At 41.1% G+C, this 72089-nt stretch overlaps 1 protein-coding gene across 4 annotated transcripts; it reads right to left on the reverse strand.

Annotated features, from left to right (window-relative positions):
• Nucleotides 1–1598: 1598 nt before the first annotated feature.
• On the reverse strand, nt 1599–59056 carry LOC126183434 (kynurenine aminotransferase). Of its 4 annotated transcripts, none has more exons than XM_049925420.1 (9): nt 58909–59056; nt 58186–58331; nt 57846–57996; nt 37326–37562; nt 19208–19451; nt 16701–16867; nt 15697–15883; nt 2415–2578; nt 1599–2329 (listed from the first exon to the last, which is right to left on the reverse strand). In XM_049925420.1, exons 2-9 carry the CDS (start codon nt 58329–58331, stop codon nt 2276–2278), a joined length of 1350 nt encoding a protein of 449 aa, XP_049781377.1. In that variant the 5' UTR covers nt 58909–59056; the 3' UTR covers nt 1599–2275. The 4 variants fall into 4 exon arrangements, with proteins under 4 accessions (XP_049781377.1, XP_049781378.1, XP_049781379.1 ...); XM_049925421.1 differs by having other exon boundaries at nt 58818–58966; XM_049925422.1 differs by lacking the exon at nt 58909–59056 and adding an exon at nt 58584–58786.
• Between the last annotated feature and the right edge of the window lie 13033 nt (nt 59057–72089).

Here is a 72089-nt window from a genome sequence, read left to right on the forward strand (position 1 = left end):
AGACATAATCAAAACAGTGACAGTTACAAAACCATGAGAATAGACTTCTGAACTTTTGGTAGCTAACCTTAAAAACTGGAAATGCATCATTTCATTGCCAAAGCTCAGGGTAAATTTCTGAAAAACAAAAAGCAAACCTTGGCACCTGACGAATGCTTAGTTCTTGCTGACTTTTCTGAAAACTATTCCTTTGATCATCAAGATTTACAAGGGCACCACTGGGTAAACAACCATGCCATGTGAAAATGCATGTGATGGCATCAGCGGTACAACAAAGTGAGTTGTCACATAAGCACATCTACAGTGAACCTATGAGAATCAGATCTTGACACCTCAAGAAATGTTTAAATTCTGTAAAGAACAGGTAAAAGAGATTACCTATGTTTTTGTAAAATGTGAGGAAATACAAGAACTCTATGCTAGTGTCTTAGAGGAAAGCTTCAACACTTGCCAAATGATTAAAGGCATCCGATCTTTTCATCGCTTTATACCTGTCACACAACTTGCTCAAATGTAACTTCATCAATGCAGGAAACTTGTATCGCTGACATGTGTCTTGTGTTCATGGTGAACAGTGGTGGATTTCCGAAGTTGGTAATATTGATTGTCAAAACCAAGATGTGCATGTTATATTTTACCACCCACCATGACCAAGATTCTCACCTAAAAAAGTTGAAAAGGATCAAGTCTGGATGACTGTTAAAAATGTACTGAAGAAGCTGTCTCTCCTGGCATTTACAATAGCAACTGGGCCAACTTATAACCTAATGCCCAAATTGGGTGAAGTCATTTCTCTGTTGCTCAATGAGCAATGTAGTAAAAACAAATAAGGTGAGAACAAGATAATGTAATTAGATGGCACTTTTTTTAAGTGATCATAGAATGTGTTTAAATTATATAACTGATACACTTTATCCATTAGTGCTGATATTAAGAAATGTGTTTTTGGCTCATATTGGTATTTTTTTTCGTAACTTCCCATTGAATCTCAAAGTTGAAATTTATACTGAAGTTTGTAAGTTTGAAGTTTGTAAGTGTGTAATTTTCAGATTTTTATCTGGTTCCCTAACAAAGATATTGCAGGTCAAAGAATGAAAAAATAAAAAAATTGTTTTCTTTTTATAAATAGTTGATTTTTTTAAGTGTAAGCATCTCACCATCGATACTCTCTAAAAAGTAACCATGTTGTGCAGTGTAATAGCATAAAAAATATTAAGGCTGAGAAATTATTCCGTTTTTGGAAAAACACTGTTCATGTTCAAAAAACGAGTTTAATTTGCAACCAATAACTCTGAGCCATTAAAAAAATATTAAGGAATTCATTCAGCTAGGTGATCGTGATTTTAATCTATAGTCCAGTATGTGCTAAACTAAATGCTTTTTATTTGAAAAGTTTGCGGCATGAAACAAAAATGGCCACTGTTTCTAAAGAATAACCAATAAATATGTTTTAAAAATATTTTTGAGTCCACCAAACATGAGGGAATTTGGCCAGTGAATATAAATTTTTTTCTGAAATGGTCAAGCAATCAGTGCTGCAAAACTTGGAAAAGACTGACCCATCAGACTATTTCAGTGGAACAGTAAACACAACTATATTAATGGAAAACAATAAAATGCATTTATTTCTGAACAACATTGAAACTGGGTTTAGTTCTATGACATTTGTTCTTCTAAATGAACTTGTTTCCATACTAATTTAAAACCAGTGTTCCAGTAAATCAATCAAAAATGATACCATTTAATTTAATATGCATGGGTGAAGTGTTCCTTTTACATGCATAATAAATGTTATTGAGACTGCACCATCTGTGAGCGCTGTATACAGGGCTTGCTTCACTTGATAGCCGCACTTTTAGGAAATTGTTCTTGCACTAACAGTAGGCCGATTTGCACACCTGTCCGAGAGTGGGCAGCACAGTTCAACATTTCTCAACATGCTTTGAGATTCTTGAGAATTTAGCTATTTTTCTCAAATTAGAGGCCAGACAAAGAACTTAACAGCTTCCAAATACATCACTTTTAAATGCAAGTTATTATCATAAAATAATTTATTCGCTTACAAGTGAATTTTTTACCTGTTCCTTTTTCATATTTCAGTACATGTACTTCTATCTTACAATACAAATTTTTAATAGGAACAAATAGAAAAAGAGATTGCAATTTACAGGAGACAGAACCAAGCAGGTTTAACATCGCCTCCATCAGGCATTTACTTTAGACATGACTCCAAAGAGCAAGCAGTTTAAATTAATGTTTCAGTTCACCAGGATTACTATTTCTTCCAGTTTTTCAGAATAGTATGTGCTTTCTGCAGGTTTTCATCTTTCTGAAAATTCATAAATTCACATTTATTAAATATGTACTAATACAATGATAAAGACTAAAAAAGACAGCAGAAGACTGAAATATACCTTAATGAAACAGTAACGAACAAAGTTTTCAGCCAGGTTCTTGTGTTCATCAGAATAGAATGCAGATGGTGGTATTCCTTGAAGCTTAACATTTTTCGTCATCCATTTGGTGAAACGATAATCCTTATATTTATCAGTTTCATCATTTAAATTGACTTTAGACTCTGCAATAAAAAAAATCTGAATTATTTTCACTGAACGACTTACATTACACAAGTTACAGATCAAAGTAGCTGCAGTTAAATACTCTTTATTTAAAAAAAAAATAAAAAAAAGAAAAGAGAGAGAGAGAGAGAGAGAGAGAGAGAGAGACACCCACATTGTTCCAGAACACATTGATATGTTAAATGAGATTTAACTGCACTTTTGTGTGTCCAAATTTTCAATTATTTTATGTTCTTAACAAATTATGTAACTTTTAAACAGTATGCATTGGTAGCTGAATCTGTCTCAGAGAAAGGATAACTTTTATCACTGGCAGTGCTTTGTGAATATGAGTGGATCAAGTAGGAATTTGAACCAGATTCCACACCAACTTGTAGGTCCCTCTACATTCAGCTGAGGCAGCGAGGGCCAATCACCTTGAAGAGGAACACGAGCCTAATAAAGCATGATGGTGTTCAAACATACATTTGAAGTAAGAACTCCTTTAAAATCATCATCATCGTCCAGGTTGGTCTCCCTTAACCTTGGATCTGAGTTTGCTACCACTTGTTTCCCGCCTGTCCCTTCTTCCCCACATAAAAAGAAGCTAATAGTTTTGAAACCTATGTATAGTGTCTTTGTGCCTACTCCCCTTCCCCCACCCCATCTTCTTTCAATCTCTCTACTGGCAGTACTTGGAATTTCACTTCCAGAATGTAATTACTGATCAGCTATTCTGTCTCACAGAGACTTTTAACACACTGTTTCTGAGTAAAGGAACAAATTAAATGATAAATGGTGAATTCCAAATGTATCCAGCTGGTGACCACAAACTTAATTAGTTGTTAAGCTTGCAATTGCACATTGTGAACAAGCTGTAGACCTACACACATCAAAAAAAGTTTTGCAAAGTTTTGCATCACCTCAGTTGCGAGAGGTCCGGAACCTGTACAGGAACTTAAGACTAGAGATCAACATAAACATCATTTCTGCCCTTTTTATTGCTCATGAAAACCACACATTACATGTAGTACCACCATACAGCAAGACCTTCAGTGGTGGTGGACCAGATTGCCATGCACATCGGTACCTCTAATACCCAGTAGCACATCCTCTTGCACTGATGCATGCCTGTATTCATCGTGGCATACTATCCACAAGTTCATCAAGGCACTGTTGTTCCAGATTGTCCCGCTCCTCAATGGCGATTCAGTGTAGATCCCTCAGAGCGGTTGGTGGGTCACATCATCCATAAACAGCCCTTTTCAATTTATTCCAGGCATGTTCGACAGGGTTCATGTCTGGAGAACATGCTGGCCACTCTAGTCGAGCGATGTCGTTATCCTGCAGGAACTCATTCATAAGATGCACATGATGGGGGTGCGAATTGTCATCTGTGAAGAAGAATGCCTCGCCAATATGCTGCTGATATGGCTGCACTATCGGTCGGAGGATGGCATCCACTTATTGTACAGCCATTACGGCACCTTACATAACCACCTGCAGCATACGTCAGCCCCACATATTACCACTCCAAAACAGCATGGAACCTCCACCTTGCTGCACTCGCTGGACAGTGTGTCTAAGGTGTACAGCCTGATGGGGTTACCTCCAAACACATCTCCAACAATTGTCTGGTTGAAGGCATATGTGACAATCATCGGTTAAGAGAACATGATGCCAATCCTTAACAATCCATTCGGCATGTTGTTATACCCATCTGTACCGCACTGCATGGTGTCGTAGTTGCAAAGCTGGACCTCGCCATAGACGTCTAGAGTGAAGTTGCGCATCATGCAGCCTATTGCGCACAGTTTGAGTCGAATCACGACGTCCTGTAGCTGCACGAAAAGTATTATTCAACATGGTGGTGTTGCTGTCAGGGTTCCTGTACAAATTCAGTCACATGATGGTGCCACCTGGGGATGTCAAACACAGAGCAATGGCCTGTTTGAGCTGCCTTTATACTTCAGATTACTTCATAAAATCTCTTGCAAAGCCATGACCTGTAATTCTCTTAAATGACTCTTATGCTTTGGTATTGAATCTTTAACAAAATCTGTATAAGAAAGTGTTAAAGAGTTTTCTTCTTTCTCCAGTTACTTCCCTACTTGCCACAAGATAATAGGATATTACCTTTTATAAAAGGTGTCCTGGAAGGAATGATCAATGTTCAGGGATATGACAGGGGTGCTCATGTGAAACAAGAATCATCATACAGACATACACCCTATTGCAGATGGTTTCCATCATAGAACACAGTTAATATACATATGTTTTGTCCTAGTGGTGCACACACATACATGTCTTACCCTAATCACTGGATTGGGCTTGGTAGTACAGTTGACTGGTCACCAAGATCACCAGACCTTACACCATTAGATTTTTGTTTATGGGGTTAAATGAAGTCTGAGGTGTACAAATGAAAGGTGAATATGTGAGATGAACTGTCCACAACTACAAGGAATTTTATATACCCCCGGTGTAGCCAAAGGGTGTCGTGGATAAAATTTGGATGTCAGCATTGCACCGCAAGCGTGACGATCGATTACTTTCAATCGAGAATTTTGAGTCAATCTCATAGCCGACGCCACGTGATCGACAGTGGCGCCCTCTGTACTGCCTATATAATCAGCGCTTCCTTGAGTTCTCTTCGCAGTTCGCCGCTTTACCTCCGAGGATGTCTCCCGCAGTCGGAGACGAAACGTTAGGAGACAGTTTTATACTTCGACCACGGCCTATCAGCCCGGAAGTTTTAAGTATTTTATATGTTGTTTGTATGTGTGTTGTGCATCTCTAGCACTGTATTGTGTTGTCTTTTTGATGTTAAGGCACTGTATTGTGACTGACTCCTACATTATGCAGAAAAGCACACGCGCACACACACTGAAATTTCACAAACAGTATGAGTGATGGTTTGCGTGTGTCTGGTTTTCTGCACAATCAAGAAGGCACAGCATGTTATAACCATAAAAAGACAGCTATGGTGCAAGACAGCAACACAAAAAATATTTAAGTAAATATTTGATCATCACAAAGAGAAATTTTTGAAATGCATCATGCGAAGCATGGAAAAACATGTAAGTGGTGCAATGTTTCATTACCGTATTTAAATAATAAAATTTCCAAAAACATCAATTATGATGAATGAAATTGAGTCAAACGTTTTTGCTTCCCACTTGTGGTCAAAACTTCTTGGAGAACCACTGATACAAAACGTAGATGAGTATGTGCCAAGCAAGGTCGTAAGAGCTGGAAAAGAGCCACCGTGGTACAACAACCGAGTTAGAAAACTGCTGCGGAAGCAAAGGGAACTTTTGAAAGCAACATTAACAGAGAATAGTGAGATCCTTCTGCTTTTGATAGCCCAGGCTTATATATGGAATGCATTTCTACAGAAAAATCCCTCAAGAGAATAAAATCACATTAGCTACAACTCAAACAGCTTTCACCCAGTCACAAACCATGCAGATTGCAAGAATGCCTGTGTCAAATGCATCCACACGGTTTGCAACTGTATCTTGAACGAACCTAGGGTTTTGCACTATCCCCACCACGCCATCCCAGGTCTAATCAAGCAAGCAATGAAAAATCAGAATTGGAAGGCCAATGGGAAAGCACTGTTTCATCCGCGAGCATGTAAACTGTGGGGAAATTCAGTTCGATTGGGGATTTTGTGGGGATTGGCATTATGTGGGGAATATGCATGCATTTTAATATTTTACTATTTATTAATGCAGCACAGCTGTAACATCGATAATTTGATGGTTGCTGAGTTTGTTGCTGGTGTTGATTCTAATGATTTTCGAGACCTTAAGCTCAGAATGAGTTTCATGGAGATTTCAAGCAATCTTGTATAAACAGGGTAGATAAATGCTCTTTTATACACAGATATTACTTGAGTGAAACTGAACATAACAATGGCTGAGCGCATGCACAGAGCAAAGCATTGTTCCCCTTCCACATTCTGTTTGCTGGGCAATACTCTATCGCTACTCTTCAGCTCACAGAGCATGTATTCTAACATATTCAACTGCTTACGTTTTGTTTTCATTCCTTGGGAAATAAGAACAATTTTGTGCAAAAATGGATAAATGTTTGCTGAAAGTTGTAGATAAAAAGGAAGAAACTAATCCTAAGGTCGGTTACTAACTAAATTTGTTTGCATTCTTTAAAACATCTCACATATAACTTGTTCACTTTTTAATGATACCTGTGGTTATATTCCGATCTAGAGTCATCGGCAGTAGTCCAGAGGTTTTCCTGCTACTTTCAAACTCCTGCCAGTCTTTACTACATATTGTTGTGTGATGGTACATTAGTAATTAATGCAGTCAATGGTTTATTGTTGTTGTTGTTGTTGTTGGTGTTGGTTTTCTGGGCATTGCAAATGCACGTGATACATGATAGTGAAGAAAATGTTCATAGCACAGTATCACCAACATCTTGAACACCTCGAAGGTGTGTAATTCGAGTGTAAAGGTTTAATAAATAAATTAACTATCATACCTATCTTACTCATTGAATATTTGTTTCAGAATTGGCTTTATCATTTTCCATGTTGGAAACAAGCACCATTTGTGAACATGACTGCCTTTGTACAGAATGCTTCCATAAAACCTTCTTAGTTCTTACTTCTGTGGATTACATAAATTTCTACAATCACAAGGCTCTTACATATAAGGTTGGACAATAACAATTTTGCTCTCCCATTGGCTGGCTGCTATGACATCAGCAAGGAACTGTGTGTTCTAGCAGATGACACAGCCTATGCATTTACGCGGAGTTTTTGACAAAGGACTTTTGTTTCTGTCAGATTACTTTGAAATTTTAAGTGTTTTTCTGCTGCTAAAATGTTACTGTTAAATCATCTATATCATATTCGATTGTAGCTTTATGACTCACGCATCAGTAATATACCAGATCAGTATCTATTCTGGTATCATTTAAAATGATAATGTTCGGTCTTTGTCATTGTATTTGAACAGTGGAACAGTTGAAATAATAGGTACTTAGGTTTAACTTAATGCCACAAGTTCCTTTTTAGATGCTCATGTTTTCATTGTCACTTTCAAAGCACTTGGCAACTGTTCGAAGACGGTATAGTTAATTAGCACTACACTGTGTGCTGAGGAAATCATTTGCTTATTTCCGATGTTGCACAAAAATGGTTTGAGATAACTGTTTAGGATGAAAACTATTAGCTTTTCACATGTGGTGAAAACTGTCTGAACACATGTTATTACTCTAGTAAACAGCACAGATCATATTAAGAATATGAGCATCATAAAATCAACTGGTCATAGTCAATTACATGTAATTACACTTGAATACCAACTGTTACACTGAAATAAGTTCAGCAGAAGACTTTGACATACACTATGTGATCAGAAGTATCCAGACGCCTGGCTGAAAATGACTTACAAGTTCGTGGCGCCCTCCAACGGTAATGCTGGATTTCAATATGGTGTTGGCCCACCCTTAGCATTGATGACATCTTCCACTCTCCCAGGCATACGTTCAATCAGGTGCTGGAAGGTCCCTTGGGGAATGGCAGCCCATTCTTCACGAAGTGCTGCACTGAGGAGAGGTATCGATGTTGGTCGGCGAGGCCTGGCATGAAGTCGGCATTCCAAAACATCCCAAAGGTGTTCTATAGGATTCAGGTCTGGACTCTGCAGGCCAGTCCATTAGAGGAATGTTATTGTCATGTAACCACTCTGCCCCAAGTTGTGCATTATGAACAGGAGCTTGACCGTGTTGAAAGATGCAATTGCCATCCCCGAATTGCTCTTCAACAGTGGGAAGCAAGGTGCTTAAAACATCAATGAAGGCCTATGCTGTGATAGTTCCATGCAAAACAACAAGGGGAGCAAGGCCCCCTCCATGAAAAACATGACCACACCATAACACCACCACCTTCGAATTTTACTGTTGGCACTACACACACTGGTAGATGACATTCACCGGGCATTCGCCATACCCACACCCTGCCATCAGATCGCCACATTGTGTACCGTGATTTGTCACTTCACACAATGTTTCTCCACTGTTGAATCGTCCAGTGTTTCTGCTCCTTACACCAAGTGAGGCATCATTTGGCATTTACTGGTGTGATGTGTGGCTTACGAACTGCCGCTCGACCATGAAATTAAAGTTTTCTCACCTCCCACCTAACTGTCATAGTACTTGCAGTGGATCCTGATGCAGTTTGGAATTCCTGTGTGATAGTCTGGATAGATGTTTTCCTATTACACATTACAACCCTCTTCAACTGTCGGCCGTTTCTGTCAGTCAACAGACAAGGTCTGCCTGTACGCTTTTGTGCTGTACGTGTCCCTTCATGTTTTCCCTTCACTATCACATTGGAAACAGTGGACCTAGAGTTGTTTAGGAGTGTGAAAATCTCGTGTACAGTCATATGACACAAATGATGCCTAATCACCTGACCACGTTCAAAGTCCATGAGTTCCACGGACTGCCTCGAGATGACTGGGTGTTTGTGTTGTCCTCATCATTTCATCATCATCCAGGAAAGTGGCGAAATTGGACTGAGCAAAGATTGGGTAATTGTACGGGCGCTGATAACCACGCAGTTGAGCGCCCCACAAACCAAACATCATCATCATCATCATCAGTTCCACGGAGTGCCTCATTCTGCTCTCTCACGATGTCTAATGACTACTGAGGTCGCTGATATGGAGTACCTGGCAGTAGGTGGCAGCACAATGCACCTAATATGAAAAATGTATGTTTTTGGGGGTGTCTGGATACTTCTGATCACATAGTGTAGTTGAAAACTACACTTCACAGGAAACAATGCTGGTTCGTATACCGTTTTTTTCTTGTCGGTAAACCTGCAGAGCCACTACGTTAAATGTGAAAAAGTTGGCCATAGTCAGTTGTATAGATGAGATAATACCGAGAAATGTTGAGAACTATAGTTGAAACATGCTATTACAGTAACTATACAGCTTTCAGTCTGGTTGCAACATGAATCAGAACTCCTGCACACATTTTGTCTATTACTAATTTTTTCAGCTCTTCACTACTGCGAAGATAAACGTCACTTTCTCGCTTATTGACAGTGAGCTACTCTGCTTTTTGCTTTTTCTTTATCCGACAGCTTGTGCAAATTGATGAATGTTTGCATTTTGATGCAATTTTTATTATTTCTCAATGATTCGTGGGGAAGTTCTATATGTATTATACACGAGTTCTTAAAGATACTCCTAATAAACCATTGCATTTATGTAGTATCTGGACAAACATTAATTCGAATTTGCTCACCATTTCAAACCACATTTCTGAGGAAAAAAGTAACATTATAGTTTTGCGTCTCGTCAAACACACACATTTGTGAGGGGACAAGCATTACTGCAAGGCAAAACTTGGAGGTAGCCACTACATCGCATACGTCTCATCATGATCCGGTTGACAGAGTTTCCAGTCACATAATGCAACACCAACTAATACATATTTCTGAAACGAATAAATGAAAATGAAGAAACTGCCATGTATGTTCCAAAAACAAAAAAAGGAGAACAACAAACATAATGTGCAAGCCTTATGGAGTTGTGTTACATCTTTGAGACCGTTTTGCTGTGTATCATATGAAAGAGAAATACTGTGTACCAAAGACAATGCAAACAAACAAATATATGAAGCAAACAAATTTTGTATTTATTTACATATGTATATTTTCAAAATTTCATGAAAATAGGGGAACAGGGTTGAGAACTTATGAGAACTAACAATGAGATTAGTAAAACTTAACAATCTATAATCTCCCAATAATGTCAAGAATGGCTTTTGACAAGCCAAGTACTCCAAATTAGTGCTGCCGGCGCCAAGCGAATAAATTTGTGTGAGATGTGCAGACGGCAAAGCATTAATAGTGGCTCGATGATACACGTGTATATACTACCACATGCTCTGATTCAACCTATTGCACCATGAACAACTGTTAATTCGCTTGAATTCTGCCTGCAATATCTTGTGTAATGTGTAGTACCATAGTATAAACCAGCAGAAAAATGGCCCTGTTAGAGCACAAACAACACCAAAGAGTCTGACAGGATCACGGAAAATTTTGGCATGCAAACATATTCACTCTTTTAATACAAAGCATTCTAAAGCCAGTCACTCTGGAGTGAAGGCTGCATACCCAGCATCCCCTTCTCATTGCTACTGACTATGTCTCTCTCTCTCACTGTCTCATTTTTTCCCACTCATTTACAGTATATCCCACTGACTCTGTCTCCTCTATCACTTACACTGTCTGCTTTTGTCTTTCTATGCCACTGCCACTGTCTCCACCATACCCGGGCAGCTCAAAAATGGGTGGAGGCTGGGGGGGGGGGGGGGGGGGGGGGCAGAACTTTTCCCCTGTACTCACAAGTTTAAAATTTCTCCAAGACTGTGTATGATGTCCACTGACCTCCTGTTCTCATTTCCTCTGTCTCCGCTCTCTTTTCCTTTCAGTGCTTCTATCTCCAGGCATCTCTCTTTTTCTTTAACTGCCACTGCCTCTCACTGACCATGAACATTTCCTCTCTCTTTGGCCACTCACTGACCATGAATATTTCATCTCTCATTGGCTCCCATTGCTATGGTCTTCATCCATCTCTCTCTCTCACACTGGCAGTTTCTCTCTCCCAACACCACTGCCTCCTCTCTCTCTCTCTCTCTCTCTCTCTCTCTCTCTCCCACTCACACTGTCTCCTCTCCCTTCCACTGTTGCTGTCTCTCTGCTATTCTCTTTCAGCACAAAGAAGTGTGAATATGTTCACATGCCAAAATTTTTTGAGTTTGACAGAGCACTGAAAGACCCGAGTCGAAACAAGGCCCTGGGAGTAGACAACATTCCATTAGAACTACTGACAGCCTTGGGAGAGCCAGTCCTGACAAAACTCTACCATCTGGTGAGCAAGATGTATGAGAAATCTACATCTACATCTACATCAATACTCTGCAAGCCACCTGACGGTGTGTAGTGGAGGGTACCTTGAATACGTCTATCGGTTCTCCCTTCTATTCCAGTCTCGTATTGTTCGTGGAAAGAAGGATTGTCGGTATGCCGCTGTGTTGGCTCTAATCTCTCTGATTTTATCCTCATGGTCTCTTCACGAGATATATGTAGGAGGGAGCAATATACTGCTTGACTCCTCGGTGAAGGTATGTTCTCGAAACTTCAACAAAAGCCCGTACCGAGCTACTGAGCGTCTCTCCTGCAGAGTCTTCTACTGGAGTTTATCTATCATCTCCGTAATGCTTTCGCGATTACTAAATGATCCTGTAACGAAGCGCACTGCTCTCCATTGGATCTTCTCTATATCTTCTATCAACCCTATCTGGTACAGTCCCACACTGCTGAGCAGTATTCAAGCAGTGGGCGAACAAGCGTACTGTAACCTACTTCCTTTGTTTTCGGATTGCATTTGCTTAGGATTCTTCCAATGAATCTCAGTCTGGCATCTGCTTTACTGACGATCAACTTTATATGATCATTCCATTTTAAATCACTCCTAATGCGTACTCCCAGATAATTTATGGAGTTAACTGCATCCAATTGCTGACCTGCTATATTGTAGCTAAATGATAAGGGATCTTTCTTTCTATGTATTCGCAGCACATTATACTTGTCTACATTGAGATTCAATTGCCATTCCCTGCACCATGCGTCAGTTCGCTGCAGATCCTACTGCATTTCAGTACAATTTTCCATTGTTACAACCTCTCGATATACCACAGCATCATCCGCAAAAAGCCTCAGTGAACTTCCGATGTCATCCACAAGGTCATTTATGTATATTGTGAATAGCAACAGTCCTACGACACTCCCCTGTGGCACACATGAAATCACTCTTACTTCGGAAGACTTCTCTCCATTGAGAATGACATGCTGTGTTCTGTTACCTAGGAACTCTTCAATCCAATCACACAATTGGTCTGATAGTCCGTATGCTCTTACTTTGTTCATTAAACGACTGTGGGGAACTGTATCGAATGCCTTGTGGAAGTCAAGAAACACGGCATCTACCTGAGAACCAGTGTCTTCGGCCCTCTGAGTCTCGTGGACGAATAGCGCGAGCTGGGTTTCACACAATCATCGTTTTCAAAACCCATGCCGATTCCTACAGAGTAGATTTCTAGTCTCCAGAAAAGTCATTATACTCTAACATAATACGTGTTCCAAAATTCTACAACTGATCGACGTTAGAGATATAGGTCTATAGTTCCGCACATCTGTTCGACGTCCCTTCTTGAAAACGGGGATGACCTGTGCCCTTTTCCAATCCTATGGAACGCTACGCTCTTCTAGAGACCTAAGGTACACCGCTGCAAGAAGGGGGGCAAGTTCCTTCACGTACTCTGTGTAAAATCGAACTGGTATCCCATCAGGTCCAGCGGCCTTTCCTCTTTTGAGTGATTTTAATTGTTTCTCTATCCCTCTGTCATCTATTTCGATAATACCCTCAGACTTCAAGAAGAATATAATAATTCCAATCCCAAAGAAAGCAAGTGTTGACAGATGTGAGAATTACTGAACTATCAGTTTAATAAGCTACGGCTGCAAAATACTAACATGAATTCTTTACAGACAAATGGAAAAACTGGTAGAAGCCGACCTCGGGGAAGATCAGTTTGGATTCCGTAGAAATGTTGGAACATGTGAGGCAATCCTGACCTTACAACTTATCTTAGAAGAAAGGAATGGCAAACCTAAATTTCTAGCATTTGTAGACTTAGAGAAAGCTTTAGACAATGTTAACTGGAATACTCTCTTTCAAATTCTAAAGGTGGCAAGGGTAAAATAGAGGGAGCGAAAGGCTATTTACAATTTGTACAGAAACCAGATGGCAATTATAAGAGTCAAGGGGCATGAAAGGGAAGCAGTGGTTGGGAAGGGAGTGAGACAGGGTTGTAGCCTCTCCCTGACCCTGATGTTATTCAATCTGTATATTAAGCAAGCAGTAAAGGAAACAAAAGAGAAGTTCGGAGGTATTAAAATCCATGGAGAAGAAATAAAAACTTTGAGGTTCGCCGATGACATTGTAATTCTGTCAGAGACAGCAAAGGACTTGGAAGAGCAGTTGAACGGAATGGACAGTGTCTTGAAAGGAGGATATAAGATGAACATCAACAAAAGCAAAATGAGATAATGGAATGTAGTCGAATTAAGTCGGATGATGCTGAGGGAATTAGATTAGGAAATGAGACACTTAAAGTAGTAAAGGAGTTTTGCTATTTGGGGAGCAAAATAACTGATGATGGTCGAGGATATAAAATGTAGACTGGCAAGGAAAGCATTTCTGAAGAAGAGAAATTTGTTAACATCGAGTATAGATTTAAGTGTTAGGAAGTCATTTCTGAAAGTATTTGTATGGAGTGTAGCCATGTATGGAAGCGAAACATGGGACGATAAATAGTTTGGACAAGAAGAGAATAGAAGCTTTCAAAATGTGGTATCAGAAGAATGCTAAAGATTAGATGGTAGACCACATAACTAATGAGGAGGTGTTGAATAGAATTGGGGGGGAAGAGGAGTTTGTGGCACAACTTGACCAGAAGAAGGGATCAGTTGGTATGGCATATTCTGAGGCATCAAGGGATCACAATTTTAGCATTGGAGGGCAGCGTGGAGGGTAAAAATCGTAGAGGGAGACCAAGAGATGAATACACTAAGCAGATTCAGACGGATGTAGGTTGCAGTAAGTACTGGGAGATGAAGAAGCTTGCACAGGATAGAGTGGCATGGAGAGCTGCATCAAACCAGTCTCAAGACTGAAGACCACGACCACAACAACAACAACAACAACAACATGGGAATACAATCCTCTGGTAAACTCGTGAATGGCTATAGTATGAAATTTAATATTTCTTTCCTTAAAGAGATTAATGTTCTGTTAGACAAGAGAACAACCAAGAGGGAATAACTGTCATCTTACATTTACCAGTAATTATTTAGCAGAACTAACACCTTGATGAAAATATATATTTAGCTCCTCCTGAATATATCGCAAATGTGTTTTAGCCCTGCGTACGCTGTTACTTCAGACTGGTGTCAGATTTGCCATACAGTGAGTTAAACCAAAACTTAATGTAAACTTCTAAAAAAGAAATTTTGCACCACTTGCATATCTTCAAATGAGTGAGTCAAATCTTAGCTTCAAGGAGAGCACAGAATAAAGAATAAGCCCTGTAAAACTAACAGACATAATTTTATTTTAAAATAAAATCAAAACAATACGCAAAATAAAGGCAATCTGTTCAAAGTGCAAATCTATGAAATTAAAATCTGCTGCCGAATTACATTCAGTACTAAGTTACTCTCTCTACCAGCCTCCAGTGCATTGTAACAAGATTAGATACCCCTTAGAATGCTGTCCACAGGGTGACTGATACACCGCTCCTTGAAACTGTCTCACTTTGACTGTGGCCCTCTTGATGTCATACAGCTTTCCTCCAACAATGTACTGCTAGTTTCAATTGGTCTTAGCATGCTCAGCTGAGTTTATGTCAGCAAGTCATTCCATTAAGCTGATTCCTGCCTCTTGGAGGAAGATGATGATGATGATGATGATGATGATGATGATGATGACACAGGCACAGTACGCTCACACATTGTCGTTCCAAAGACAAATCCAGTGCAGAGATGTTGACTGTAGAGCTTGACAATAAGCTAGTGGACACTTTTCCCAGTATCACACAGCCCTCAAATTACCTTAAATAGCTATGAGAAGCACCCTGAATCTGTACGTAACATTGACCCAAAACTTGACAGACCCATTCAGCAGACAACTTTCCATGCTAATACCTTTATGGCAGTACAGTGACAATGTGTGTATGGTCTAAGCTTGAAATAGTACAGCGAAGAATGTTGATAGACTGAACACAGTACTTAAGCCACTTTGTCCCATTCACATTTGGAGAGAGAGTGCTCTGCTGAACTGCATTGAGAATGTAGGTTTACTTTTACTTCCGCTACCTATGTGGTTGTACATAGCAATTTCCTGTGGTCAAAATCATATTGAAGAAGGAAGTTTCCAATAAAAAAACAACTATGAAAGTCATGAGGGTGATACAACACATTTTTCAGCAATTAATGTTTGCACAAAACCATAAATTAATTTACCCAAGGGTGACCAGTCAGCTATCATGAAGTATCCTCCTTCTGGAATAGTTGGATTCATACCAACTTCAGACAGGAACTTTGCCATATAGTCTCTCTTCGCTACAAGCTCAGCAGCAAGACTTTCAAAGTAACACTCAGGTGATCCCATTCGTTCAATTTCTATTTCAAATCCTTTTGCTACTGCTTCCTAAACATGCAAAGAAAAGAAAAAAAGATGTGAGAAAAACAATTTTAGAGCAAACTATGGATAACAAGGTAGCAATTTAAGTTGCTACATATGCTTTTATCAGTCACAATTGAATATTTACAGAGCAAAATACACAGGTCATAAAATCGAAAAGCATATGCTTCTGCCTCCATGACAAAATTTATCTCTTTACTTTCCAAGGATAGTTTGACTGTACTAACATCAATGAGAAAGCACAGTACTGAAAAATCAACAGATTTCAGAACATATACAATGAAGCACCACCATAGTTCTGAGTCCACATTAAACTGTATGTCCCCCTATAAATGGCTGGGTAACGCATTTCAAAGGGCAGAGGTAGGCAGGGACCATGCCTGTGGTGTCCAAATGAACTTCTGGGTTGACGGCAGCTTTGTGTACACAACGAAGAACTGTTACTGTGACATTAAGCAGTGTGACCCTCCATATCAGATGTGACAACGAACAGAACATTCACATTTGCCATTAATTACTGAAATTGGGTACTCAAGAAAAATGCTGATATTGTTCAGTGCAAATATTTAAGGACTGATAACAGATCATAAGTTAAAAATGTGTAAAATGAACTGTAACATCTAGAAAAGTGCAAATCATTTCATTAAATCTACTTCTACCAGAGTCATTGACATGATAATGAAAACTTCTCGCTGAAATATGAAAAATGGTACTAGAGCATTGACCACTAGATAGGAACACACACACACAACCACATGCACAAACGCATTCTTCCTTTTTACCATGCCATGTGTGAATTACAGTTAGTTATTTTAAATATTACCTGCAGTGGTGTTGAGCAAGTGTATACACTGTTCTGATGGACTGCTTGGAGATTTTTCATAAGTGGGGCTGGACCATATGCCCATCCAATTTTCCAGCCAGTAACACTAAAAGTTTTACCAGCTGAACCAATAGTAATTGTTCGTTCCCACATACCCGGAAGTGTTGCTGCAAAAATGTACATATGAATAATAATACATTATTAACACCAACAAAACATATATAAATTAATGGATTGCATTTAGAGTAATATTTTTCAAAGTATAACATTTCAGGAAAAAATTCTTCTCTTGAATTTTATCATCTATTTTGTGAACAATGAGCCCCAAAAAATTTTCCCCTATTTAACTACATTTCACCAGCATCAGGAACAGATGTGCAAAGTCATTAACCCCTGGGGACAGAAGACCATTATTCAAACACGGAATAGAATCAATCATTTAGGCTACACAAGGAAGTCTATAGTTTGAAAAATGGAAGTCTCATTTATCAAACAATGAAAACTCCCGGTATGAATATCAACAATGTAGGAAAAGACAGATTGCTAATTACAATAAAGAAGACACATCAAGTTGCAGACAGGCACAATTAAAAGACACTTACATAAAGCTTTCAGTCACAGCCTTCATCAGTAAAACACACACACACACACACACACACACACACACACACACACACTCACTCTCTCTCTCTCTCTCTCTCTCTCTCTCTCTCTTCACACACACATGGCCACCAACTCCGAGATGCTGGTGTTGGTGGTCGTGTGTGCATAAGGTGTGCTTGCTTGTGTGTGTGAATGGTGGGTGTGTCTCATTTTACTGATGAAGGCTGTGACCGAAAGCTTTATGTAAGCGTCTTTTAACTGTGCCTGTCTGCAACTTGATGTGTCTTCTTTAGGGTAATTAGCAATCTTGTCTTCCTATATTGTTGAAGTCTCATTTATGATACGTTCATTAGGGATGGAACACTAGGTCAAATGGGAAAAGAAATGGGTCTGTGGCTTTGTTAAAGAAACCATTCCGACTATAGACATGGTTAGATGTCTTCCACAACAATGAGATACTAAAGCACAAATATAGCTTATACTCTTGATTTTGAAAACACTCAATCTATGTTATGCAAGCATGCCAAAATCGTGTTATTCCAACATGTTGTAAAATGTTAAGGAACCAGATAGTAATAGTAAGAGCTATCTTTGGACATAGTGTCTAGACTTCTGTGGCATTCAATTTGAACACAACTGCCAGCAAACTGAAGTAATGCCTTAACAAAGCTACATGACAAAGTTACACAAGTATACAATACACATGCCACAGTGGTTCTTTCACAATGTCAGTCACTGACTGTTTTGCGGAATATCATCATCTTTAAGACCATTCACTTTTGCAGTCACTGACTTATGGATACAATTCATCAGTACTCAGGGAAGACAATGAACAGATAACACAAATGATATTAAAATGTTAAGACAATTAAGAAACTTTTTCTAAGATTAATTTAGTCTCCTGTCACGAGAAGCAATGTCTCTGCAGTAGCCACCAGAAAGATCGCGGGAGGCGCGCATTGGCACGGCGCGTCACGGACAGTAGTTGCTGCAAGTAGTCCCGTCCACCAGAGGGCATGCGAGAATTCGGCCGCGACCTCTGCTTGCGGAACAACAACTACAACAACTCAGGCAGCACGGGCCATGCCCATTCAGTTCACATCAGGCATGCCTAGGACACAGTTCCTGGTCTACGCTAAATGAAGTGCGACGGAAAACGTGAACCATGTTACTACAATCTCTGAACATGTCTTGTCATTTTATGTGCATGAAGAACTCTTAGCAAGTCAACTCAGTGCATGTCACAGTTACAGGAAATGAATTGTGTGTAGCACTCAGCCATGGTTTTTTCCACCCAATCATATCATCATTCTCATGGATCTATCCCAAGTTCTGTTGGATGCAAATATTATGAAATGTCAAAAAGGATTCACCTATCTTCTGAGACAGATGTGATGTTCTAATGACTCTGTGAGACTGCCAGAAAAGTTAATTTAAAAAAATCTAACTTCCTGTGGGTTGTTTTACAAGGTAAACACCATAGTTTGAACTGTTAAAACTGAATAAATAACACACACACACACACACACACACACACACACACACACACACACACACACACACACACACAAAATAAGTTACTATTTTGTTGTACATTCTTCATTTATTTGTAATCAACGTGGAATGTAGTTTTTCAGTAAAGTGAATACAACCTTTTGGAATGGAATAGTTTGTGACAAACATCTAGGTAAGGTTTTTGATACTGAACTATTGCAGTGCAGTGATGTAGCATGTCCACATGCTGACCTTGCAAACTGTTCCATTCCATTGTGATTTAATCACTTCATTAAAATTCAACCAACTGTTCACACAAAAATATTAATAATTTTATGTTATGAGCAAGTGAATCTTCATCTCTACACTAAAGAACAGTTTTAAAGCATAAAGAAAACTGAACAATGTACCAATTCGTATATGTTTATTTGGTTTGTAGACAAGCCACTCATAAACTTCATCAGAAATGCATAAAACATTCCATTTCTTGCACAGTTGGGCAATAAGTTCCAGTTCTCTCTGATTGAAGACCTTTCCAACAGGGTTATTAGGAGTGTTTAATATTATTGCTTTAGTTTTGCTATTGAACAGGCCCTCCAGTTCTTTTTCATCCAGCACCCAATCAGAGGAGCTGACTGTACCCTCAGCTTTTTTCTGAAGTGGAAAGAAAAGACAGAAAGAAAATGAATAAATAAAATATACTGAACTGGTATCAATGTTACTGGAAATTCATATTTTGGCAAATGACACACAACAGATACTATAAATCACTTTAAAACATTTTAAAAGTAATCATCAGTAACAAATACATATATTATGTAAGTACAGGGCCAGCTCTAGAGTAGGGGGCTTGGGAGTTGGGGGAGTGAACAGTGCCACCATCCAGTGTGGTAGGTTTTTGGGGGCGGCTAAATCTTAAATTTTAATATGGTGCCTAAAGGACAAATTAAACAAAGCAATGAAAGTTTTTTTTTATATAGTTGAAGAAGTGTGAGGATAATTTGAAAACCAAAATGATTCACAAAATGTGTTGTCTTACTGGAAACCATCTACAATACTGTGAAACAAATGACAAACAAAAAGGAAGGAAGACCGAGTTAAATGTCCCATCAAATGACAAAGAAAGTGCTGGATTTGGTCACCTCAGTTGTGTCTTTCAATATAGCAAAGATTTCTGCTGGCAGTGTTGACAACTCTATTTCTACCATGTGCCTGTACCACAGTTGAAATGTACCTACATCCGCTGGGAAGCTATTACAGAAGCGAAAAAATTCGTAACATGGAAATAAAGATAGATGTCAGCATATGATAGCCTACAAATATTTTAAATATCTATACAAGTACTTCCAAGAAAAACATTTTGTAACAAAGAGAAAAAGAATAAGTGAAATAAGCACTGCCCATCATATGCCTCAGTCTTTTGCTAGACATTGTGAGTAAGGGGAATTTATGCATGGAAAGATGTATGACATCCTTCCTCCACCACTCCCTCCCCTTAGAATATGCCATTAATGACATTTACATTGCTGTTCTTCTTGTAGATGTTAATATTTAAGACATTACGGAAAAAACCTGTCAAACTTTATATTGGAGCTGAAGCAACTAAAAATGCATTGTATTAACTGTTTATCCAGTTCCACATCTACATCTATACTCTGCAAACCACCGTGAAATGCATGGCAGAGGGTACATCCCATTGTACAAGTTATCAGGATTTCTTCCCATTCCATTCACGTATGGAGTGCAGGAAAAATAATTATTTAGATGCCTCTGTGCATACTGTAATTATTCTAATCTTATCCTCACAGTCCCTATGTTAGTGACATAGAGGGGATTGTAGTATATTCCTAGAGTCATCATTTAAAGCCGTGTCTTGAAACTTCATTAGTAAACTTTTCAATACAATTTATGTCTATCTTCAGGAATTTGCCACCTCACTTTCTTCAGCATCCCTGTGAAGCTCTCCCACAATTCAAACAAACCTGTGACTGTTTGTGCTGTCTTCCTCTGTATACATTCAATATCCCCTGTTAGTCCTATTCGGCACAGGTCCCGCACCCTTGAGTAATATTTTAGAACCAGTCGCACAAGTGGTTTGTAAGCAATCTCCTTTCTAGACTGACTGCACTTCACAAACAGTCTGTGAACAAACTGAAGTCTACCACCTGCTTTACTCACAACTGAGCCTATGTGGTCATTTAATTTCATATCCTTGCGAAGTGCTACACCCAGGTATTTATACAAGTTAGCCAATTCCAACAGTGACTCATTGATATTACAGTCATAAAATAGTATGGTTTTTTTTGTGAAGTGCACAGTTTTACATTTTTTAATGTTTAAAGCAAGTTGCCAATCTTTGCACCACTTCGAAATCTTATCAAGACCTGACTGAATATTTATGCAGCTTCTTTCAGACAGTACTTCATTATAGATAACTGCACCAAATGCAAAAAGGCTGAGATTCCTATTAATATTGTCTGCAAGGTCATCAATACAGGTATACATCACAAACAGCAAGGGTCCTGTTACACTTCCCTGAGGCACACCCAAGATAACATGCTGTGCCCTTCCTACCAAAAGTCCTCAATCCCATCAAAAATTTCACTTGATATCCCATATGATTATACTTTTGACAATAGGGGTAGGCGTAGTACTGAGTGAAATGCTTTTCAGAAATTTATAAATACTGTTTGTACCTAACAGCCTTGATCAAAAGCTTTATACATGTCATTTGAAAAAGTGCAAGCTGGGTTTCACGTGATCAATGTTTTCAGAATCTATGGTGGTTGGCCTGGAGGAGGTCATTCTGTTCAAGATACCTCCTTATGTTTGACCTCAGAATATTTTAATATGTTATACAATTCTACAACAAATCAATGTCAAGGATATTGGACTGTAGTTTTGGGGATCATTTCTGGTACCCTTCTTGTAGATGGGTGTGACCTGTACTTTTTCCAAGAATTTGGCATGGTTTTTTGTTGGAGGGATCTATGACTGATTAAAGTTACAAGAGGGGGCTAACTCAGCCGCAAATTCAATATAGAATCTGAGAGAGATTCCATTGTCCTCTGGAGCTTTGTTCAATTTTAATGATTTCAGCTGTTTCTCAACACCACTGAGACTAATACTTATTTCACTCAGCTTCTTAGTGATACATGGATTAAATTGGGCCAATTCTCCTGGATTTTACATGGTGAAGAAGTGTTTAAAAACAGAGTTAAGCACTTCAGCTTTTGTTTTGCTACCCTCAATTTCAATTCCTACCTCATTAGCTAGGGACTGGACACTTAACTACCGTGCTACTAACAGCTTTTACACATGATCAGAATTTCTTTGGGTTTTGTGAAAGATCATTTGACAATTTCTGTTATGGTAGTCATTGATGACTTTACAAATTGTTCTCTTCACAGTCGAACACATTTCATTCAGCATCTACCTATAGCCCTATGCTTTGTTGTTCTGCTAAATAACATTGTTGGAATGGAAACCATGTTAGGTGCAACAGGCAGAAGATGTGCTTTGTTGGTGCTACACATTTTAGTGATTTTGTCTGAGATAAACTCGTCCTGTAGTGTACTTCAGCATTCCAGTGTAGAAGTTTGCACAGAAACAGCTACGTGAAAAAGCCATGTAATTCAAACATTTATGCAACAGTCTTTGTTCTTTCAGAAGTTTTTATACAGTGATTGTATATCAAGGAGGAAGTCTCCCATTACGAACTGTTTTACTGGGTCACCTGGTGGGGGAGGGGGGGGGGGGGGTTGCATTCCTCTCAATCTCACACTGAAAGTTCTGGATTTCCTATAGCTATAGTTATCTGGATTGGATGGAGAGTTGCCTAATCCAAAATACCCTTGTGTGCACCCCATACACTCTCAGCTACCTGAGTAGCAGCCTCTGATTTGTAGTACACACCTGACCCATTCAGGGGGACCTTCTCAACCCTATGGAGCACATTCAGGAAGTCGCAGCCTAGCTTGTCACGGAAACTTCGAAGTCTTATAAGGGCCACTATCACTCCTGGGGACAATGCTGCAAATTGTAAGCTTTGTTGAAACTCTACATGCAAGGCTGGTCTTCTCAACCTTGTCTTCCAGTTGCTTGAATGACCCAAGTATGACCTCAGAGCCCAGGCAACAGACATCATTTGTTCCAACATGTGCCACAATCTGCTGTTTGTTGCGCCCTGTTCCCTCAATGGTAGCTGGAATAGTCTCTTAACATGTTGAATAAGGCCCTAAGGCATACACCCTTAGTGCACCTGGTGTCTTTTCCTTCCCCTTGCTGCCATTTCCCTAATGGGTACCACCATTCGTCATACGTTTGAACTGCCAACAGTTAAAAGATCCTTACCCATTTGTGTTTTCTTGCTCTTGACACTGGACAAAACATGTTTCCCCAAAACAGGTAAAATTAGTCCCACTGGCTCAGTTTCAATTTCAGTGAAAGATGACACCTCAAACTTGTTGGTCAGGGGGATTGGTACAACATCCTGAGTCCTTCCTGATCCCTGTCCACCCCGTACACAACGCCTAGCTCTATGATTGAAACACCACTCGCGTTCAGGTGAAAGAGTAATGACAGATCCTGTACTTCCTACAGAGGAGACAGGATCCACATGAGCGGATAGTACTTGAGGTAGAGGTACCTTTGGTAACACTACCACAGGTATGTGACTCTGGGGAGCTCTTTCAACACAACAACTCGCAGCAGCTGCCAATCATTTGACAGTAGTCAGGATGATTTCCAAATGCTTACAAATGTCAACTAACTCATTCCATGTTCAACAACAGCATTCACAATGGGGCTGCATTTTAGCTGGTGCGATGTATTACAGGACACAGAATAAATAACTTTAAATTAAGCACCCAATTATCTTTTAATCTGTTGAACTAAAAAGTTGCCTTACAAGGCGGGACCCAAAAGTAACCAGAATCGTAATGCTGCACATCGTGTACTTGTAGTAGCAGGTTGCGCCGCCAGAGGGTTGTAGTAGGAGCTCTGCTGAGTCATTCTGCCACGCAGCGTCACCCAACAATGAGAAGTGTGGTTTCTTTGGCAGTTCTTTGAGTGTGCATACAGTGCAGACGTGACACGAGGAAATGCCTAGTTCTTACGAACTACGTGCAGCACTGAAGTTTTGATACTTGCTCGGCAAGAATGCAGTAGAAACAAACTGTTGCGATGATTCAGACAGCCTACAAAGACCATGCTCTTAGTAAAACGCAAGTGTACGAATGATTTTCTCAGTTTAAAAAGGGAGAAATGGTGGTTGAAGACCAGCCCCGTTCCAGTCGACCTTCAACTGCTCGAAGCAAAGACAACATTGACAAAATCCGTGATCTCATCAGTGAAGATCGACGCAGGACAATCGACCAACTGGAGAACCTGTCCAGGTTGTCCTGGAGCTCAATTCAGCGCATCTTGACCATCGATTTGGCGATGCGTTGAGTGGCAGCAAAATTTGTGCCGAAGATTCTTACCAGAGATCAAAGGGATCGTCGCGCTCAAGCCTGTCTCGAAATGAAGGACGCGTTCAAAGATGATCCACATTTTTCAACAAAATCATTACAGTTGGTGAGTCATGGTGCTATGGGTACGATCCAGAAAGTAAACAACAGTCATCACAATGGAAGTCACCTGGCTCATCTCGACCAAAAAAAGCTCGACAAGTGAAATCAAACGTGAAAATTATGCTGATCTGTTTTTTTGACATCAAAGGGATCGTACACTCTGAATTTGTCCCTGAAAACCAGACAGTAAACCAACAATTCTATTTGGACGTTATGAACAGCTTCGCAGAAGTTTGTCGCGAAAACGTTCGGCTTTGTGGGATTCTGGCATGTGGTTCCTGCATCACGAAAACGCTCCCGCGCACACAGCTCTCGGTGTTCGCCAGTTTTTGGCCTCAATGAAGATGACTACCTTGTCCCACGCATCCTATTCACCGGATTTAGCACCCTCAGACTTCTTCCTATTCCCGGGGATGAAAAGAGACTTGAGAGGGAAGCATTTTGTGGATGTGGAACACGTAAAACGCAATGTCATGAAAGTGCTAACAGGTATCAAAGAGGATGAATTTAAAAGGTGCTTCGAACACTGGAATAAATGTTTGGACAAGTGTATTAATGCTAATGGAGAGTATTTCGAAGGAGAGTAAAGTTGTATTTGAAAACAATAAAGTATATGCTTTTTAGAAAGAAATTCCAGTTATTTTTGGGTCCCCCCTCGTATAAGAACTGAAGCAAATACACAAAACGAGATTTCTATTAAGGGAACATAAAAAGCTGTGGGGCAAATTACTAGTTTCCTTAAATTTTTTGAGGTTAATTATAGTTTCTAGCAAACTCGAAAACACAGTTACTTTGCAATAAATGTAGATAATATAAAGGTCTACTCTTCTTTAAAGGAAAACTAGATGTAACAGAATACATTAGTTAGAATATATGCTACAGCAACTAAATCAATGTTAATTTACTACAGGTTACATTATGCACAGGACAATGGTAGCTTCCGAAAATTCTCAAAAATGCATGTTTATTTGGGTTGATATACAATGAAATTCAGGTGTCATCTATTTTTTGGCAGTAACTGTGAATGAAAAATGCTGATTTGCTATGAAATAAGTTATGTATCCAAAACAGCCATACAAGTAACCTACAAAAATATAGTTCCATAAGCATCCAAAAATTCTCAAAAATAACACATTTTTCACATAATCATACAATGAAATTAGAGAATGATTGTTTTGAATGAGGACAGGCCTTCTGCTCTCATAAATTTTAAAAGTGCACAAATAAGTTTAACATTATGAGTTTACCAGGGCACTCACGAATGTTCAAAATTTCACAATATATCACAATACAAACAGGTACTGATAGAGGCAATGAAAGATTATGCAGAAGCGATGCGAACAGTAAAATATGTGAATCTAGAATTTCAAATCCACACACAGATCTTTCACATACACACTCACACACAGGAAAATTCTGAAGTCGGCTTTTTGAGAGCTGTTAGTATTAATTGAAAAAAGAAAAATAAGTGCAATAAATGTGGGTCCAGAAATACATACTTCCTGTGATAAACTCATGTTTACAGGAGGTGTTCAATGTGACATCTATTCATGACAATACACCCCTCTGCCCTCCGGCGTAAAGAACGACCCACCCTTTGAAGTATACCCTGTTGATGACGTATCTGGTGGCACGCATTGAAGACATGATCCTGTAGTGTCCATACCTCATTGATTGGCATGGTGTATACCAATTCCTTCACATGTTCCTGTAACCGAAAGTCTAGGGGATTGAGGCTTGGGCACAAGCAGGCTAAGATGTGAGCCCCCCAACCACGAAAGTGTGCTGGTGTGCCATTAAGCATGAACCACATTTGTATTTGTTGCAGCAGTGGCACAGCTTCCAGCAATGTAGGCAATATATTAATGAGAAAGTCCACATAGTGTGTGCCAGTTAACCTTTGTGGTAGCATATATGGCTCTATTAATCTATTGCCATGTATGCCTGCCCATGTGTTGAGTGAGAATCTGTTTTGATGCCCTCTTTCCTGAATTGCTAGGGGATTTACATCTGACCAAATACACTATGTGATCAAAGGTATCCGGACACCTGGCTGAAAATGACTTGCAAGTTCGTGGCGCCCTCCATCGGTAATGCTGGAATTCAATATGGTGTTGGCCCACCCTTACCATTTATGATAGCTTCCACTCTCGCAGGCATACATTCAATCAGGTGCTGGAAGGTTTCTTGGGGAATGGCAGCCCATTCTTCACCGAGTGATGCACTGAGGAGAGGTATCCTTGTCGGGCAGTGAGGCCTGGTACAAAGTCGGTGTTCCAAAACATCTCAAAGCTGTTCTATAGGATTCAGGTCAGGACTCTGTGCAGGCCAGTCCATCACAGGGATGTTATTGTCGTGTAACCACTCCGCCACAGGCTGTGCATTATGAACAGGTGTTCGATCATGTTGAAAGATGCAATTGCCATCGCCGAATTGCTCTTCAACAGTGGGAAGCAAGAAAGTGCTTAAAACATCAATGTAGCCAGTGCTGTGATAGCACCATGAAAACCATGACCACACAATAACACCACCACCTTCAAATTTTATTGTTGGACTACACACGCTGGCAGATGGTGTTCACCGGCTCTATTAATCTATTGCCATGTATGCCTGCCCATGTGTTGAGTGAGAATCTGTTTTGATGCCCTCTTTCCTGAATTGCTAGGGGATTTACATCTGACCAAATACACTATGTGATCAAAGGTATCCGGACACCTGGCTGAAAATGACTTGCAAGTTCGTGGCGCCCTCCATCGGTAATGCTGGAATTCAATATGGTGTTGGCCCACCCTTAGCATTTATGATAGCTTCCACTCTCGCAGGCATACATTCAATCAGGTTTGTGCATGACACAAATGACACCTAATCACCTGACCACATTCGAAGTCTGTGAGTTCCGCAGAGTACCCATTCTGCTCTCTTACGGTGTCTAATGACTACTGAGGTTGCTGATATGGAATACCTGGCAGCACAATGCACCTAATATGACAAACATGTGTTTTTGGGGTTGCCCGGATACTTTTGATCACATTGTGTATGCTGGTTATGGAAATCCACAATACCAAAACCCTTGGGAACCCTGCCCCATCAGTAAATAAAATCTTGGGTGGGAACAGTGGATCTGTGGCACACTTCTGCCACAGCCATTGACAGAACTGCCATCTGCCACGATGGTACTGTGGCCTTAGGGCCTGAACGCACTGTAGATGACATAGTACAGCAAGTGTTCATGAAGTACCCCCCCCCCCCCCCCCAGATAAGAGAGAGAGAGAGAGAGAGAGAGAGAGAGAGAGAGAGAGAGATGCCTTCTGCTGCTGCTGATGTTTGCACACTAGTCCCAGGGATTTATTTCACCAAACGTAGCACACGCTCCTGCATGTCAAGCGTGTGTGCAGTGCGGGGCCTTCCACTGTCAGCCTTCTGACGTGCAAGGCTACCTGTGTGTCTTGGATGGTGGAAAACTCTGCTGAACAGCTTATCAGAGGGCACTCTGTGCTGCAGATATTTTTCAGCATAGAGGGCACAGCTTGAAGGCAATGTACATTTGGTAAACCATAGCTGAATATCATATCCGCATTTTCACTTGTCGAATAGTAGGCTTCCATTGCTAACAAGTGGTGTAAGAGAGAAAATGCGAATGTACTACCCCATTTGTACATACAAAAGTGCAATAACAGTAAACACATAAGTGCATCTGCATTTTGAAGAAGGTAAAACACCATAATACATACCCAAGATTGACAGTACTGTACAATAAGGCACACAAACATGACGAAAACTAACATAACCTACAACATGGCTTGAACCACACAACCTATTGAAGACCAGCTAATGGTAGGCAAAGTACTGTGAGTAAGACATCGTAATACCCTGCCGACACATTTGTCAGAGCATCAATGCAATGACTGTGCTAATATCTGAAACCGAGCATTGCACAACCCTTCCTATAAACACGTTTATCTCAGAAAATATGCGTTTCCAAACCCATGTTTACTTGACTTATTTTTTCTGTTTCATTGAGTACTACCACATCTCAAAGTATGCGACACTATTTTTTTAACATGCTGTATACAAATAAATGCTTGAATTACATGGATTTTTCACTTAACTGTTTCTGTGCCAACTTCTACACTGGCATGCCGAGGAAAACTACAGGATGAGTTTATCTCAGTCAAAAATCACTAAAATGTGCAGCATCAACAAAGCACATCTTCTGCCTGTTGCAGCTAACACAGTTTGCATTCCAACAATGTTATTTAGCAGAACTGTTAGTTTTCATAACAGTAAATGAAACTGCTTTCAAAACTGCTTGTTTTGAGCCCTAAATCATTGTCACGGCATGTCAGAAAGCATGCCTTCTTGATATTTGACACAGCCATTTTTCCTTTATGTACTATGGACATTCTAGACAGGCAATGGCAATTTATACACTTCTTTACAACAAATAATGCACTTATATGCAAGTAATTCACTGTCGTATAACCTTCAACTTCTTACAGCAGAAGAGACAATGGTACTGTTGACAATGTAGTACTCAGCTGTGCCAGTTGCTACAGGTCTCGCACCCCACACTACCCTATACTCTGGGAATGAGAAAAAGTGAATAGATTATAGTTATATAATCTGTGAGTGACACATCTCAATTCTGATTGCATAATTTATTTTTCAGTTATAGCTCAAAATGTATTACATGGTTTATGTTTCACTTCTGTTTCAGTGACTAGTAGACTGTATCTGAAAATGTAAGGAGGGGACAGACCAGGGGGAGGAAGGGAGGAGGGGGGAGGGGGACCTAGAAAATTCCGCATAGGGAGGCAAAATTCCTGGAGCTGTCCCTGCATAAGTACACTGTTGGCCATTAAAACTCCAACACCGGGAAGCATAGCAAATAGAGAAATTTTACTCAATTTGCATACACAGTATAGTAGTAAGAATACATGATCAAATTTGCACACAATTTGGGGGTAGGCAGGGAGCAAAATTCTGTGCCCAGAGCTGTCATCTCTGGCAGCAACAAGGACTCTAACATTCCTGGGCATCAAAACAAACTGAGCTTTGAAGACAAATGTGTGTGTTACTCCATGCTGCTTCAGCACTATGCCCGAGTTCATCAATTGCAGTGGCTGGAGAGTAGTGGCATGCCAGTCTCTTAGGAATCCACAGCCAGATGTTTTCAGTGGGTGCCAGATCTGGAGAAGGCACTGGCCTCGGTAACAGTCAAACACCCTCTGTATTGAGGTAGGTCATAATAGCATGAGCATCATGCCATCTTGCATTTTCTTGTTGAAAGACAATACAATGTCATGGAGACCTTGAAGATAGTGCAAAACCATGGCCTTTGCATACCAGAAATATAATGGTTGCTGTCCAAAGTACCAGCTATGTGAACAAGAGATGATCGTGTTATGTATAGAATGGCACACTGTACTGTCACACTAGGTGCTGGGTGTTCATTCTCCTTGGAACCTCCACACAAGGACACATCACTTCTGATGCACTACACAGAGACAGGACTAAGACAAGATAACATGGTGGCACTTCTGTGTCCAGAGATGTCATTAGATGTATTACTGTGGACTGGTCCCTCTCTGTTGCTGTTTCAAGAGAAGCCACAACAATGTTCCCCACACTCACAGACCACAGTGCTCCAGATGTAGCCGCATTGTCCGTGTGGACAGTTGTCTTGCTGCAAACAAGATCATTCCCTATCTCAAGGTATGTAATGTGGCTGTACAATCCTGCATGGCCGAGTAAACATTATGTCTGTCCTCTAGGGCGCTAGTAATGTGAAGCTATTAAAACGCTGCACAGCATACCTAAGTATGGAACTCATGAATCCATCAATTCTGTATTAGCACCACAGTCATGGGATCTCGATATATGCAAGCAGCAATATTGAGGAACAATAACCAGTAGTCTCAATAGGCCACAATCCTGTCACCACAGAATTCTGACACACGCTGCTAGACATTTCTCCGTATTACACACAATATAACACAATCTTCTCACAAACAACCAACACTCTAACATGATTTGTAATTGAGAAACTCCCTGTGTAATTGACCATTGTGAGCAGAACGTAGATGGCATTACTCCTGCCTACTTCATGTAGTTATGCTGAAATGCTAATCATTTGCATATCCAAACATGTAATGCTAATATGATGTTTGTTGCACGCTGTCTTCAAGGTGTTGCTGTTTCAGTGGGCAGCAGTAAGTGATAGTGATTATGGGAAAGAAAACTAAAGTAGGTTTGCTGTATAATCACCAACAATACAGACAACACACCAGCATGTGTTAACACAGTAGCAATCAATCAATCTCTTTATTCATCCATTAACAATATACATTGTATGGATGTAGTCAATTACAATATAGTTTCTTATCTTTAATTTGTTTCAAAAACTTGGATAATAAATACAAATATTTTATATCAGTATATATAAATCATATTACTTTTCCATATTCAGATGTTCTTGAATGTTATAAAAACTATGTGTTGGTAAAAATTGTTTAAGGTCTACCTTTAATTTATGAAATTCTTTAATTTTCTTTATTGTTGAAGGCAATGCACTAAAAAGTATTTTGGGAAGGTAGTTTACACTTTTTGTGCTCCTTTGTGGGTGTGTCTGTGAAAAATCACCCCTGTTCCTTGTTTCATAGTTATGAACCTGATTATTTAATGTTGAAAATTCCTGGCGAGTTTTCAGAAAGCATACACATTCATAGATGTATAAGCTAGGAAGAGTCATTATTTTAAATTCTTTAAATATTTCCCTGCATGACTCTCTGCAGGGAACCCCTTTCATTATTCTAATAGCCCTTTTTTGAAAGTTTGAAAGCTTGTTTTGCCATACTTATATTTCCCCAGAAGATCACACCATATCTAAGCAAACTGTTCATGCAAGCACAATAGGCACTCAGCAATGATTCAGTGTTGCAACATTACTGAAGCATTCTTAGGACATAGCAGCATTTAATTAATTTTGTACTCAAAACTTTTACATGCTTTTCCCATCTCAAGCGCTCATCCACCAATATATCGAGGAATTTTGTGTATGGAGCTTGTGCAATAACATAAGTTCCCTAACTCAGCTTTTATTCTTCTTCTAGCTTTACTTTTAATATTACTGAAATTCATCAATACCGTTTTATCCTTATTTATGATCACAGCATTATCACTAAACCATTTTCCTGTCTCATTTATTGTCCTAGAGACACTCTGCTGTAGATAATCCTCAGTGTATCCTTTTATAAAAATCTTAGTGTCATCAGCGAACATCATTGTTTCTGCAACTGTCAGATGGTTTGGCAAATCGTTTATGTACACCAAGAACAACAGACGGCCTAACACGGAACCCTGGGGAACTCCATAGCTAGTTTTTTTTGAAATCTAAAAGATACTCTTTGCCTTCATGACATATTTGTACTTTCTGTTGTCTATCAGAGAGATAGGACTTGAACCATTTGAAATCAAGTCCCCTGACTCCATAAAATTCTAGTTTCATAAGCAATAAGTCATGGCTGATTAAATCAAACGCTTTAGATAAATCTAAGAATATCCCACAGCTTAATTCGTTCTTGTCCAAGGCATTTAGAACCATTTTCACGAATTGGAAGACTGCCGTTTCTGTGGATCTGTTCTTTATAAACCCATTTTGATCATTAGTCAGTATTTTATTTTTATTCATGAAGTCAACTAATATTTCATACATTACTCTTTCAATTACTTTAGAGAAATCTGACAATAATGACACTGGCCTATAATTATTTATGTCAGCTGTACTATTCTTTTTGTAAATTGGCTTTATTATGGAGTTTTAGTTTGGATGCGAACACCCCTGTCCTGAAAGAAGTATTAATAATGTTAGTTAGGCGAGTATCTATACCTTGTCTGGAATTCTGTCAATACCACAAGACATTTTATTTTCTAGTTTATTAATAGCATTTGTAACTTCACATTCTGTTGCTGGGTACAGAAACATTGTCTTTTCACAAGTTGGTACTTTTATACTTTTGTTGTTTGAATTGCACAGACTTTTAATTAGGTTCGGTGCTATGTTCACATAATGTTCATTGAATATATTGGCTCACTTTTAATTTTGAAATTATGAGTCTTCGTTTTACATTTCCCTATGCTATTGTTTATAACTTTCCAAATCGATTTTGATTTATTGCTTCCCTTATTAATGTATGAATCATTGCTTAGCCTTTTTGCTGCCTGTAAAACTTTTCTATAGACCCTTCTATATTTTCTATAGTATGGTTTTATTGTTGTATTTATTTTAGCATGTTTGCTTAGGTTTCTAAGGGTGGTTGCTGATATTTTAATCCCTTGTGTTACCCATGTGTTTGTCTTCTTACTGACTTTAATTCTTTTTAATGGGAATGCTACATCGTAGCAATATTTATAATCAGTGAGAAAACTGTCATACTTTTCGCCTGCATTATCAGTTTGTTCTATGGCCCACTGCACCCTTTCTAGCGTACTATTAAATACCCTTATGTTGTTTGTATAAAGTCTTCTTTGTACATATTTTTCAGTGACTGTGTATTTCTTCTTGTTCTCATTCCTTATCATAATTTTTAAAGCCATATGGTCAGAAAAGCCTGTATCTGCTACTTCAACATTGTACTAACAGCCTTGTTGGTAAATATCTGATGAAGTGTTGTTTCAGATCCATCCTCATATCTGGTAATTTCCTGCACTGTAGATTGCACGTGTTGAACAGATTTAATAATTGTATGTTGTTCTTATTACTTTTGTTAAAATTAATGTTAAAGACACCAAGAACTATTGTGCATTTTGACCTGCCTCTCAATTCATTTAAAACATCATCTATATAATATAAGAATTGGGTAAAGATACCTGATGGGGACCTATAGATGCAAGCAATGATAGTTTGACAGTCTGTAAGTTCACAAATACAACATTCAAAATCTTTTTCTGCGCACTTCACCTTGATAAGTTTTACCTCCTTAGATTTAACATTACTTCTAACATAGATTAAACTGTTAGAGTTACCCGTATTGCAACCTTTTCTATGAATGTTGCAGATTAAATAAGATCTTGTTCTAAACCTCTAAGTACTTCAGTAATCCCCATATTGATTGTTTTGGATTTTTATCAAGCAAATTCTGTACAACAGTTTCACATGATTCTTGATGATCAGTGTAAGATGGATTTACCATATCACACAATCAATGAAAAAAGACATACAATTTTTGGTAAACATGTTCTGTTAAAGCAACTTCCAAAAATACAAAACAGTTTCAATGACTTCTTCTTTCCTTTGAAACATTAAATAACTCTACAATGGCAATGTGCATTACCTCATGCTATTTTTGAAATTATACACAACATAAAAAGTGCACACTACCTTAAGGGTTAATTCTCTCAAATAGTCTAACTGGCTGGTTGTCAATCACTGTAGGAAATAGACCGTACAAGGGTGAGCATAAAAGCATAAAGAATTTGAAAAGGCCATGTGTGAGGCTGAATCTACTGTTCTGGGGCAGCAAGGCAGCCAGTTCAATCTCTAGCAACATTTATCTGTGGTGAAAACACAGAGAGAGAGTGAAGGTAGAACAGCCTTAAAAAGACTAATATACATCAAGGTGTGACAAGTGCACATGCCCAAAATTGATGCATGTCCCCTGAGGCTTGTCTTGCATTGCAATGACAGATTCCCAGATTCCATACCTGACAGGGAGCCCGCCTACCCGCTGTAAAAATGTAGAAGACAGGCTGAATACACAAGTCACAGAACACAGAATGGTAAAAAAAAGTGAAATGAGAAATTTTGAATGAAAGGATAAATACAAAAGCATATTAAGTTTGAAAAGACCCCAAGTCAGGATGAGTGCTGTTCAGGACTAGACTGACAGTTGAAAATTTACGTAATAACAACAACTCCTAACAAGGAAAAGGTCCCCTTCCCTGTGGATGTGCCCTTGAGTCACAAAGGAAAGACTGATACAGATCCAGTAAATCACATTAGGTTCTCTTTGGAAGGGGTACATTGCAATTGTGGCCTCTTTTATTGTTTGCAACTAGTTCATAGTGACCACAGCATACCACTCCTTGTTCCAAGCCTCAAAAGCTAAAGATGCAATACTGACTGCAAGTCTGATCCTGGTATCCCCATCTAAAGTTTTCATCTTTCTTAACCAATTAACGATGTTGTTCACCAAATTCCTGACATGACTTGCAGTCCAGAGAAATACAATAGAGGTCCCAATACCATGTACCATGGAGATCAGAAAAATCACATTCAGCTGAAGCAAAAAAGTTGCGAGTATAGCATTTGTTTGTGGTCTGTATAATGCTTAGATAGTGCACATTAGGAAACTCTTGTGAGCTCAAGTGCAAGTATAACAGAAAGCTTGGATGACAGTCACTAATTCTGCTGTAAATACACTACACCCATACAATAGGGAGAGTTGTTCATGACTGCATTAATGTGTAAAGGTATAGCTGATGTGAACATTGACCTTTGAGCCATAAGTATCTCCATCTATATTCCAGAAGTCACTATATGGTATGTGACACTGGGCACTTCTGGTAGCACTATCATTTCCCCTTCCCTGTTTCACGCAAGGTGTGTGAGGTAATGACATCAATTTGGGTACCTATATCTAAAGAATTCCTAATTTCATGGACAGACCGTGTGTACTGTGTTTATAGAATCCACATTGATTTTTATAGACGAGATTTTTGTTCCCAAAAATGTTATAAGGCATGAGCATAAAACATTCCATAACTGTACAACAGGCTGACATCATCACTATACACCTGTAATTAAGTGCATGTGTTCAACAAGCCTTCTTGGAAATGGCAATGACCTGCACGTTTTTCCCATTTGATCGGTACCCTTCATTTCTCCACCAATCTATAAAACTGCCGCTAGAAGATGACTTTTGTACCACTATATTCGCCCAGAACTGAGAGGAAAAAAAAAAAAAAAAAAAAAAAAAAAAAAAAAAAAAAAAAAAAAAAAAACGGCACAATGCAGAGTGATCTACTATTTACATTGGCCCAAAGAACAGATCTAGACAGACCTTCAAGTGAACAAGTGAAATACACACTTCAAGCATTTTGGCTCACTGTGGACATATACTGCATAATTCAGTCTTAAGTGGTGGCACTAGATCTGTATGGAAGGTCTCCCAGCTTTTACCAGAAGACTTTCCACAGGGCTTGACTGAAAGGCATGAGTAGCAAGTCAGATCCTGACATGGTAAACCATATATAGTTGCTGTACTAGTGATGCAGTCACCAATCGATAAACCACGCTCCCATACTGCAGTCAAGGTACAACAAAGCCTTTGTAAAGATGCCACAGGGTAGAGTCTTCTGCAGGAGATGTTACTAAACCAGGGGGAGTTACATATTTCAATACACACTTTAAGTTGGTAACAGATGGAGCCACATCAACCATATATCAAATAAAAGTCCCACAAAATTAGACACCTACCATAGTGAGCAGTTTAGTTTGAAGGTAAAGTTTTGGATGTGGATGAACAGTTCTTCATCAGCAGAAATTAATAACAAGTTCTGGTAGTGGAAATTGGTGCCCTTTAGTAGGTATTTAACAACATGTAAGTTGAAGAACTGTTATAATAAAAAGGTCATCGACATATAAGGACGGTAAGACTGCAGTTGTAGGATGCATTGGTTCAAAAGTGAAATAACCAGAGAGAAAATTTCAGATAAAATAGCCATAAAACAGCCTCTGAAATCCCACTCATACCGTGTGGGAAGGGCGTGGTAACACCATTACATGACAAAGGCCTTTCTTAAGTCAAAGAAGACAGGGATGATGATGATGGGCAAAACCCATTGTTATAACCAACTCCAAATGAATTAGGTGGTCAGTACAGAGCAGCCCTTCCCTCATCTCAAGAAAACAGCCCAGCCACCAGTTTACCATTAAAATATTTGTGAGGCTGATTCATTCATTCACCCACCCCCTCCCTTCTCCCTCAACACATCCTCTTTGGGTCCCTCCCCTTTTATTCTATTTGTTTGTTTATTTATTATACTTTATCTGCATAATTGCTTCCTTCTGCCATTTTATCCTCTACATGCTCTTTTCTCATCTTTGAGCTGAAGTTGGCACAGCACTAACTGATTTACTATCTTTGCTCCCTTTATCCTCATATCTTATGGGCCTTCCTTAACCAGGGTTCCGAGCAACCTGCTTCTGACTGCCTCTCCCACTTCCCCAACATGTGCCCATTTTCTCTCCTGGAGAAAAAACACCTGGTTCCTGAAAGTACGAGACCAATTTCTAATACAAAACAAATGGGTACATTATGGGAATGACTACATTGTCCTGGTGCTGCAGCTCAACTGCGAAGTTCATCAACATTTTCAGTCTTTCTTATATGCCTGTCAACCATTCAATGCCCGTACTATATGGTATGTGGTTACCTTTATTCCTTCAGGTATTTTTATTTCACTCTAAACTTTGCATTACTGTATTTACTACAGACTTGTTTACTCTTTTATAAGTGTTTCTATCATCTGTATTGAGAGTTTTCTGTCCTGAAAGTAAGCAATCAGCAGCCCTCCTGTCTCTCTGTAAATTTAATAAATTTCTGAAAGGGATTTCTTTTTTTCTCAGTTGTAGAATAGAAAAACATTAGAGAAAACATACCAGCATTCAGATAACAACAGACAGCTATTTAGCAGGGGTGACTGAAGTGCAAAACCTCATCAGTACACACATGATTATTAACACTGCAAGTTATTTGGAATACACCACGCTCACAGAAAAAAAATTGTACCAACAAACCAGACACAAGCAGAAGGGTGGGTAGTTGGAGCAACTGTTGATGTTAAAGGTTCCAGTTGTTCCATTACTCAGAAAATTAATCTAACATGCACAAAAATAGAAGTATACTACACTAGTACTAATTAAGGGCAGTTACAACATTTATAGCATACTCACCGGCCTAAGAGGAATGAAGCGTGGTACACCACCTCCTGCACGCACCATTGGCACATAGCAGTCAAAATATGGTTCAATAATTATAACTTCATCACCAGGGTTTGTGTGGCCAAGTATAGAAGCAAACAATGCTTCATAAGCTCCACACGTAACAAGAATTTCACTCTGAGCATCAATACTTCTTCCAATTAATTTTGAATACAGTTTGCTGAGAGCACTTATTAGACGTGGATGTCCCTTCAAATGAAAATTCACAATAAGCTACAGAAAATTCACATACTTCCATGTAAATGTAATAAATTGTGTTCTATGGTATATTTATCGCAAACTAATTTTAAAAAACACATGATCTTTAAAAATAATGTACTGAAATATTTGCACATTATCAATTAACAGAAATTAACCATCCTTCATAAAATCACAACCAGCCAGAAACTTTCTCATTTCAGTAAATGTCTGCTCTCATTTGGTGGTACTTGCAGGATTTGTTCCAACCTGTTATAGTTGATTTATTTGCACAATCTAGTAGACTTCACAGTGCCTCTCTTTCATAAAACTTTTATTTCAGTTTAATGCTTGGCTCTAGAAGTGATTCCCCTTCAACACTATATCCCACCTTTCTTCTTGCTCCACTTTTGTTTCAACACATGATTCCATTGTACTTTACTCATCATCATCATCATCATCATCATCATCATCATCATCATCATCATCAACAACAACAACAACAACAACAACAACAACAACAGCAGGGTACCCGGAGCTCTCTCGAACTTTGTTTCCTTGTTGTTACCTCCCGCAACAGGTTAATACAAAAACACCCTGAAGGAGGTCACTTGCAATAGTGACGGAAACATATTAAGTTTTATGTGTAGACAATGCGGCCACAAATCCAGAAAAATTTTATTGACAGATTAATACATTGTTAACTTTACACTTCTCTCAGAAATCGAATACAACAGGTATTATAACTAACATTACTCTGGACTTTTATTTGGGAGGACGGCATTTCAAATCCCTAACCAGCCATCCAGATTTAGGCTTCCACATGATCAATGTTCCTCAGGTGGTAGATAAAGAAATACATAAACTCCATACGCCTAAAGAGGACTGACAGCTTGCAGCACTATTGCCAGCTTTCTACTGTGATGCCAAAACTGTGCAACTGTTGAGCTGCAGCAACATGGAGGCACTGCTATAGTGACACATACAAAGTTCTGTTACACGACTGGTAATGGTTGATGTGTGAAGCAGCCACACTAAGTCCACTTTAACTGTCAGTGCTCCTCTTATGCAGTATGGACTGTAGCTCTTTAACTCCTTCAAAGTGGACTGGAAGCATACATGCTTCATACATGGTCTGTTCCATACTATCAAAGTGGTCCATTAAAAAATTAATTAATACCAGTGGTTCTGAGACACACTTGTGCTCTTAAGTTAAGGTATCTTTCAGATCCACAAAACACAATAAGTCATAGTGACAATTTGTGTAATAAAAGGTGCCCCAGTAATATTGTGATGTATGACATGATGATACTGATACATGGTATACCATAAAACAAGCCATGAGCAGTGGATGGTCTCTCTCCACTGGTGGGCAGACATAACATCAATATGATGTTCATGTATGGTAATACTGGATGTACAATGGTTACCTATACTGGTAGTATGCCACTGAAGAGACTTATGGCAATGTCTCCTGCTGTTGAATAAGCAGCTTTGGATGGTCAGCAGTGGTCCATGGTGACAGTGTTAACTCTGCAATTCTTTAGTTCAGAGTGTCCAGTCTATGTTCAATTAAATTTAAGTCCACAGAGTGGCCTGCCATTGTAGACTTGAGGCATTTTTATATTTCACGTATTCGTCCACTTGGCCCACACTGTTTAGTCTGGCACTAGCAACATTGCTAGCTTTCAGACGAATCCTCCTTCAGAGCCACTGAGTACACATAAACAAACACTTACAAACACACAAAACCTTTCACCTGCACAATTATGCTGTCATAGCCATACAGTTGTATGTTTCACTTTTTGCCTGAAATTACTCTGGGAAACCTAATCAGAGTGACTGGATAGAGCAAACTCCATTCTCTTGAATATCTTTAATCCTTGAATTACTTATATTCCATCAATGACTTATTTGTAATATTCATACAATAAAAATGGAATTTTTACATTATAGGAATAAACAGCTCATGCATTTCTGATGCTGTCATGCTTATACACTGTTTCTATTAATTCCTGATTCTGAAATAGTTTTCCATATGATGGCTTTTGCTCCATATGGAAGGAAGCAAGAGTTAGATGAAGCTTGTGTATAAAGTGGAGTGGTGCCTCAAAGTGAGCAATGATAAAAACCTGCTACCTCTGCCTCCCCCCCCCTCCCGGACCTTCCCTCACCCATGTGGATATCCCCCACAACTTTTTCCATGAATTGAACTGAGGCATTTTTTATCCTTTTGTTGAAAAGTTCCCATCAAAGGTAAAAACTTAACCAGGATAATATCTAATCATGGTATACTGATGCGACACACTCAGCATTAACACTAAACTGTAACAGGAACACACCCAGAATATTGGCCTCACTGCCAACATCATACAAATATTAGGTTGGTTGGTTGGTTTGGGGGATGAAAGGGACCAGACTGCTACGGTCATCGGTCCCTTTTTCCAAAGACAAAGAACATCCACAGAGAATAAAAACGAGGAACAGAATAGATCACAGACGATACAGAACAAGAGAAACGGAGACAAGGACAAGACAAAACGAACTAAAACCACACAGAGTGTGACAGTGGTTGGCCGACCATAGAAATAAAAAAGGAAAAGCCAACCACTTAGAAACACATTAAAAGATCAGTTTAAAATTATAGGCCAAAGGCCAGAATCAAAACAAAAAATAAAACAGAAACACTCAGATGAAAGAATAAAAACTCCCTGCCCTAATAAAACGTAAAACTAAGGCAGCCATAACAGGGTCATCGGATAAAACGGCAGGGAGCGTATCAGGCAGCGCAAATGTCTGCCTGACCACAGCTAAAAGGGGGCAGGCCAACAGAATGTGGGCCACCGTCAAAGCCGCCCCGCAGCGACATACAGGAGGGTCCTCCCGGCGCAGTAAATAACTGTGTGTTAGCCGGGAGTGGCCAATACGGAGCCGACAAAGGACGACTGAGTCCCTGCGGTTGGCTCGCATGGAGGACCGCCACACAGTCGTCGTCTCCTTAATGGCACGGAGTTTATTGGGTGTAATCCGATCGCGCCATTCAGCTTCCCAAAGCGCAAAAACTTTTCGGCGGAGGACCGCCCGCAAATCAGCCTCTGGGAGGCCAACATCCAGAGATGGTTTACTCGTGGCCTCTTTCGCCAGGCGGTCAACATGTTCATTGCCCGGGATACCGACATGACCGGGGGTCCACACAAAGACCACAGAGCGGCCGCAACGCGCAAGAGTATGCAGGGACTCATGGATAGCCATCACCAGACGAGAACGAGGAAAACACTGGTCGAGAGCTCGTAAACCGCTCAGGGAATCGCTACAGACAACGAAGGACTCACCTGAGCAGGAGCGGATATACTCTAGGGCTCTAAAGATGGCGACTAGCTCAGCAGTGTAAACGCTGCAGCCAGCCGCCAAGGACCGTTGTTCGGAATGGTCCCCTAGAGTTAGCGCATACCCGACACGACCAGCAACCATCGAACCGTCGGTGTAAACAATTCCAGAGCCCTGATACGTGGCCAGGATGGAATAAAAGCGGCAGCGGAAGGCCTCTGGAGGGACCGAGTCCTTCGAGCCCTGTGTCAAGTCGAGCCGAAGGCAAGGGCGAGGAACACACCACGGGGGTGTACGCAGAGGCGCCCGGAAAGGAGGTGGAACAGGGAAAAACCCAAGCCCACAGAGAAGCTCCTTGACGCGTACGGCGATCGGACAACCCGACCGGGGCCGACGGTCTGGCAGATGGACGACTGACTGCGGGAACAGGACACGATAATTTGGATGCCCGGGCAAGCTTAGAACATGGGCCGCATAAGCGGCCAGCAAACGTTGGCGCCGGAACCGCAGTGGAGGTACACCTGCCTCCACTAGTACACTGTCCACAGGGCTGGTGCGGAAAGCACCAGTGGCAAGGCGTATCCCGCTGTGGAGAATTGGGTCCAGCACCCGCAACGCAGATGGGGATGCTGAGCCATAAGCTAGGCACCCATAATCCAGGCGAGACTGGATTAACGCCTGGTAGAGCCGCAACAGGGTAGAGCGGTCGGCGCCCCAGTGGGTGTGGCTCAAGCATCTCAGAGCGTTTAGATGCCGCCAACACGTCTGTTTAAGCTGCCGGATATGAGGCAGCCAAGTCAACCGGGCATCGAAAACCACCCCCAAAAACCTGTGGGTTTCCACCACAGCAAGGAGTTCGTCGCCAAGATAAAGCCGCGGCTCAGGATGGACTGTTCGGCGCCGGCAGAAATGCATAACGCGGGTCTTGGCTGCCGAAAACTGAAACCCATGCTCTACAGCCCAAGACTGCGCCTTACGGATAGCGCCCTGTAGCTGACGTTCAACAGCTGCAATGCCAGTAGAGCTGTAATAAAGGCAGAAGTCGTCAGCATACAGGGAAGCAGAGACAGAATTTCCCACGGCCGCAGCGAGCCCGTTAATGGCTATTAAAAACAGGCAGACACTTAAAACAGAACCCTGTGGCACACCGTTCTCCTGGACGTGGGTGGAACTATAGGAGGCTGCGACTTGCACGCGGAAGGTACGATACGACAGGAAATTGCGGATAAAGATCGGCAGAGGGCCCCGAAGACCCCATCCATGAAGCGTAGAAAGGATGTGATGACGCCATGTCGTATCGTACGCCTTCCGCATGTCGAAAAAGACAGCGACCAGGTGCTGACGGCGGGCAAAGGCAGTACGGATGGCCGACTCCAGGCTCACCAGATTGTCGGCGGCGGAGCGGCCTTTCCGGAACCCACCCTGAGACGGAGCCAGAAGGCCCCGAGACTCCAGTACCCAATTTAAGCGCCGGCTCACCATCCGTTCAAGCAACTTGCAAAGAACGTTGGTGAGACTAATGGGACGGTAGCTGTCCACCTCCAGAGGGTTCTTTCCAGGTTTCAAAATGGGGATGACAATACTTTCCCGCCATTGCGACGGAAACTCGCCCTCGACCCAGAGACGGTTGTAAAGGTCGAGGAGGCGTCGCTTGCAGTCCACTGAAAGGTGTTTCAGCATCTGACAGTGGATGCGATCTGGCCCGGGAGCGGTATCAGGGCAAGCGGCAAGGGCACTCTGAAATTCCCACTCACTGAATGGAGCGTTGTAGGGTTCAGAAGCGTCGGTGCGAAAAGAAAGGCTCCGACGTTCCATCCGCTCTTTAATGGAGCGGAAGGCCTGGGGGTAATTCGCAGAAGCGGAACTCATAGCAAAATGCTCTGCTAAGCGGTTTGCAATGACGTCGGAGTCAGTACAAACTGCTCCATTCAGTGAGAGCGCAGGGACGCTGGCAGGGGTCCGATAGCCGTAGACGCGTCGAATCTTGGCCCAGACCTGCGAAGGAGTGACATGGAGGCCAATGGTGGACACATACCGCTCCCAGCACTCCTTCTTGCCTTGGCGGATAAGGAGGCGGGCCCGCGCACGCAGCCGTTTGAAGGCGATAAGGTGGTCTAAGGAGGGATGTCGCTTGTGACGCTGGAGCGCCCGCCGGCGATCTTTAATCGCTTCAGCGATCTCAGGCGACCACCAAGGCACAGCCTTCTGCCGAGGGGACCCAGAAGAACGGGGAATGGCAGATTCGGCGGCAGTAACGATGCCGGTGGTGACCGATTGAACCACCGCATCAATGTCATCACTAGAGAGAGGCTCAATAGCGGCAGTGGAGGAGAACAAGTCCCAGTCAGCCTTATTCATAGCCCATCTGCTAGGGCGCCCAGAAGAGTGACGCTGTGGTAGTGACAGAAAGATCGGAAAGTGGTCACTACCACACAGGTCGTCATGCACACTCCATTGGAGAGACGGTAAGAGGCTAGGGCTACATATTGAAAGGTCAATGGCGGAGTATGTGCCATGCGCCACACTGAAGTGTGTGAAGGCACCATCATTTAAAATCGAGAGATCGAGCTGCGACAATAAATGTTCAACGATGGCGCCTCGACCTGTTGCCACTGACCCACCCCACAGAGGGTTATGGGCGTTGAAGTCGCCCAATAGCAAGAAAGGTGGCGGCAATTGGGCTATCAGCGCAGCCAGGACATGCTGCGAGACATCACCATCCGGTGGAAGGTAAAGACTGCAGACGGTAACAGCCTGTGGCGTCCACACCCGAACAGCGACAGCCTCTAAAGGTGTGTGGAGAGGGACAGACTCGCTGTGCAGAGTGTGAAGGACATAGAGGCAGACGCCACCCGACACCCTTTCATACGCTGCCCTGTTCTTATAATAACCCCGATAGCCACGGAGGGCGGGGGTTCGCATTGCTGGAAACCAAGTTTCCTGAAGAGCTATGCAGAAGAAAGGGTGACGGCTGATAAGTTGTTGGAGCTCAGCTAGATGGTGGAAAAAACCGCCGCAGTTCCACTGGAGGATGATATTGTCCATGGCTGAGAAAGGCGTGAAAGGACTGGGAAGGCAATTTACGCCGCTTGTTCACTCACTGCCACCGATTCAGTACCCGTACGAGAGGCATCCATGGCGTCTGAGGGACCAGCGAGATCAAGGTCCTCAGCGGACGCTAGAATCTCGACTGCATCCTCAGACGCAGAGCGCGAAAGGTGCGGTGCGGTTGGCGCCACCGCAAGTTCTGTGGCCTTAGAGGTCTTTCTCTTGGACTTCTCTCGCTGAACCTTGGGTTGCACCGGCTGGGAAGGCTTCACCGATTCAGCCTCCGGGACAGAGGAGGATCGTGAAGCCCTACGCCCGGCCGCTGGTGAGGACTTATGCCACTGGCGGCCGTCATCCTTCCCGCTGGTGGAACCCTGGGAAGGGAGGGTCCCAAGGGAACTCTTACGGGCGAGAGTAGCCGAAGAAGTTAGACGCTTCTCCGGCTGAGAAGCGGGGACGGACGTCCCCGACGGGTGGGAGGAGGTTGCTCCTGAGGTAGGTGGTGCAGGAGCAACCGGTTGGGTAGAGCCCCCCACAGGCAAGGGGGCAGGAGGAGTCGTACTGCTTATCGAGCTGGCTGGAAGTCTCGAAACTGATGGGGCTAGCACAGTTGTCGTAGCAGCTGCATAAGAAGATGTCATTCTCACAGGATGGAGTCTGTCATATTTCCTTTTGGCCTCAGTATAGCTCAGCCGGTCCAGGGTCTTATATTCCATAATTTTGCGCTCTTTCTGAAAGACTTTGCAGTCAGGCGAGCAAGGTGAATGGTGCTCCCCGCAGTTGACACAGATGGGAGGCGGGGCACATGGAGTATCGGGATGAGATGGGCGTCCGCAATCTCGACATGTGAGGCTGGAAGTGCAGCGGGAAGACATATGGCCGAACTTCCAGCACTTGAAGCACCGCATCGGGGGAGGAATATAGGGCCTGACGTCACATCGGTAGACCATCACCTTGACCTTTTCCGGTAACGTATCACCCTCGAAGGCCAAGATGAAGGCACCGGTAGCAACCTGATTGTCCCTCGGACCCCGATGAACGCGCCGGACGAAATGAACACCTCTACGTTCTAAGTTGGCGCGCAGCTCGTCATCAGACTGCAAAAGGAGGTCCCTATGGAAAATAACACCCTGGACCATATTTAAGCTCTTATGTGGAGTAATAGTAACGTTAACATCCCCCAACTTGTCACAAGCAAGTAACCTGCGTGACTGGGCGGAGGATGCCGTTTGTATCAGTACTGAGCCAGAGCGCATTTTAGACAAGCCCTCCACCTCCCCAAACTTGTCCTCTAAATGCTCGACGAAGAACTGAGGCTTTGTGGAGAGAAAAGACTCCCCATCAGCTCTCGTACAAACCAAGAATCGGGGCGAATAACTATTACCTCCATCCTGAGACTTACGCTCCTCCCACGGCGTGGCCAGAGAGGGGAACGTTTTCGGATTGTACTTTTCAGCATTAAATTGAGCCCGAGAACGCTTAGAGACTGCTGGCGGATGGCCGCCAGCGAGAGATGATGTACCACGCTTCATTGCGGGTCATCCGCCCTGATGCCACCTACTCCAACCAAGGGCCCTCCCCACGGGCGCCACCCAGCCGCAGCAATAGCCACCTGGCAGGATGTCCATTGCCGGGAGTCCTGATGCCCCAGGGAGACGGGCATCTACTCCTTGGCATACGTGGGGAGTTAACGGCGCAGGCATCAGTAGAGTGATCCCTGTGTTGTCAGGGGGCTACAACCAAGAGGGTACATGGCGGCCCCACCACAACGGACTGGCTACCGTGCTGGATCTTAGGTGCAAAACTGTCCAAGGTCGTCGTCGCAGTTAAAATAAACACTGCAGAGTGCAGCGTGGGAATCGCATCCAGGGACGTATCCTCGCCCAAGAGATGGAAAACGAGCGGAACACTATTGCAACGACGAAAAAGCCGGCTAAAGGTCTCAATGCACGACGGATACAGTGCACCACGTAAGGCGCCCTTCCCCAATTGGCTCGCTCTTCGGAATAATTTAGAAAGATGGAGGTCAAACCCGAGAGGGGACCATCACATAAGGCCGAAACATGTGAGACTCCTTTTAGTCGCCTCTTACGACAGGCAGGAAGACCGCGGGCCTATTCTAACCCCCGAACCCGCAGGGGGATATACAAATATTAGCAAAATTTATATGCATATGAGGCAAAGGACATTCACCTTATAAGCAATCTAATAGATATGCCACCCTACTGATTACACTGTGAAATAATGAAAATGTAAAGCAAATGAAAATAGCCAATTCCTATCAGTTCTATTGCGCTGATCACGAGTATCACAAAGACTATTCAAAAGCAGCTTCAGTTTTCATTTTACACTGTTTAATTACAGTGAGATCATTATATAAGGATTTTATTTTAAGTTTAAAATCAAATATTATAATTGTTCAAAAAAATGGTTCAAATGGCTCTGAGCACTATGGGACTTAACATCTGAGGTCATCAGTCCCCTAGAACTTAGAACTACTTAAACCTGACTAACCTAAGAACATCACACACATCCATGCCCGAGGCAGGATTCGAACCTGCCACCATAGCAGTCGCGCGGTTCCAGACTGAAGCGCCTAGAACCGGTTGGCAGCAGCGGCCGGCTATTATAATTGTTTGTCAAAGAATAATAACTAGTAACAATGGATTATATTATTGTCCCTGGCCTTACTTGTGTGCAATACTTTGGATATAAACGTTTTGATACAAATTTTAGTAATCTTTTTGTCTCCCTTCTCTTCAACTTCAGTGATTTTATTAATGCACATAATAATTTTTGCAAATTTGAAAATGCCATGAGTTTGTGTTAACAGAGCTGACATATTTTGCTATGTGTGTGGAGAAGTGACATTTGCTTCACAAAAACAGCAAAGAACTCCATTTATTAAAAAGCTTAAAGTTGTTATTTTGGGTGCAAAATAGATTATCAGGATAGACCCTGGGCTCCACATGAGATCTGCAACACTTGTGCCAGCAACCCCATGAATTGGATGCATGGGAAAGGATGTTCAATGCCCTTTGCAGTGCCTTTGATCTGGCATGAGCCACCTAACCATGTCAGTGACTGCTAATTTTGTATGGTTGTTCCTATCAAGAAGGGAATATCTCAGAAGAAGACGTGGACTATGACCCATCCTAACATTCCATCTGCCATACATCCAGTTCTACATGAGGAAGGATTGCCAATACCTGAACCACCGACAGAGTACGAGCTTACTTCTGATGGGGATTCTGAATGTCCTGAATCATGTATATCACAAGATCCAGAGTTTCTTCCGAATATATCATAAACTGACGATGCATAAAAATCGACTCAAAATGAGTTAAGTGATCTCATTAGAGATTTGGAGCTCTCTAAAGCTAAGGCTGAGATTTTAGGATCAAGACTGCAGCAGCGTAATTTTATGGAAAGCAATGTAAACGTTTCATCCTACTGCAGAAGAGAGCAACAATTCATTCCTTTTTTTTTTAACATGCAAGCTGCAATGCTCTCAGAATTAATTACAACCCTGATGAGTGGAGACTCTCTATTAATTTGTCACAGTTGAGCTTAAAAGCAGTGCTTTTACATATTGGTAATGAATTTCCTTCTATTCCAGTTGGGCATAGTGAGCATATGAGAGGGTCATACCAAAACATCAAAACTTTACTAGAAGCCACCAAGCATAATGACTCTCAATGTCAGATTTGTGGTGCCTTGAAAGTGGTTGCACTGCTATTAGATATTCAGTTAGGGTATACTAAATATTGCTGCTTTCTCTGTAAATGGGATAGCCAAGCTCATGCATCTCATTACAGTAAACATGAATGGCCCACCAGAAAATCTCTTCAGCCAGGTATAAAGAACATTAAGAGTGAACTTCTGGTAGACCCTAAAAAGATTCTGCTCCCACCCTTGCACATCAAGTTGGGTCTCACGTAAAACTTTTCTTAAGGGAATGAACAAAGATGGTGACATGTTGAAGTACTTAAGGCAAAAATTCCCTTACTTAAGTGATGCCAAACTAAAGGAGGGCATCTTTGTAGGCCCACAGATTCGAGAGCTTTTTGGAGACCATATTTTTGATGGAATCATACAAGGTGATGAGAAGCATGCATGGGAATGTTTTAAGACAGTCTGTTTACAGTTACTAGGGAACAAACGAGTAATAAAATACAAGGAGATTGTAGATAACATGTTGTCATCTTATGAAAAACTTTGTTGCAACATGTCATTGAAAATGCATTTCTTACATAGTCATCTTGATTTCTTCCCCAAAGACTGTGGTGCACTAAGTGATGAATATGGGGAGCGATTTCATCAAGATATTGCCACATTTGAGAAGCGGTATGCCAGAAAGTGGAGCCCCATTATTTTAGCAGATTACTGCTGGACTGTCATAAGGGATGTTCCCAAGTACATGTATAAACGTCAAGCCAAGAGAAAACGGTCATCTTCTGAATTTACCTCTGGAAAAAAAAAATACGTAATTGTATATACTGTACATATGGACATTTAACATTTGTAATTCTTTTATATACATTTGTGACCAGTTAATTTATATATTTTCTTTTGTGCTTTGCATAGTGTCACAAAAGAAGCTGAGTAGCACAGTCACTGTGGTGAAGTGGTTATGATACTACACTGTTGCATGGAGGGTCGCGAGTTCAAAACTCACCTGAACTGTAAAATTTTAATTTCTATATTTGGTTCAAGTACATTCTAGAAGTATCCACAAATGTCAGGAATCATTGAACTGGAATGTTCTGTAACTGTATATATATCGTATGTGTTCTGGCTGGAGGCAGTTCACCCCGTGCTCTTGTATGTGCAAGTGCTGAATAAACCTTCGTTAAGTGAAGTTAGTGTTCATCGTTCACCTAATTACACCTTCTTCTACATGACATTATTCTGGTGGAGGTGCCAGGTATTGGAACTTGTGATAGCGCACATTATTGACGACACAGTGGATCCCATCAGGCCACGACAGAGCCGCTGTTTACGTGGCGAGGAAACCGAGTTGGTGCCATATTCATCAGATTGCAATCTATCGGAGATGGAAGAAGAAGACAATGTTACGATGACAGCAACTGTGTGCCACCACATGAGTCATCCTTCTGGGTTCTCCGGGGCCAATGGCCTAGATCCAAATAAGTGGCTGAAGGTAAACGGGCGTATAGCCAAATTTGACAAATGGGATGACACCTTGTGTTTGGCTCACATATTTTTCTACTTGGAGGGCACTACCAAGCAATGGTATGAGAAGAACAAGGAGAAGTTCACAAGCTGGGAAGTATTCCAGGTGGAACTGCGAAGGTATTTCGGTGACACACAATGACAGACGTGCTTGACTGAAGACGAGTTTAAGTGCAGGGCACAGCGTCCAGGAGAAACCACAGCATCCTACAGTCAAGACATCTTGAAGCTGTGTAGAATAGTGGATCCTAGAATGAAGGAGGAAGATAAGGTTGCACATCTCATGAAGAGTGTTTCTGAGGACATGTATCAAGCCCTACTCCTGAAGGAGGTTTCGACAGCAAACAACTTCATAAAATGGTGCCAGTATATTGAGACAATGCATCAAAAAAGAATAACATGCAAGAAGTTTGAACAGCTTCCAAATGTTGTATCGATGTCTGTGATGGAGGAAGAAACCAATTTCACAAGTGTTCTCCAGCAGATAGTGAGAGAGGAAGTCCAGAAGGCACTTGGATTGCATGGCGAGCAAAAAACACACTTCAAGAGGTCATAAGGGAGGAAGTGGAACAGACATTGACCCCAATCTCTCGTCCTTCATTTCCCTTTAAAATAGTGAAAAAGTCGAGACCCGGGTGAAGTTACGTTCCTACAATGCCGCATGAGGAAACTGTTTGGGCACCATGTCTGGAGGACCCAGGATACCCAACCAGTATGTTTCCACTGCAGATCACCGGGACATGTGGTGTGCTATTGTCAAGAAAGACAGCAGACTGATCTTAGCCGACGCCAACTCTGGGACGACGAAGATGAACAAGATGATGTGGGTGCAGGATGACGTAGGTCACCATCGCCGCAAGCTAGCCACTTGAGAGGCCGCTCCCCAACACGCTGATCAAGGTCTCCATTGTCATTCAGAAGCTCCAGTCGATCACCTAGCCGCCGCAACCTGGAAAACTAAAGGCGAGACCCGATGAGAAAAATTCTCTGCCGTCAATAACTACAAAAATGATAGGAAACTACATCTATATCCTCATGGATGGCCAACCAGCCCAAGCTCTTGTGGACTCTGGAGCATTATGTTCTGATATTTTGGAGAAGTACCGTCGTCAGTTGCAGAAAATCATATTTGTCAACAGCAAACCATCTCTGCTGAAGGAGGCTAATGGGAAATATGTAAAACCTACATGAAGATGTGTCAGTCATGTTGGTATAAGTGGCCATACACTGACCTTAGACTTCATCATCTTACAATAGTGTAGTCATGACATCATTCTTGGATGGGATTTTTTGAAAGCTTCTCAGGCAATTATAGCTTGTAGTGGCTCGAGATTATGCTAGACTAGATGAGATACTGTGGAGAGGAAGATGCGCATCTGAGTGTGTGGAGACTGTGTGTGCTGGATGAAATGATCATTCCTGCAGTCAGTGCTACAAAGGTAACTGTCACGTGTGATGCCATGCATCAACCCATGGATCTTGTAGTGGAATGCAAGAGAAGCATGCCACTGAAGAATAACTTGGTCACCCCAGCCTCTGTCATCTCGTTTAAGAACAGATTCGGTCAATTGTGGATAGTTAACCGTTGCCGAGAACAACAGATCCTTCCACGACACGTGCATAGCAAATGCTAAGCTGTTAATTGCCAAACAGCTGAACATCACAAAAAAACCCCCCATGCCGAGTCTGTGGGCGAAATTGGCACTACTACTACAAAACAAGATCTTCTAGCTTGACTGTCACCAAATCTCATTAAGGAACAACAGAAGAAGCTACTTGCCATTCTTCAAGAGTTCTCTGAATGCTTCAATCCACAGGTGAAGAGCAAATTAGACACATCGATGGTGAAGCACCAGATGAGCACTGGAGACCATCAACCAATAAGCCAGAGAGCATACCGCGTGTCAGCAATGGAACGTCAAATAATTTGCGATGAGGTACAGAAAATGATGAGGAATGACATCATTCAGCCTTCGCAGAGCCCATGGTCATCACCAGCGGTTCTCGTCAGGAAGAAGGATGGCAGTTGGTGCTTTTGTGTTGATAACTAAAAATTACATTTACCCCTTCCACGAACTGACGATACATTAGATTGTCTGAAGGGGGCTAAGTTTTTCTCAACCATGGACATGTACTCGGGATGCTCGCAAATCAAAGTAGATGAGGCCGATCATGAGAAAACTGCATTCATCACCCCTGAAGGCCTGTATGAGTTTAAGGTAATGCTGTTTTGTTTCTGTAATGCACCAGCAACTTTTAAATGGATGATGGATAATCTTTTAAGTCACCTGAAGTGGATGATATGTCTTTGTTATTTAGATGACATTATAGTGTTCTCAGAGACATTTGATGAACATATAAAAAGACTGAGGGCCATTCGTAAGTGTCTCCAACAAGGTAGACTGAAACTTAATCCAAGAAAGTGTCTCTTTGGAGAAAAAGAAATCAAAATACTTGGACACCTTGTGTCAAACGAAGGTGTGCAGCCAGACCCAGAAAAGGTGAAACCTATAATGGAATTTCCTATTCCTAACAGTATTAGAGATGTGAGAAGCTTCCTCGGATTATGTTCTTATTACCATTGTTTTATCAAAGACTTTTGTATCAAAGCTAGGCCACTCCAAGAGTTGTTAAAAGCCAATGCTAAATTTATCTGGTGTGGTGCTCAACAAGATTCTTTCGACATGCTGTGAAAAGCTCTGATGACTGACCCTGTACTTTGTCTGCATTAAATCGGTCAGACGATGTGAAAGGACAATTTAAGGTGGTTAATGGATTACTTTGCAAGAGAAACTTTGATCTGTTTGGAAAAAGGTGGCTACCAGTGATTCCTAAACACGTGCGCTTAGATATTCTACAGAAATTCCATGACACACCTGAGCCCAGACATTTAGGATTTATTAAGACATACAATAGGATCCGCAAGAAATTTTTATGGCCAGGTTTATTTAGGAGTGTCCGTCACTTTGTGTCACACTGTTGAGAGTGCCAGAGGAGACAGGCAGTTCCTCAGAAACCACCTGGCCGACTCATACCAATTCCATCAGCCGAAACGCCTTTCCAGCATGCTGGGACTGACGTTCTCTGACAATTTCCAACGTCTGCTAGTGGCAATAGATGGATTATTGTTTGCACTGATAGCTGACATGCTATGCCATTACAAAAGCCATGAAAACAGCCGAAGCATTCGAGGTAGCCAAATTCATTGTGGAAGACATTGTATTAAAACACAATGCCCCAAGGATTGAGGGAAAGTTTTTGAACCGAACCTTGTGACAGAGATAAACCATCGGTGCAATGTTACTCATCCACTAACAGGCTTACTGAATGCCTTAGTAAGACCTTGGCTGACATGCTATCAGTGTTCATCAATGTTGAGCAGAGCAACTGGGATGAGGTGCTACCTTTCGTTACGTTTGCCTACAACACCACCAATCAAGACACCACACAGGATTTACAACATTTTTCCTGGTGCATGGGCGTGAGGGGACTACGACGATGGACACTGTGTTTCTGTTACATCCGAATGACGTGGATGACGACTACATCCAGGTGTTAACCAGAGCTGAGGAAGCTTGGCAGTTAGCTCGACTCCGCACGCTGCAGGCTCAAGATAATGATCGCTGAAGGTATGACGCAAGCCACTGCCTTATTGTCTACCAGCCTGGTAACCTTGTCTGGATCTTCACTCCTGTTTGGAAGGTTGGTCTCTCTGAGAAGCTTCTCAGGTGCTACTTTGGTTGTAAAACAGTTGTCTGCTGTTACTTATGAAGTTGAATATTTCAACCCCGACACAAGACAACGAAAGATCAGAGATACTGTCCACGTCCTTCGAATGAAGCCCCATAAGGATCTTGCAACCCAGGGTAAATTTGAAGCTCCAGCGACAGACAACAAGCAGAAAGGTGACTAAGAGCATAGTGGCAAAGGAAGTTCTAAGAAGACCACCACCAGGGTGAACATCAGTCATTGGGAGTCGGAGTATGCAGGACCAATGACTCATTCCAGGACTAGGAGGACGTAACACCGAGACACTGTTCTCTTAAGGAGGGAGCAATGTCGCAGAAACTGTGGTGTAGTGGGTATGATACTAGACTGTTGCATGGAGGGTCGTGAGTTCAGAACTCACCTGAACTGTAAAATTTTAATTTCTATATTCAGTTCGAGTACATTCTAGGAGTATCCACAAATGTCAAGAATCATTGTACTGGAATGTTTTGTAACTGTATATATACTGTATGTGTTCTGGTCGGAGGCAGTTCGCTCCGTGCTCTTGTATGTGCAAACGCTGAATAAACCTTCGTTAAGTGAAGTTAGTGTTGGTCATTCATCTAATTACACATCCTTCTACGTGACAATAGTTTTAGTACAGTCTACTTATGAAGTATTTCATTCATGTAATATTATCTTCATTTTTCTTAATACTTTTCTTTTGTACTTCCAGAATGGCACTGAAATTTATCAATGCATAACACACAATATAATTCAAGTACTTATTCACTTAAAATTTGTTATGCTGAATCTTGGAACATGAATGCATATTTATTTAGTGAGTTATTTATACAAAAATGTAGACTACTTAAAAAAAACTAGAGCTAAATATTTATGAAGATGATGATTTTGTATCATTTTATACTGAAATAAACATAAATAACTCAAAATCATGAAATTTACACACTTTCACTTCAAATTTGTTGTTCAATGTTATAAGTGTAAACTGGGAAAACCATCATGAAGAGTAAAAAGAGATTCTTGACTTCTGCATATTTGCTCTAAAAAACCCAGCCATCTCACAAAAACCTGTTTAGTTACTTTTGAAAAAACTGTTTTCTATTACTACACAGGGTGTGTTCTTGAATAAAAATTACACTTTGCTAAAAGTAAAACAATAGCTTGACAAATAACACAGTGTCTGCCATATCCTTAAATACTCTAGTAATTTAAGTACAGTTTTCTGGTGTGTAGCACCAGGTTTCCTTGTTGATCATAAATTTCTACAGCTTTTGGTCAATCGTTGTTTTTTGCAATAGAAATCCACACTGGAAGGCAGTAACTAAAATTCAAATTTGTTGATATTTTCCACTACGAAAACAGGAAGGGGTATGGACAGATCAGTTGTAGAAAACAACAAAGTGTGTTCATTTATTTTCCAATAATTGCAAATATGTTTAGTGCAAAAGTCTTGTTTATGAAGTTCTAATATTTCTCTCCTCAAATTTAAGTCTTCATCGATACACACATCCAACATACTGAGGATTATGACTTACTTCTTAACTCTTGCCGGTGGTTCAAATACACTCCTGGAAATTGAAATAAGAACACCGTGAATTCATTGTCCCAGGAAGGGGTCAGATACATCACATGATCACACTGACAGAACCACAGGCACATAGACACAGGCAACAGAGCATGCACAATGTCGGCACTAGTACAGTGTATATCCACCTTTCGCAGCAATGCAGGCTGCTATTCTCCCATGGAGACGATCGTAGAGATGCTGGATGTAGTCCTGTGGAACGGCTTGCCATGCCATTTCCACCTGGCGCCTCAGTTGGACCAGCGTTCGTGCTGGACGTGCAGACCGCGTGAGACGACGCTTCATCCAGTCCCAAACATGCTCAATGGGGGACAGATCCGGAGATCTTGCTGGCCAGGGTAGTTGACTTACACCTTCTAGAGCACGTTGGGTGGCACGGGATACATGCGGACGTGCATTGTCCTGTTGGAACAGCAAGTTCCCTTGCCGGTCTAGGAATGGTAGAACGATGGGTTCGATGACGGTTTGGATGTACCGTGCACTATTCAGTGTCCCCTCGACGATCACCAGTGGTGTACGGCCAGTGTAGGAGATCGCTCCCCACACCATGATGCCGGGTGTTGGCCCTGTGTGCCTCGGTCGTATGCAGGCCTGGTTGTGGCGCTCACCTGCACAGCGCCAAACACGCATACGACCATCATTGGCAACAAGGCAGAAGCGACTCTCATCGCTGAAGACGACACGTCTCCATTCGTCCCTCCATTCACGCCTGTCGCGACACCACTGGAGGCGGGCTGCACGATGTTGGGGCGTGAGCGGAAGACGGCCTAACGGTGTGCGGGACTGTAGCCCAGCTTCATGGAGACGGTTGCGAATGGTCCTCGCCGATACCCCAGGAGCAACAGTGTCCCTAATTTGCTGGGAAGTGGCGGTGCGGTCCCCTACGGCACTGCGTAGGATCCTACGGTCTTGGCGTGCATCCGTGCGTCGCTGCGGTCCGGTCCCAGGTTGACGGGCACGTGCACCTTCCGCCGACCACTGGCGACAACATCGATGTACTGTGGAGACCTCACGCCCCACGTGTTGAGCAATTCGGCGGTACGTCCACGCGGCCTCCCGCATGCCCACTATACGCCCTCGCTCAAAGTCCGTCAACTGCACATACGGTTCACGTCCACGCTGTCGCGGCATGCTACCAGTGTTAAAGACTGCGATGGAGCTCCGTATGCCACGGCAAACTGGCTGACACTGACGGCGGCGGTGCACAAATGCTGCGCAGCTAGCGCCATTCGACGGCCAACACCGCGGTTCCTGGTGTGTCCGCTGTGCCGTGCGTGTGATCATTGCTTGTACAGCCCTCTCGCAGTGTCCGGAGCAAGTATGGTGGGTCTGACACACCGGTGTCAATGTGTTCTTTTTTTCCATTTCCAGGAGTGTATATCACAGGCACAGAATGTAATACACTGTACTTTTTCTTTTTCTAATGACGAAGACCATTTACCACATTTAAGTTATCTAAAGAAATTAGAACAATTCTGTTTTATGTGAGGTCATAAAAGCCTATCTTATAATACTAAAATACTACAACCATACAAGAAAGAAAAAAAAAAAGAAAATCTTAAGGCTCAACATCTCACTGAGGTTGCAGTTGTAGACATATACTTTCTCAGTTAAGAAGGACAAAGAAATAAACTGATCTTGTCTTTTGCATTGCATTAATCTGGTATTTGTCTGTAGTGTCCTACTGAAACTACAGAATACCTAAATCAGAATGGATGAACAGTGAATTTTAATCCTCCTCCTTCAGAATGTGAGTCAATTATCTTAACCTCTGGACCAACCACCTCTCTTCGTAAATCACAGAGATACTAATACGCTACTATTGACCATGACTTAGATTTTATTTTTCAATCCCAATTAATTTTGTCCATAAATGACATTTTCTGAGCACTCATTACACAATATATTGACAAAATGAATTAAAAACAAACTTCGATTGCTGTCTGTAATATGAAACCAAACATTTACACATCTAAGAGTATAGGATTCAAGTGAAGTCTCATGCTATAAGAAAGCTGTTTCTGATATATGTTTCATAAAAAGTTAAAATACCCCAGTGTGTACTCACCAGATGTTTGTTATGTACTACATCATTCTAACTCAAAAGGAGGGAAATTCTGAAAATTTGATCTCTAATCAATGTAAGCTATGCAATGTATGAACACCTCATGATTAACAAATGTATCATGAAATTACTTACACACCTTGTTAAGCCATAATTCTCGTTTTAATCTGTTGCACATCACAACATATTACAAATATTACTCAAATCAGAAGACTAGAAGGTGGTATATAGCAATGATTTGGAAGAAAGCTCGAAAACTGTCATTTCAACCTAAGTCACCACATAAACCTAGCTTGTCCAAAGGTCAATAGAAAAATAAATGTTGGAGATAGGAATAAATGGATCACCAGAGATATCAAGAATGTCACGAAGATTTGAGTGATTCATATGAAAGAAATAAGGAGAGAGAATAGTTAAACATACTGCGGCAAGCAAAATCGAGCTGTTATAAACATCAGATTGGTACATCATCAAATATTTCTATGACAGTATGCTCACACATAAATACAAATAGAAATGAATCAAGTAAGAGAAAAGGTTGGAACATAGTACTTACAGCATAAGGGAAAGAACTGACCGATCCATGTGAAATGTGTTTCACTTTAAATCAGTATTATGAAAATATAATTCTGGAGCTAATGAAACAAAATGAAAAATAGACTGAGAAGATTAGTGCCCCACCAGAAATAACAATTTCTATTCCTATTTCCAATACATGAAACAGAAGTTACAAATATAATCGGATCACTGGAAAACAAAGATACAGCGGGTAAAGATGGAATATCTACAAAAGTAATCAAACACTGGTCACAATATCAACTGCAACCAAGCAGTTTAAAAAATACAAAAGCACTTCCAAGTTTTCAAAATAAAACAGAGTGTGCTTAAAAACAGCATGTTTGTACAGTGTTGAAGAACATTTTGAGATAAATCCAAAAGAATTACAATGATTTTGCAGTACTAAAGCAATAGCTTGAGGCCCTTGCAACATACACTGTTTCAGTGAAAAATAAACTTGAAATTTTTTCTTAGTCTCATCAACTGCAGCAGAAACAAATTAGTTGCCTACATGTAGTAAGTTAAATTAATATTAAAAACTTTATTGTACTTGTTTTCATTAATTATTTACATATATGTGTAAGTACTGAAACTGCAATCTGCACTGCAGCTGAAATTGTAAATGTATACTGACATATCCAATATAGCTCTAACCAGTGATCGAATGCTGAATAAAAGATTGGCTATTACTTAATTTTGTGTCAACATCAGAGGGTTAAATTACACATGAGATAAGTATCTTAATACCGTAAGTATCTTAATACTAGTCGTGTAGTTTACTTACAAATCCTCTTGTGTACTGGTTTAATAATACATTGTCACTTAGAGCTGCATCTGATAAAGCTTTCGTCACATAGTCTGGGGCGGCGAAATCTGGAAAACCTTGTCCCAGGTTCAGTGGTTTGTGCTCAAGTGCAAGCTGTATATATTCGACCCTGTTGAACAAAAATTGCAGAACATCTAAACGAACCATCGCCTACCGGGGAATCATTGCGGATGTGTTATAGATTTCCTTAAAAGCGTTAAATCAGGCAGTTCGGCCAGGGACTCACAATAAATACAGATTTGTGTTAACCGCAAATGACAGATCTTAAAAAAAAGTTAAGTTATGCGGATATGCTTACCAAACGCTTTTTTCTGATCCGTGATATCGTGATGGCAAAGCGAACTTTGCGTAATCCATTGCTTTTCGTATACAAACTGAAGTCAAACCGTAGAACACAGTTTCGGAAACTCTAAACAGCTGATTTCCTTTTCTGACAGCAAACATCTGGAAGACGTTGAAAATGGTTACTTTCACATGTACAATATTTGCTAAGTTAGATGGAAAGTACACTTCGCAAACGAGTGAGTGAAAACGTTTATCAGTTTAGGTTATGTTTGATTCACACAACATCCCTACATCTCTTATTTTTCGCGAGATAAAAAGGACTTTACCCAGGACACGCAGATCACGCGTGTCTCTGACGCAACAGGCAGTACAGTTTCAGGTGTCGCTTGTGTACGGTGCACTTTCTAATACCTGTTTAATCCAGGGATGCCTAAGTAGTTTTGTTATTTAGCCAACTGTTTCTTTGTAGCAGACAAATCGCTACGGCGTAGTTTAGGTGAGTTTCCGAAACGTAACGGTACAACGATGTACAAGTAAATAATTCTATCAAAAATGCGTAAAATGTAGCACGAGAGTCTAACTCCCGCCTTATCGGGAATCACTCAACACTACCAATAACAAAGGGCATACAGTAGTATAGCGCACCTCACCATTATTTCGCGGCCCTCAAGCTACAAGTGTCTCATATCTAACATCTGCATTGGGATTCTGTCTTTCTCATATTTTCCAAACTTACATTGATATGGCACTTTCAAATGCAAGACCGTCAAACGAGGATGTTATGTAATTGCAACAGAACATTTCACTGCCTAGTTGTAGACGCTGCCACGGTTTAATTAATTAAATGGTCTTATCAGATGGATGCCTGTTTACTGCGTTAACGTTAATAGGGCATGAGATCTCGTCAATAAACTTTACTTTTAGGGTCTCTTATTGAAATCGAGACTTTTTTTTATTTTTTTTAACGTAAGCTAGCGGTGTAGCCGAAGTTCTTTCGTATTCCCATGGATCATTAATTCGGCGTCTGAAAGCGTTACACACTGTACTGTATCTTTCAAGACAATATATCTCTTTAATACATTCTTGTGTTTCGTATTTTACGAAGAGAAATCGTTTTCTGTGTGATTTTCTTTCCTGGTTATGTAATTATTTTATTTCTGCACCCTCTACGTTACTTATTTCATCTGAATTAAACGAAGCGTTATTTCCTCCTGTTAAAGGAAATTTATTTTTTAAGGTGATTGGTTGCCGTTCAGTTTATATATATACACAACAATGGCATTTTCGAGGCTCTTTTGCTTCTGATACCGGTGGATTTCTTATGTTAAATCGCACGATGCCCCTTCCCTAGTGCGTAATCGCAGACGCACGGGAATAAAACACATGCTCAAAAATTTGTGGAAAGAACGCATGTACGCATGGGCGTTCTTAGGTCTCTACACTCTTCACGTTGCCTCATTCAGGGTTGTGATATCCAGACAGCGCGATTCTCGTACCAACCTCACAAAATTCTCGTATTTTAGTAAAAATTCTCGTACGTTTATATATAGCTTTACAAAACCTTATTTACAAATGAATAAAACTATGAACAAGAATTTGTAATTATGAAACAAATTCGATAGAGAGTTTTATAGAGAGTGTCAGACGTCCATTTTCTCGTACATTTCGTGTGTTGGCTCTAAAGTTACTCATGTTCCGTTGTTTCCTGGTTGTTCTTTAATGCATTCAGAGGCAAGAAGTGCTCCATTCAGTGTACTGGTTTGGAGTCTGTTCCTAATTTTTGTTTTCATGAGGTTTACCTGAAGTTGAACATGAAACTTTAATAACCTGACAAGTATGAAATCATATTACACTCCTGGAAATTGAAATAAGAACACCGTGAATTCATTGTCCCAGGAAGGGGAAACTTTATTGACACATTCCTGGGGTCAGATACATCACATGATCACACTGACAGAACCACAGGCACATAGACACAGGCAACAGAGCATGCACAATGTCGGCACTAGTACAGTGTATATCCACCTTTCGCAGCAATGCAGGCTGCTATTCTCCCATGGAGACGATCGTAGAGATGCTGGATGTAGTCCTGTGGAACGGCTTGCCATGCCATTTCCACCTGGCGCCTCAGTTGGACCAGCGTTCGTGCTGGACGTGCAGACCGCGTGAGACGACGCTTCATCCAGTCCCAAACATGCTCAATGGGGGACAGATCCGGAGATCTTGCTGGCCAGGGTAGTTGACTTACACCTTCTAGAGCACGTTGGGTGGCACGGGATACATGCGGACGTGCATTGTCCTGTTGGAACAGCAAGTTCCCTTGCCGGTCTAGGAATGGTAGAACGATGGGTTCGATGACGGTTTGGATGTGCCGTGCACTATTCAGTGTCCCCTCGACGATCACCAGTGGTGTACGGCCAGTGTAGGAGATCGCTCCCCACACCATGATGCCGGGTGTTGGCCCTGTGTGCCTCGGTCGTAAGCAGTCCTGATTGTGGCGCTCACCTGCACGGCGCCAAACACGCATACGACCATCATTGGCAACAAGGCAGAAGCGACTCATCGCTGAAGACGACACGTCTCCATTCGTCCCTCCATTCACGCCTGTCGCGACACCACTGGAGGCGGGCTGCACGATGTTGGGGCGTGAGCGGAAGACGGCCTAACGGTGTGCGGGACCGTAGCCCAGCTTCATGGAGACGGTTGCGAATGGTCCTCGCCGATACCCCAGGAGCAACAGTGTCCCTAATTTGCTGGGAAGTGGCGGTGCGGTCCCCTACGGCACTGCGTAGGATCCTATGGTCTTGGCGTGCATCCGTGCGTCGCTGCGGTCCGGTCCCAGGTCGACGGGCACGTGCACCTTCCGCCGACCACTGGCGAGAACATCGATGTACTGTGGAGACCTCACGCCCCACGTGTTGAGCAATTCGGCGGTACGTCCACCCGGCCTCCCGCATGCCCACTATACGCCCTCGCTCAAAGTCCGTCAACTGCACATACGGTTCACGTCCACGCTGTCGCGGCATGCTACCAGTGTTAAAGACTGCGATGGAGCTCCGTATGCCACGGCAAACTGGCTGACACTGACGGCGGCGGTGCACAAATGCTGCGCAGCTAGCGCCATTCGACGGCCAACACCGCGGTTCCTGGTGTGTCCGCTGTGCCGTGCGTGTGATCATTGCTTGTACAGCCCTCTCGCAGTGTCCGGAGCAAGTATGGTGGGTCTGACACACCGGTGTCAATGTGTTCTTTTTTCCATTTCCAGGAGTGTATTAACTAGCTATTAGCTTCATTGCTTTACATACCTTAGAAAAAACTCTTCTGCAGTCTGCATTTGAATGAGGTAAACTCAAAATTGAGAGAGCGAAAACGCTCAATTCCTTAAATTCTTAAGATTCGTTATTTAATATATTCCACATATTATCCGGTGATTGTTCCTTTTGTAGTGAGTCTGGGAGACAAGCAAAAACCAGAGGGCGACGCCTCCACTGGTCATCTGTAGTTTGTGCTAAATCGAGATCTGAGGGAGGAATTATATGTGGCAACAGTTCCATTAAAGGCATGAGTGAAGGTGCTGTATCTCGGAAACTTTGTGACAGGGCATTTGTAGGTTTGAGTGCCGCTAGTTTGGACAGCACTTTATCTTCCATATCATACCGTAATTTGATCTAGCATGAAGCTGTCTGTAATATTTGAGAATTAATAGCTCTCATTAGGTATGCCACACATAAACACACAAATGTATAGAAAACAATAAAACGCAAATTATATATGATTTCAGGGAAACGAGGTGTACTCACCACAAGAAAGTCCCTGCATCGATGATAAAAATCCTTGATAAGATGTGGGTGATTCTTTATCTCTGGTGTGCCAACGTTCTTCAGAATTTTCACACCCAAATACAGTTGTGAATCTTCCAGATGGGTCAACATCACGGAGATTTTTTCCCGTGACTTAAGTGCGTTTCATGAAATACAGAAGTATTTCTGTATATAGAGCTCTAATCTTGTCATGAAGGTCAAAAATTACTACTGCTCTAGACTGGAAATACTCGCTGAAAGTAGTAGATTTTGGTAGAATCCACTCTAAGAACATATAATATATTTTTGCAAAGGAGTCATGTAAACAGTTAAAAACTTGTTCAGCACTTAGAACTCGCTCAGAAAGCCATTTTTGGTTAAAAAAACAGCATTAGAGCATCCCAGTTTTCCAGCACTGTCCTAACAACCGCTATCATTGACAGCCAACGTGTCTGTGAAGGATGTAGTAATTTGTGTGGTTCCAAGTTTAAAAATACCTGAAATAAAACATAATGCTTAGCATATTTCCACACGATCGGACGTAAAATAAAGTCTATGAGATATAAAATGCTACAATACCTGAAATTCCTTGAACTCTGCTTGCCTCTTCTCACTGAGTTTGAAAAAACCATAAATATTCCTCGCCATTTCCTCACAAGCTCTTGGAAGGTTCTTGCACGCCTCGCTTGCGCATATATGCACCGAATGACAAACACACTTCATTACAAAAATTCCCGGGCAGCTATCTCGGAATCTGCTTGCTACAGAATTACGAACTCCCATCATAGTATTGCAACCATCTGCTCCAAAGCCAATAATATTGGCAAATGGAATGTTATGCTGTTGAAACGTTTTTACTACACCATTGTAGAGATTTTCTGCAGTAGAAGCTTTCTCAACATTTAAGTCTCCATCTTCATAAACTTTAGCTCCCAAAACTTACTTTCAATACAACCTGTAAAATGAGAAGTGATACAAAGTGGTAACTTAACAGGAAAATTTATTTTAGAATTAATTTGGTTATTATTTCAAAACTGGCTCTTATTATTACTCATCTGAATCTTTGTCATAAAAGCGGATCGCCACGCAGGAATTTTTCACAGTTTCTATATCGGTGGACTCGTCCGTCATTATGCTAAATTTGGCGTGTATTAGTTTTTTCGCCAACACTTGTTTGTGTGACGTCCCAATAACATTAGAAACAATGGCACGTGCTTTGTGCCGTTTAAGAGTCATTGCCCTTGCAATATCCGAGTCTGGAAAAATATATTTTAACAAACCGGATAAATGGTCAGCAGCTAAAAATGCCACATTATGTTGTGCTAAAAAATGCTGATAATTTGATTTCAGCTTTATCAACCTTCCTCTTAACTGTTTGTGCGTTTGTGACAAATTGAGCAACTGAAGGCTGTCGCACGGTAGCAGACTGCACCATATTTAGGTACTTCTTACTTCTGGAATGGTTTTTAATATCCTGGATTTCGGAAACCATGCTGGTATTGCAATATCTGCATCGCGCCCTGAGCGGATCACTATCGCGCACTAGCCAATTACGTAAACCTGGCATATGTAGCCACTCATCACGAAATTTTTGTTGTCGATGGACAGGCCGTTCTGTCTTCGAGATTTCACCTCTTTTTAGACGATTTTTCTCCGGCGTGCACGAAAGTTTCGTGCTTGTGTTTTCATATTCACTGTCACTTCCCATTTCTCCACTCATAGTAACACACAGTAACACGAAACGCTTACAAAAAGAAACTACACAGTAAATGAATTCAGCTAAACGTACTCGAAATGACTATACGCGAAATACGCATTGTTAAGAGTATCGTTTGTTGAAGACGAAACAATACCGTCTGATGAAATGTCTTTCGTTTGTACTTAACAATTCCACAGTATTGTAGGGTAATTAGGTCTACTGTTAATTGCTTTCCAATAATATTCGATTAAAGTTCCATTTAGTGCTTTGAGATTCGTTGGCTGCTCTATTTCTGAAACTTAACAATTCGAACTGAGTGAAGTATGTCATGCAAAGCAAAGTGATTCTTTATTGTTAGCTTATTTAATTTATTTTCCAGGGCCAGGCTTTGAACTAAGCCTCATTCTCGACTTTAATCGTTTTGTCATATCGGTAGTTTGGCGCTCTCTCTCCTGCCTGAAATTTGTTGATTGACAGAGACTGCATGGGTTCGTAACAGTTTCTAATCATTTTTAAAATATAACAGATGAATTGATTATTTTCCAAACAAATGTGTATAATGTATATTTGGTAAAAAATTTGGACCCGCCTCCATAGCCACACGACTTGTAATGGTGTCACGAGCCACGAGCTCGCAACTACTAAGGTTCCAGTTCCCCCGTGGGCATGCATGTTTCTGTGATGTCTGTAGACTAAGTTAGGATAGGATAGGGTAGAGTAAATCGTCTGTAACGACTCCAGTTATCGATCGGATTAAACGCTAAAAAATAAAAAATAAAAATAAAAAAAAAGTTTTAGGCAAAATTCTCGTATGTTCGTGTACGATATTCACTTTTGCCTCGTAAATCGTACAAATGACGAAATTCTCTTATGTGTACGAGAATTCTCGTACATATCACAACCCTGGCCTCATTGCACAGTCTGCAAGTGTGCAAGTCTTTGCTTGGGAGCTGGCGCTGCGTTTATTATGACGAAAAGGCGACAGAAAACGAAGAACGCAAAAGTGATTGTAGATAAAGAAGTATCTAAATATGGAAGATACGAGAAATACAAAGTGGCAACGTTTTATTCGCAAATTTCAGGAGGTCACAGCGAGATTTTCGATTTTCTGCTTGGGAAACTGTACCTATAATGGTTGCAATAGCATTTCGTTAGGTAGTGAGCGACATATATACGAGTTTGGACCATTAATTTCACATTCCAGAACAAGGCAACATTTCAGTGTTTATTCCTAAAACTGAGAAATACTTAGGCATGTTCTTCGTCGTTATGCAAAAGTTAAATTATCTTTCAATGCGTCATATGTATTTTATAAAAAGAAGTTTTTTACGCAATTGTAATCATGAAAGGTTGTATGTAGATTAACATCGTCGTACTCGACAAATATGGGAATTTTATACTTTTCATAAATTTCTCGTGTATTCTTCTCTGTTTTCCTACTTCGAAATATACGGTACCTTATTCATTACAGATATTTGATCGGGGAATTTTTATCCAACACTTGACGCTCAGGGCGTCACATCCTTTTTTTTTTTTTTTTTTAATAATCATTAAGAGTGGCATTCCATACCACTTTTCTTGTTTGTAATAATCTATAAATTCAAGTGTGCTTTCTTTGGAGTCAACAGACATTATTGCAAATAAATCGCTTCACAGCATAACCTTAACACAGAATACATTCCACAATGAAACACACATGGGCTCAAGCTGCTTATCGTCTGCTAAAAAGCGAAAAGATTTCCACCAAAGGCGGGAAGCAATGCGCCTTACGCACAGCCTCAATTCCCAGGAGATTACGCCTGCACAAATGCGCATGCGTAGTTGGATATTTATGCGCATGTGCAAACTTAAAAAGGCTTCTCGCGTACCTGCTTTCTTCACACGTAACTGCATCCTTGCTTCGGCCCGAAGACTCGTTTGACGCAGCTCTCCATGCTACTCTATCCTGTGCAAGCCTCTTCATCTTTGAATAACTACTGCAACCTACATCCATCTGACTCTACTGACTGTATTCATCTCTTGGTCTCCCTGTATGATTTTTAACCCCCACCCCCACACTTACCTCCAACACTAAATTGGTGATCCCTTGATGTTTCAGAATGTGTCCTACCAACCGATCTCTTCTTCTAGTCGGGTTGCGCCACAAATTTCTTTTTATCCCAATTCTGTTCAGTACTTTCTCGTTAGTTAAGTGATCCACCAATCTAATCTTCAACATTCTCGTGTAGCAGCTTCTTTCAAAAGCTTTTATTCTCTTCTTGTTTAAAATGTTCATCGTCCCTGTTCCTCTTCCACACATGGCTACACTCCATACAAATATTTTCAGAAGAGGCTTCGTAACACTCAACATCGAATATAGAGTTAAAAAATATCTCTTCTTCAGAAACGCTTTTCTTGTCATTGCCAGTCTACATTTTATATCCTCTTTACTTCAGCCATCATCCGTTATTTTTCGGCCCAAATAAAAAAAAAGCAAATCTACTACTTTAAGTGCCACGTTTCCTAACATAATTTCCTCAGCATCACCTGATTCAGTTCGACTACTTTCCATTATCCTTATTTTTCTTTTGTTACTGTTCATATTATATCCTCCATTCAACTGCTCTTCTGCTGTCTTTGACGGAATTACAACCTTGAAGTATTTATTACTTCTCCCTGAACTATAATTCCTAGGCCAAATTTTTATTTGATTTCATTTATGCTTGTTCAGTGTACCAGTACAGTTTGAATAACATTGCGGATTAGGCTACAGCACTGTCTCACTCCCTTCTCAACCACTGCTTCCCTTTCATGCCCATGGACTCCTATAACTGCTGTCTGGTCTCTGCACGAGTTGTAAATAGCCTTTCGCTCCCTGATTTTACCCTTGCTATCTTCAGAATTTCGAAAAGTTCTCCTGTCAACACTGTCGAAGACTTTCTACAAATCTACAAATGCTATAAACATAGGATTGCCTTTGCTTAACGTATCTTCTAAGATAAGTTGCAGGGTCAGTATTGCGTCATGTGTTCCTATATTTCTCTGGAATCCAAACTGATCTTCCCCAAGGTTGGCTTCCACTAGTTTTCCATTCTTCTGTAATGAATTCATGTTAGTATTTTGCAACCATAACTTATTAAACTGATACTTCTGTAATTTTCACACCTGTCAGTACCTGTTTTCTTTGGAATTGGAATTATTCTATTCTTCATGAAGTCTGAGAGTATTTTGCCTGTCACATGGCCTGTCATGGCTTGCTCTGACGGAATATTGTCTACTCCTGGGTCCTTGTTTCGACTTATGTCTTTCATTGTTGTAACAGATTCTTCTCTTAGGGTCATATCTTCCATCTTATCTTTATCTACAATATTGCCTTCAAGTTCATCCCTTTGTATAAGCCTTGTATACTCCTTCCACCTTTCAGCTTTCCTTTCTCTGCTTAGTACTGGTTGTTCATCTGAGCTTTTGATATTCATACAGCTGTTTCTCTTTTTTCCAAACGCCTCTTTAATTTCCATCTGAGCTTCCGGCATCTATCTTTCCCCTAGTGATAAATGCTTCTAAAACTTTACATTTGTCCTGTAACCATTCCTGCTTAGCCATTTTGCACTTCTTATCTGTCTCATTTTTTAGACGTTTGTATTCCATTTGGCCTGCTTCATTTGCTGCATTTTTATATTTTCTCCTTTCTTCGGTTAATTTCAATATCTCTTGTGTTATCCAAGACTTTCCACGAGGCCTTGTTTTTTACCTATTTGATCCTCTGCTGCCTTCACTATTCCCTATCTCAAAGCTTACAGTTCGTCTTCTACTGTAGTCCTTTCCCCTGCTGTAGTCAGTCGTTGCCTAATTCCCATATTAACTATCAGCAGTTGACACGCTATAGAAACCTCTCACAGAATTACTGTTGTTCTTTTTTTTCTCCATTTAATATTTGATTCTTTACCTTGTCCTACGTTGCAGAACAACTTTTGTACAGAATGTAATTTAACAGGACAGAATAAAAATTAAATCAGATCACTAAAGAACGCTTGCACAAGTGTCCTCATTCTTGGTACACATGTTCAAGCAAGCACACAATTGAATGCTTGCACATAATCGAAATTCAAAAGGGCATCAAGCTTGTTCGCCCAGGGTGGCCGAGCGGTTCTAGGCGCTACAGTCTGGAACCGCGTGACCGCTACGGTCGCAGGTTCGAATCCTGCCTCGGGCATGGACGTGTGTGATGTCCTTAGGTTAGTTAGGTTTAAGTAGTTCTAAGTTCAAGGAGACTGATGACCTCAGATGTTAAGTCCCATAGTGCTCAGAGCCATTTGAACCATTTTTTGGCATCAAGCTTCTTGTACAGTGTTGATGCTTCCGCAAATTTATCCTACACACGGCCAGGCAACGCTTGCACATATGTTATCTTCAAGCATGCAGTTGTGTGTGTAGGAGTAGCCACATATGCGTTTATAATTAATCTTATTTATGTTTTGAGTGGTATAAATTGGTTAGGTAGACCTTGATGCTTGTGCTGTGGATCTTATGCGCGATAGCTTGTGATAGCTCATTACTAGAAGGGCATTCTGTTAGCAAAAAGGTGAATGGCCTTTCAGATCATGATGCGCAAATTTTAACTTTAAAAGATTTTTATGCTGCAACACATGTTAAATATAGTCATCAGCTGTTCAGGAAAGCTGATCCAGTTGCTGTAGAGACCTTTGTAAACCTTATAAAGGAATAAGAGTGGCAAGATGTTTATAGCGCTGATACAGTAGACGATAAATATAATGCTTTTCTCAAGACTTTTCTCATGCTCTTTGAAAGTTGCTTTCCGTTAGAACGTTTAAAACAGGGTACTAGCACAAACAGGCAGCCTGGGTGGCTGACTAGAGGGATAAGAATATCTTGTAGAACAAAGTGGCAGTTATATCAAAACGTTAGAAACAGTCAAAATCTAAATGCAGCAGCCCATTACAAACAGTATTGTAAGGTGCTTAAAAATGTTATTAGGAAAGCAAAAAGTATGTGGTATGCAGATAGAATAGCTAAGTCTCAGGATAAAATTAAAACCATATGGTCAGTCGTAAAGGAAGTTGCTGGTCTGCAGAGACAGGTCGAGGATATAGAATCAGTGCGTAGTGGGAATGTCCGTGCTACTGATAAGTCGCATATACGTACAGTATTTAATAATCACTTTCTGAATATAGCAGGTGAACTAAATAGAAACCTAGTCCCAACAGGGAATCATATAGCGCTCTTAGAAAAAAGTGTTCCGAGACTGTTACCTGAAATGCTCCTCCATGATACTGACAAGAGGGAGATTGAGTTAATAATTAAATCACTAAAGACCAAGAACTCTCATGGATATGACGGGGTATCTAGCAGAATACTGAAGTATTGTTCTATGTATGTTAGCCCAGTTCTCAGCCATATCTGTAACTTTTCCTTTGGGAGTGGTCGGTTTCCTGACCGATTAAAGTACTCGGTAGTGAAGCCACTTTATAAAAAGGGAGACATTGATAATGTTGACAATTTTAGACCTATTTCTATGCCATCGGTGTTTGCTAAAGTTATCGAGAAGGTTGTATATACAAGGTTACTGGAGCATTTAAATTCACATAATTTGCTGTCAAAGGTTCAGTTTGGTTTTAGAAATGGTTTAACAACTGAAAATGCTATATTCTCTTTTCTCTGTGAGGTTTTGGACGGATTAAATAAAAGGTTGCGAACGCTAGGTGTTTTCTTTGATTTAACGAAGGCTTTTGACTGTGTTGACCACAAAATATTACTGCAGAAGTTGGACCATTATGGAGTAAGGGGAGTAGCTTACAATTGGTTCACCTCTTACTTTAAGAACAGAAAGCAGAGGGTAATTCTCCGCAATATTGAGAGTGGTAGTGATGTTCAGTCCCAATGGGGCACTGTTAAGTGGGGCGTTCCCCAAGGGTCGGTGCTGGGGCCACTGCTGTTTCTCATTTATATAAATGACATGCCTTCTAGTATTACAGGTGATTCAAAAATATTTCTGTTTGCTGATGACACCAGCTTGATAGTGAAGGATCTTTCGTGTAATATTGAAACAGTAACAAATAATGTAGTTCATGAAATAAGTTCGTGGCTTGTGGAAAATAATTTGATGCTAAATCACAGTAAGACTCAGTTTTTACAGTTTCTAACTCAAAATTCAACAAGAGCCGATATTTTGATCAGACAGAATGGGCGTATTATAAGCGAGACGGAACAGTTCAAATTCCTAGGCGTTCGGATAGGTAGTAAGTTGTTGTGGAAAGCCCATGTCCAGGATCTTGTTCAGAAGCTAAATACTGCTTTATTTACCATTAGAACAGTATCTGAAATAAGTGACACTTCAACACGAAAAGTAGTCTACTTCGCATATTTTCATACGCTTATGTCGTATGGTATTATTTTTTGGGGTAATTCTTCTGATTCAAAAAGGGTATTTTTGGCTCAAAAACGGGTTGTTCGAGCTATATGTGGTGTAAGTTCGAGAACCTCTTGTCGACCCCTATTCAAAAATCTGGGAATTCTGACATTGCCCTCACAGTATATATTTTCTTTAATGTCGTTTGTTGTTAGCAATATTAGCCTATCCCCAAGAGTTAGCAGCTTTCACTCAGTTAATACTAGGCAGAAATCAAATCTGCATGTAGATTGTGAAACGTTCCCTTAGAGCAATTGTACACGACTGTGCTTAAACTGACACACAATAATTTTAGCGCAACGCAATCTGACTATCAAAGATCCCTGCAAAAGAATGGCCCTGACTAACATTAACCTATACCTTTCACAAATCACTTACCTCACAAAAATCTTCATTACTCGAACTACTGCAATACAGCGAGCGCCACTACTGCCAGCTAAATAAAAGATTCAGACTACGGAAGGCACTAACTACTGATAGGGATAGTTAGCAAATGAAAGATATTAATAGAGAACAAACAATGTATTTACCTTAATAGTCATAGTATATATAGCAGTTCATGACAAATTACAAAACTCCGCCATCTCTCTCCCCACATCCACCACTGCTGGCGGCTCACCTCCAACTGCGCAACGCTACGTGCTGTTCACATCCAGCTGCCGCTGCCCAACACTACAATGGCAGACAACAATGCAAACTAGCCACAGACTGCACACAGCACAGCCAGTGATTTTCATATAGAGCGCTACGTAACTTTGCCAATAAGAAAACATATACAGCCTACTTACAAATGCACTTCCTTGACTCTTGTGCAGAAAGGAGTGCAGTATTCTGCTGCATCCCTTTTCAATAAGCTACCACAAGAACTCAAAAATCTTAGCAGTAGCCCAAACTCTTTTAAGTCTAAACTGAAGAGTTTCCTCATGGCTCACTCCTTCTATTCTGTCGAGGAGCTCCTGGAAGAGCTAAAAAATTAAGCAAATTCCAGTGTTACCTTGTTGATTGTCTTCATTTAAACTTACGACTTGTCATCTGAATATGTTTTTTTTTTTTTTATATTTCATTTTATCTGTTTCTAATATCGTGTTATAATTTCATGTATTGACTCGTTCCATGACCATGGAGACTTCTCCTTAATTTGGTCCCACGGAACAATAAATAAATAAAATAAAGTTACGGAGAAAGTAGATCAGATAAATATTTCAGATGCTTGTATTGCTTCATCTACAGCTATGATTAACTGTAGCCCTAATTATCCTATTACTGTGACACATTGAAACGATTTTAAGGTTTACTGATTTGAGGCAGAACATATACCCTTTGAGAAATGCTTCTATAGTGCAATGGGAGTTACGACGAGCTATTTATTTTCAAAAGGAAAGTAACTATCTATTGGGCTTCAGACCTGTGGGTAAATAACGAAAAATTTCTACAGCTCCGTACTTCACTTCTTTCTGCTCCATGTTAATGCTGAGTAGAGGCAAGCATTGTCCCTTTTCCCTTTGATTTTATGATTATGAAAGTAAATATTGTTCTATGGGTGTGGTTGAAAATTGCATAAAAGATCTTCATCGTAATAATTTAACGCCCTAGGCGCGTAATGTGTTGGTGGAATGTATATGTTCTAAAGAGGAATACACTAGCCACGCAATCGTTGTTGCCAGTCGCCAAGCTGACTTCACGGTATCTGGTATATAGCTAGACTGAAACAATCAAAACAGCAGTAGAAACACTCTTTATATGGCTCTGAGCACTATGGGACTTAACATCTGCGGTCATCAGTCCCCGAGAACTTAGAACTACTTAAACATAACTAACCTAAGGACATCACAAACATCCATGCCCGAGGCAGGATTCGAACCTGCGACCGTAGCGGTCTTGCGGTTCCAGACTGCAGCGCCTTTAACCGCACGGTCACTTCGGCCGGCGGGTTTTATGTAATCAGCGTAGTAATATAGGTTGACATGGAGACGTGACAGAATGACCGAACGGAGCTATCGTATTTGGAAGTG

Source organism: Schistocerca cancellata, chromosome 4, assembly GCF_023864275.1.
Source record: "Schistocerca cancellata isolate TAMUIC-IGC-003103 chromosome 4, iqSchCanc2.1, whole genome shotgun sequence".
Lineage (NCBI taxonomy): Eukaryota > Metazoa > Arthropoda > Insecta > Orthoptera > Acrididae > Schistocerca > Schistocerca cancellata.

Bases quoted from the DNA above. Each gene is read 5' to 3' on its own strand.
- LOC126183434 (XM_049925420.1), bottom strand. From the start codon at position 58,331: ATGTTTGCTGTCAGAAAAGGAAATCAGCTGTTTAGAGTTTCCGAAACT. The intron at 16,868-19,207 runs GTACATTGTTCA...ACATTTTTGCAG, and splicing joins AAATAAACATATACGAATTG to CAACACTTCCGGGTATGTGG. The intron at 2,579-15,696 runs GTAAATTAATTT...TTTTTATTGCAG, and splicing joins AGCTGACTGGTCACCCTTGG to AGTCTAAAGTCAATTTAAAT.